This window comes from Petromyzon marinus, unplaced genomic scaffold, assembly GCF_048934315.1.
Source record: "Petromyzon marinus isolate PM22_M1 ecotype Great Lakes invasive population unplaced genomic scaffold, UKy_Petmar_22M1.pri1.0 PM_G_Scaffold_58, whole genome shotgun sequence".
Lineage (NCBI taxonomy): Eukaryota > Metazoa > Chordata > Hyperoartia > Petromyzontiformes > Petromyzontidae > Petromyzon > Petromyzon marinus.
Window position 1 is genome coordinate 1,205,339 of NW_027423011.1, and position 72,089 is coordinate 1,277,427.

The 72,089-nt window shown below is 45.4% G+C and overlaps 1 pseudogene; it reads left to right on the forward strand.

The window, feature by feature from the left end:
* The first annotated feature begins 16,232 nt into the window (after nt 1-16,232).
* LOC142918234 (putative RNA-binding protein 46 pseudogene) lies at nt 16,233-25,656 on the forward strand (annotated as a pseudogene).
* Nucleotides 25,657-72,089: the final 46,433 nt, after the last annotated feature.

Consider the following 72,089-nt stretch of genomic DNA (forward strand, 5'->3'; position numbering starts at 1 on the left):
GGGGAGTTCGACTCGGAGGAGGTCGGAACGCGGGGAGTTCGACCAGTGGGTCGGCTCAGGAGCAGTTCCAATCGGGAACGAGAGCAACAGGTCGCCAGCCGGCGAGCTGCAGAGCAGGGGGCGGCGAGCAGAAGCCAAAGTGGCCCCGTCGCTACCCACTGACGTTGGCAAGACTCGCAGGGTAGTGAGGCGTCACCTAGTGTGATTTCCAAGAGCTGAAAGACAGAGTATTGCTGATTCTACATTGAGTCCAGCTGCAGAGCGACCGACGCACCAAGCAAGAGCTTCTGCAAACCAGAGCAAGAGCACGTGCGACTTGAGTCATCCAGCAGTGGAGAAAAACCTGCTTTCAGCAAACCAGCAACGAGCACGTTCGAGTTCTCCACCCAGAGAGAGGGAGCGTGCCGATGCAGCTCATCCAACAGCGGAGAGAAACTGCTGTCAGCGAACCAGCACGAGCGTGATCGCGCAGCTCATCCAGCAGTGGAGAGAGGTGTCCACTGAGCAGCACTGAGAGCGATCAAGCAACTCTCCCCCGTGGACGGAGGCTGGCTGCTGCGTGGAGGAGGGCGGTGATTCGTATGACGCACTCCCACACACCTCACCGCTCTAAAGGGAGCGAGGCTACTTCTACAAGCGATGCCAACTTCAGCGTATGGCAACGCAAATAATTAATTCCAAACACTGACTATTCAAAACAATTCATATCACTCAAACATACACGGGTCCTTAACCAGAGGCGAACACTCAAGTCCGTGAACCATCTGGCTGTGGAAGCATCGATCGTGTGATAACAGTCTGACATTTATAAGTATATTCATAATTTTCCTCTTTAATATTTTGTTTTGGACTGTACTTCTAATCGCATAAGTTACCAACCGATCCATCAATACGAATTAACCCTTGGCACCTTCGCCACGGAGCTACGCTCCCGGGGTGGAATCGTGCTAAACTGATTTTCTGATCATACAATCTTATTCACGAATTAATTAATTAATCTCCCGTGAGATAACACGTTCCGCCGCATACCCTCACACTAAGCCATTTCGGTAATCTTATATTCTGTCCGGTGGATCTGTTGTTACATTTATGCCTTTGGAAATAATAACTGTTTGATTGTCTTTTTATATGAATACCGTTGGATGTTAATCAATCGCCTGTGATAATGTGCTGACCATTTCAAGCATAATGATCGTTCATATTATAACGTATAAGCTTTTGTGTAGCATAGCGTTGGCATGTGCTGACTCTCTCTCTCACTAACAGCAATCGCTTTATGCGGGGTCCATGTGTTATCAAAGTGAAATCGTACAGTCGTTGATGATACTGTCTTGATACCGTGTGGATACCGTGTTGAAGTTCCGAGATTGAGAGTCACATACATATTATAGTTAAGGTTTAATTAGAAAATAAATTGATTAATACAGAAGTGGTCGTGTGATTCTTTCCTGGAATTTTTGCATAAATCTGTATCCTGCGACGAGATATGAACTCGGGAACCTAAACTATAAACACACCAATCCACACTCATTAAACTTTAAAGCGAATGATATGAACTTGGGACCTAAAAAATGAACACTCGGGGAGTGTTAAAGCGAGAATCATTGTATTATGCTGATCAATAATACGTAGTTAGACAACGAGGCCGAATTGACACTAGCGTAACGGCACACGATTGATTGCGTTATCCTGATTGATAACCCCACCTCGTCAACGAGGCGGGGCCTGATTATCATAAAGGTTATCATTAACACAACCACACCCACTCGTATAAATTAATACGATTACCTCTCTAATTAGCATAGTTACACGCATAAGTACACAAATTAGCATAATTTCGGATTAATTATGCAAATTTCAAATTTCATTTAATTTTAATTATTTTTCATCAATTTTCACACACCCACATATACAACAAATTGGGGGCTCGTATCCGGGATCTCTCGCAGACAGTTTATGCTTAAATTAAGGAACGAATCACTGTTGTATTAATCAAGGTATTGTGAACTAACATTGCCCTGTGACTGTAAACGGTGTAAACAAACAAAAAAACGCACTCTGAAGGAAAATACCAGAGTAGCAGTGGATAACAAAGACAGTGGGGGTAAGATTATTTGCTCGAGTTGAACCAACACATCCTGTGATACGAATGTTTTTATATGTACTCTGAAGTGGAATTCCAGAGTAACTCACGCCACACATAAGAGACTAGAGTTAAGATACACTCTTAGGTCTATTAACTACACTACGTAATAGAGATGGCACATGACCCGCAACGTTCTGAGGGTGACATCCCAACGCATAACACTGATACAGAATGGACCTCCGAGGAGGAGATAGAATCTATGGAAAAACAATATCGTGAATTTGTGTTAAAACGTACTGGACGGACTGCTAGACAGCAGACAGAGCAGAGAGACGTATGGGAGGGGAGACATATAGAAGATGTTAAGGCACATAGGAGGAAACTACTTAAGGATGTGATGAAATGTAGCAAAGCCAAACGTGACGTAAAAATTGCAGAAATAGCAAGGTTAGACTCGTATCTCCTCACACAGATAGACAGAGAAAGATTATGGACTGGGGAAAAATTTGACAGGGAAAGGAAGGAGAAACTGTCCCTAATAGAGGAGGTAGAGCGTCTGCACGCCCTCGTGAGAGAAAAAGAGTCGGCGCTGAATGCACCAGCGAAACCCCCAGATGTTGATACACATAACACATACAGGAGTAACAGTTTACCACACTCCGAGCCACGCGGACGTAAACCAGAGACAGGTCACACAAGAGGTGTGGCTACCAATCAAAGTGGTTTTGACAGAGATTCCCCCTCACGACTCGAGAGAGGGGAGGGAGAGATACGGATGAAAACAGGAAAACATAGGACTGACAACTTCGAGGGTAGAGAGGAAAAAAATATTAACACTAAGTCAGCAGGATATTCTGTACTGATCGAGCAAAAAAGGGCGGAGCTGGGGCAAGACGAGCGACATGACAGAGACAGCTCATTTGGTAGACACATTCCGCGCAAGCACGACCGACGTGGAACCTATGGCAGAGATTATTTTCCAGAAAGACGCACATCACACAAGCATGAGCCATGGGATCAGCAGGAGTCACCGAGCAAAGTTGACTCACGTTACAGGTGCAAGAGGCACTACAAAAGTTATGTTAAGCAGCGCCACCGTGATGGTGACAGCTCGAGTGAGCACTCCTCAGGAACAGACGCCTCTGACGATGATCAACTGTCCGAATACTCATTCAGTAGTAAAACTCTGAAATTGATGGACAAGGCTCTCGTCAGAATTCCCTACTTTGATCCACACGATAGTAACAGAGACATACACGCTCACATCGCAACGGTAGAAGCAGAAGCAGTGATCAGGGGTTTGAGGAAAACGAATGAGAAAGCCAGTTTACTGAGACGAAGCTTGCACGAGCATTCTATACCATGGGTAAAGTTGCTTTCATACAAGGTTCGGAACGATTTCAAAAAGCTGAGCCTGGCAGTGAGCCGGAAGTTTGGAGAATATTTAACATGGTCTGAGGGATTTAATGCTGCAAAATCTATGACCCAGTGCGCAGACGAGGATCCGCGAGATTACCTCCTACGGTTTAAAAGTGCGTACTACGCGGGTGATGTGGATCAGTATCACGAAGGTGACAAAAGGTTCAAAGTTATGTTTTTCGGGTCTTTGAGTCCAGAGATTACAGAAATTGTGGGAATGGTTTTGAATCCAGAAACAGCCTCCTTACACCATATAGAGGATAAGGCGCACAGAGCTTGGCTGTACAGAGCTAAAGACAATAGTTCTACGACACCCAGGGAGAGGGATGATGTAACCAGCGTTTCAGAGGGAAATAAAAATCACGTGAGCAGAAACACAGCACGACCAGCGAGGCAATGGCCCGCAGGCTGGGAGCGATCGCAGCGTGCAGGGACGCATATTTGCGAGAATCGCGGTGTGTGTAGACCAAGAGCAGAATCATGCCGGGTCCCAATGCCACGACACACTAGGGATCAAACACAATCGGCCCACTTCCGATCGATTCCCCCACCAGTTTTACCAGGAGAGAGCAGAGGCATGAGGAATAGGGAGACAGGCGTGAGCTTGGCTGAGACACAAAAAATGACACGGGCACGTGATGAATCAATCACATTGGTTGAGAGGGAGCTTTCAGTGAGAGTGGTGTCCGTGGAGCTGCAGGGAAATCATGGACCCGTTAAAAAAATTAAGCAGGCTGCTGTTGACAAGGTAAACCAGGAGGGTCCCAATGATTGGGAAAAAATAACTGCGTCGGGCACCAGTTCTGATAATGTGGTGGAGAGCGCAAGTGTTGCTCCCGTAATTGACACGCCTATCGAGCAGGGAAACATAACTGCATTAAAGTGTGATCCGACAGGAGATGATAACCAACCGCAGGGAGGGGAAGGAAAACCTGATGGTCTGGTAAATATAAATGCCACCCCTTGTGTCGCGGAAGTGCGTGAGTGTACTGTGGAAGAGGCAGATGAATGCAGACATCAGCCTTTGGATGTTAAATTGTGCTCGGGCACACTAAGGAGGGATGGAGTTCAGAGTGTTGAAGTGGAGGAGAAGAATATCCGTGACGGATCGGGAATTGTGTTGAAACACAGCACACTCAAAAGCACAGAATCGAATCGTGACCCAGAATCGAATTCTGGCACGGAATCGAATCGTAGCGCAGAAGGGAATCGTGGCCCAGAGTCAAATCAACTCCCAGAGGCAGCAGATGTGCACAGGGCTGCGGAGAATGCAAATGACCCCAACAGTCGAGCACGGAAACTCGTGGTGTATGTTGATCCTGGTTACGCACAGCATAACTTCACGCCACACAATCTCACATGGAAAGGGAGTGATAAAATAAATTACCGATACGAACCAGTGAGCCATGTTCATTAGGCCAAAGCCATCACGACGATGAGCCGGGACGATGATATGATGATGTTGCATGGAAGGGTCATAGGTAACTCTAAGATACCTGGCCATGAGAGATATGATACACTCTTGACTAAAAGAGTCAGTCAGGTTATCAATGACTTGGTACAAAGGTGGCAGAGAGGTAACATGAGAAAGACAGAGAGACACCGTGGTTCTCGTTAACCTGCACTCCGCCATGGTTAACTTAACAATCCAAGAATTGGGTTTCGCAATCCGAGATCTGTACGAAGAAGAGAATACTCGACAGCCAATTCAATGGTTGATCCAAAGACTTGTTGCGTAGCACAAGCATCAGTGATCTTCTCCAAGGACACATTCCTTCATATCTGGTAACTCCAACACTAAAAAAAAAATGTGCTACCATCAGCATCCCTGGAAACAATCAGTACAACACAGGTACAAATTGCCTTAAAATGGGTACAGCCACACCCATACATGGGGACTCCCAGACCAGACAGCTGGCATTTTTGTTGAATTTCCCACTGGTCAAACCCGAAAATGTATTCTGATTGCGGACAGTATTGAACGTGGGTACATGGAATAACGACCTCTCCTATAACATGTAGCCAGTAAAACAATTTCCCCTTGTTTTACCTTCCTTTTAGTATTTATTTTCTTATTTCAAATGTAATCATAAGTTGTGACGTGCGCGCGTTGTAAGAAAAAAATACTTGAGTAATATTGATGATTCATGATGGAAAACCGCATATATTCTTAATTTTAAAAATGACCTGTGGCCAAATGACCCCCGATCATTTTTAAAAGAGCGGATGTTGTATATGCCCCCTTTCCATCTTAATATTAACAAGTAATTTTTCAATACATATAGATACATATTTCTATTGTTTCTTTTAATTTTAATAATGAATAAAAACACCAAACCAGGCCTCAGCATGGCATGTGGAGGTCATATTTACCTTGACCCACTAACACGATTTTGACATTCAGAGCCCTCCCAGGGTCAGAGGGAGCAGATAGAGAGCAGAGCACAGCGAATTGCCAGGGGCTGACGTAAACACACCAAGCCAGGGTCACTGGGAGTTTGCGTTAGCCTAGATATAGTTCAGTCAAAAAGCTGATTGGTTCTACATTACTATTAAAGTAACTTAAAATCGGAATTCAACGACAGGGTAGGCTAAAGTTATTGATCTTCACACCCACTTCAATTGAACCCTGCCACAAGCTACGTCAATGTAACCATCACCCGTCTATTAATTTAATATGAAATGTATTTCCATATTTTAATAATTTCTATACGACTTGACCCGAAGCCTATAACAATCAGGTTTTCCTAAGTCAACATAAATGCTCTAGCCTCCACCCATACGCAAATAATAAGCAGGGTTAAAGTAAGAGTAGAGAGGAAAAGAAATGCAAGAGCACAGCAAAACTGCAACGTAAGCAAAGGGCGATGTTAAACCCAGGGTCGGAGAGAAAGGGAGATCCCGGCCGTCTTTGTATCCCTGCAGCGCGGGGTAGGAGTGTGTATACGCTTGGGGAAAAACGAGTCAAACACCACAACGGGAAGCTGACCCAGACCTTGGATTAATACAGAATCATAACTGTGGAACTCTGATGAAATGAAATGTTAACTTAAAACTTTTTAACCATTTCTTTGTGTGTCGGTGAGAGTCGGAGGGAATATCGCCCCTCCCTCCAGGTTGTGCACCCAGACAGAGAGGCGCCTTCGAGACAATTTATAACATTTGATTGTTTTACTTGTGGGTTTTATGGTAGGAGTATGACAACGGAATATACCGTCGGTGATGCACAAGGACACACACTGACACACGTACGGACACACACACGGACGCAGATACATACGAACAAATCCTGACACAGCAAAAATCGAAAGAAACCCCGCCTTGTGGGCAGGATCCGAGTGAAGGGATTTTTGGGCATAAAAAGAGGATCCTGAGCATTGAAACCTCAGTTTGACAGGAGTGGGTCGGCTCACCGGAGTTCGACCGGGGGGGGGGGGTCGGCTCACCAGAGTTCGACCGGGGGGTCGACTCTCGGGAGACAGTTCGACTCGGAGGAGCAACTCGGAACAGTTCGACAGGAGTGGGTCGGCTCACCAGAGTTCGACCCGGGGGGGGTCGGCTCACCAGAGTTCGACCGGGGGGTCGACTCTCGGGAGACAGTTCGACTCGGAGGAGCAACTCGGAACAGTTCGACCAGGGGGGTCGGAACTCGGGGAGTTCGACTCGGAGGAGGTCGGAACGCGGGGAGTTCGACCAGTGGGTCGGCTCAGGAGCAGTTCCAATCGGGAACGAGAGCAACAGGTCGCCAGCCGGCGAGCTGCAGAGCAGGGGGCGGCGAGCAGAAGCCAAAGTGGCCCCGTCGCTACCCACTGACGTTGGCAAGACTCGCAGGGTAGTGAGGCGTCACCTAGTGTGATTTCCAAGAGCTGAAAGACAGAGTATTGCTGATTCTACATTGAGTCCAGCTGCAGAGCGACCGATGCACCAAGCAAGAGCTTCTGCAAACCAGAGCAAGAGCACGTGCGACTTGAGTCATCCAGCAGTGGAGAAAAACCTGCTTTCAGCAAACCAGCAACGAGCACGTTCGAGTTCTCCACCCAGAGAGAGGGAGCGTGCCGATGCAGCTCATCCAACAGCGGAGAGAAACTGCTGTCAGCGAACCAGCACGAGCGTGATCGCGCAGCTCATCCAGCAGTGGAGAGAGGTGTCCACTGAGCAGCACTGAGAGCGATCAAGCAACTCTCCCCCGTGGACGGAGGCTGGCTGCTGCGTGGAGGAGGGCGGTGATTCGTATGACGCACTCCCACACACCTCACCGCTCTAAAGGGAGCGAGGCTACTTCTACAAGCGATGCCAACTTCAGCGTATGGCAACGCAAATAATTAATTCCAAACACTGACTATTCAAAACAATTCATATCACTCAAACATACACGGGTCCTTAACCAGAGGCGAACACTCAAGTCCGTGAACCATCTGGCTGTGGAAGCATCGATCGTGTGATAACAGTCTGACATTTATAAGTATATTCATAATTTTCCTCTTTAATATTTTGTTTTGGACTGTACTTCTAATCGCATAAGTTACCAACCGATCCATTAATACGAATTAACCCTTGGCACCTTCGCCACGGAGCTACGCTCCCGGGGAGGAATCGTGCTAAACTGATTTTCTGATCATACAATCTTATTCACGAATTAATTAATTAATCTCCCGTGAGATAACATGTTCCGCCGCATACCCTCACACTAAGCCATTTCGGTAATCTTATATTCTGTCCGGTGGATCTGTTGTTACATTTATGCCTTTGGAAATAATAACTGTTTGATTGTCTTTTTATATGAATACCGTTGGATGTTAATCAATCACCTGTGATAATGTGCTGACCATTTCAAGCATAATGATCGTTCATATTATAATGTATAAGCTTTTGTGTAGCATAGCGTTGGCATGTGCTGACTCTCTCTCTCACTAACAGCAATCGCTTTATGCGGGGTCCATGTGTTATCAAAGTGAAATCGTACAGTCGTTGATGATACTGTCTTGATACCGTGTGGATACCGTGTTGAAGTTCCGAGATTGAGAGTCACATACATATTATAGTTAAGGTTTAATTAGAAAATAAATTGATTAATACAGAAGTGGTCGTGTGATTCTTTCCTGGAATTTTTGCATAAATCTGTATCCTGCGACGAGATATGAACTCGGGAACCTAAACTATAAACACACCAATCCACACTCATTAAACTTTAAAGCGAATGATATGAACTTGGGACCTAAAAAATGAACACTCGGGGAGTGTTAAAGCGAGAATCATTGTATTATGCTGATCAATAATACGTAGTTAGACAACGAGGCCGAATTGACACTAGCGTAACGGCACACGATTGATTGCGTTATCCTGATTGATAACCCCACCTCGTCAACGAGGCGGGGCCTGATTATCATAAAGGTTATCATTAACACAACCACACCCACTCGTATAAATTAATACGATTACCTCTCTAATTAGCATAGTTACACGCATAAGTACACAAATTAGCATAATTTCGGATTAATTATGCAAATTTCAAATTTCATTTAATTTTAATTATTTTTCATCAATTTTCACACACCCACATATACAACAACACTACAATATGCACTACTTTATACTACACTATACACTACACTATACACTACACTATTATACACTACACTATATATACTTATACACTACAATATTCACTGCTATACACTACAATATACACTATTATACACTACACTATACACTTATACACTACACTATACACTACTATACACTACACTACTATACAATACACTATTATACACTACACTATACACTACACTTATACACTACAATATACACTACTATACACTACACTATACACTACACACTACTATACACTACACTATACACTACACTACTATACACTACACTATACACTACACTGTACACTAAGCTATACACTACACCATACACTACTATACACTACACTATACACTACACTATACACTACTGTACATTACACTATACACTACACTACTATACACTACTATACACTACACTATACACTACTACACACTAGTGCTGCACTAGTCCCCAAACTGCAAAGAAACCCACGGACTCATCGACTCCCACTGGGCGTGCGCTGTTAGCGAGCACCGGTGAGGGTCGCAATGGAACAACACCAGGGGCTGGTGTGGACAGAACCACGGCTGGCCACTCGTCTCTCAAATTCTGATGTTAGCACCCCCACCCACCTCACCACCTCCTTAATTATGGCTGAGTCCACCTAAGTGACGCTCAGGACTGCTTCAGGTAAGGGGCCGACCTTAAATGACGTCACGTGATTTTAGAGGATTTTGACCCCCCCATCGTCACACGACGTCACACTAAAGGCAGACCCCTCCCCCTCAAATATGACGTCACAAAGCTCTGCCCCCCCCCCCCCCCCAAAAAAAAATATATAAAACATGCTTCAAATCGCTTTCAACTATTGTTGTAGTGCGTAGTTAATGTGGCGCTGCACTCTGATGTTGTAGGTAGAAAACTTATTACAAAGTATATTTAATTAACTAGAACGTGTTTATATTTAAAGTTGTGCAATTTGATGTGACGTCACATTTCTCAAACCCCCCCCCCCTCGTCACATCGTCACAAATGTCTGACCCCGCCCCCCCTAGGTGCGTGACGTCATTCACAGACGGCCCCTAATTGTCACTGGTATTGGCCGTGGGTGCACGAATAAGCCCGCTCACTCGCCGCTGGTGCAGGCAGGACGAATGATCTCGGGCGTACCTCCTGACGTGGAAGGCGAGGGAGGTCGGAGTGCGCGTGTGAAGAGAGACGGCAAGGGGCGGGAGGAGAGGGGGGCGATCGGACGGAGCGGAAGCAGGAGGACGAGGGCAGGAGAGACAGCGGAGCCGTGGAGGAGTCTGGGCGCGCTTGGTGGTGAAAGTTGACGTGGACGCACGCTGCAGAAGAGAAGAAAATCTTCACGCTCGGCGCCACACACAGCCAGACCTAGCTCACCTCATCCATCTTGCTGACGATGTGAAGGACGACTAAACTCTGATTGTCTTGTAGCTCTGTGGAAAGAAGGAGAGGTGTCTTGGGTCCAACAAGGCCCTCTGCCACCGGTGTGGGCGGGGGGGGGGGGGTACCCTAGTGGAGGGCTGAGCATGGGAGTGAGTCGAGGGGAGGGTGAGTGGTGGTTGACATGAATTTGAATTCTTATACATGCTATGTATTGTAACATTTATTGTCGTATGGGTTTACATATGGTAGAACATATAGGCTATTAGACGAGGACCAATTCAGTACTAACATCGTTAACACGGACCCACATCGTCATCAGGGACCCACATCGCCAACAGGGATGCTCGCCTCGTCAATAGAGACCCACATCAAAAGGGACGCTCACCTCTTTAATCTGGACCCATATCTTCAATCGGGACCCACATCGTCAACAGCGACCCACAACATGAATATGTACACTCACCTCATCAGTAGGGACCCACATCGTCAACAGTGACCCAAAACATGAATATGGACACTCACCTCGTCAGTAGGGACCCACATCATCAACAGTGACCCACAACATGAATATGTTCACGTTTTTGTTTGTTGCGGTTGCACCCGAGTCAAGGGCCGCACGGCTCACAGGGCTCTACACCTGACACGTGAAACTTAAATTAAACTGAAGACGACGTCTCGCCAGCATGCATCTATCCTCCACTCGTGGCCTCTGTCACGCTACTTCCACGATTTCGCCTGAGAGTCTCCCGCCGCGTGCCCCCATAAGTCTTCTCCATCGGTCGCTCGACTCGCGTAGACCATTCATCCGCGTGGTCCACGTGGTCAAAGAAGAAGTTGGTACCAGCCAAGGCAGCACAACGCCAGTAACACAGACTTATGTTAGTGGTCGATAAGAGTGAAGTACAGTACGTCATAACCCACTCATTTCAAATGCTTGCCACATAATTCGTTGTTATTGGTCACATAAAGAACTTGGAATTGCTAATGCTGTGCCACCTCAGGTTCTAAGGCAAAGGGAAATGTCTGCTCTGGGCTGGTCAAGGGCACCATTTCTGGGATGAAACTATCACATTCACGACACGTGATAAAGCATTTAAGCAGTATGCACTGCTGTAACCTTAGCAGGTACCCACCACAGTATGCACTGCTGTAGTGAAAGCAGGTACCACCACAGTATGCACTGCTGTAACCTTAGCAGGTCCCACCACAGTCAGTATGCACTGCTGTAGTGAAAGCAGGTACCACTAGTCAGTATGCACTGATGTAATTATAGCAGGTACCACTAGTCAGTATGCCTGCTGTTATCATAGCAGGTACCACTAGTCAGTATGCCTGCTGTAAACATAGCAGGTACCACCACAGCAGTATGCACTGCTGTAATTATAACAGGTACCACCACAGTATGTACTACTGTAATAGCAGGTACCACCACAGTCAGTATGCACTGCTGTTATAGCATAAAAAATATAACGATACTATCATAGAATGTTAACTAAATGAGCATAAATTTTTAACTAATTGAGGATAAACATAATAAACTTAATGAGTATGGATAAATAAACTACATTAGCATACAGATTCAAATTAATTAGCATACCAAAATTAGCATAGGACAACCATTGACCAATCGCTGCGCACCATCGCCGGAGACGCGCCCAGGTTTGCCTCTCGACCAATCGGATCGCTGGCTCTCCCCCCCTCCCCACTTTGGCACGCGGCGACCAATCAGATCGCGGGAGGACGCTACCATTTTTAATGCCCCACACGCTGAACGCCGCGTGCCCATGTGCGTGTGAGTGTTTAGTTGTGTTTTAATTATTTTAATCATTAAAGTTCGCGAGTGTCAAGGTAAGCTATGTTGACTTTATTTTTTAAAGCATTTTCTCAAGAGAACCGTTGTTGTTGCTGCTGTTGTGAAAGGCCCGGTACACCCTGAGGCCTTGCCTAGACTAGGACAGCCCTGATGTCACGTGGGTCCACACTCTTTGCGTCTTTCGGTAAAGTCACGGAGGTAGAAATGAAAATGTATTTATTATTTATTTTAATTACATTTCATTTTATACCTACCTTAAATTTAATTTGAAATTTTGATTAATTTAATTAAAATGTATTTTATACCTACGTAATTTTTTTATAAATGAATATTTTTTTATAATTTAAATTCATTTTATTTTATACCTACGTAAAATTTTATTTAAATGTGTAATAAATTTAATTTAATTTCATAAATACGTTAAATTAAATTGAAATTTTTTATAAATCAAATTGATTTTAATTTATTTTATACATACGTTTAATTTTTTTTTAATAAATTACATTTATTTAAATTTATTTTATTTTATACCTACATTAAATTAAATTTTTAATAAATTACATTTATTTTAATTAAATTCATTTTATATCTACGTTAAATTACATTTTTTAATAAATTACATTTATTTAAATTTATTTTATACCTACACATGTACAGTCATTTTAACTGCTCTGACTTCTACAAGCTAAGTGCAGCCTGGAATCGTGTTAAGTAATACATTTTACAATTACAATTCCTTATAGAGGAACCCCATACTAATGAACTGACTACGTATCTATATAATTAAAAGACCGCACGCAGATACCGCAAAAGCGGACCCCGTTGTCAATGATATAATTCGATGTACGTACAGCAGTTGCTGTACGTACATCATTAAAATTACACCGATTGTAATACGTCACCAAAGACGGCACAATTTTAATTTGACCACCGGGTCTGATCGCGTTAACTGTGCAGGTGGCGGGTCGAGAGGTGACTTGCACGTGTGTGCAGCTTGTTGAATATTGACGTGCGATGACTTGTGGAGAGGAAGAATAATGATGATGATGCAAGTCTTGAAGTCTGACGTTCTCCGAGTTGTGTAGCCTACCGCGTGCGACTTTGGGGATTGCGTAATGTAATTTTAGTTTCCTCTGAAATTTTTTATTTGGTTTATTCTAACGATGTAACTGACGTAGGGCGGGCTTGGGAGCGGCGTTGACGATGTGTTTTGGCGTTGCACCAACCCAGCACCTTTGCATTCAGAAGTTGGAGGTGCTTTGATTGTTACAGCGAGAGGTGGAATCATCACCGCCATCGTCATGGGTTTAAGTGGGCACGGAGCCCGTCAAGGGAATGGGTAGGTAGAGGAATGGGGTTGGAGAGTATACACAACTTGCATTTCTAGTAATTTCAACAATTTATGGGCATGCGCATCATTAACAGTATCCTGATTGATGAGCAAAACAAAATTGCAATTCAATCGTGAATCTCTTGTCATAAATGAGTCCGAAATATCAATAGTCATGCTCAAAACCGCATTCCTATTATAAAAATAATTGAACCCCCATTCATGATAATTCCAATATGGTCATTATGATGCTCAGAATTACACTTATATTCTCAGAATCATGAACATTTATTAAAACAGCAGTGTGCTCAAAATGCTCATTTAACAATTTCAACATGTACACAATCAATTCCAAGATTCTAATCAAAGTAAGTCCTATGTATCTTGGTGTTTTCATGCTTATCCATTGCGCGCCCCCCCAAAAAATATACAAAAGTGTATTTTTATGTTTGCATGGTGTACAGTCTGGAAATTACCCACATGGCAAATTTCAAGCTTGGTGCGTGTCGGGAAGTACGCTAAACATTTTGAACAGACACACATTCACAACTTTGCCTTTAATATATGTGGAGATTGGTAATAAATTGTTAATTTTACTACTTTCACGTTGACGGATTGGAAATAGGAATAGCACTGGCTCACCACGGGGCTTATCGCGTGGTATCTGGGCACTTTATTTGAAACGTAAACCCCACAGTGTGTGAGTACAATTCCTCGCAAGTTGCGTCCACAGAGACAGACAGACAATGACGTTTCTAGGTAAGAGTAAGAAATGAATCTACGTGTCGAGGAGAGATGAGAGAGCCAAGAGGTCACCTCGGGAGACGGGGCGGCGCGTCAACCTTAGTCACGTGACTGAAGGAGTGTGGGCGTGCCGTGCATACGTGTGTGTACTGTGTGTGTACTGTGTGTGTGTATTGTGTGTGTGTGTACTGTGCGTGTGTGTGTACTGTGCGTGTGTGTCGTGCGTGTGTGTGCACCGTGTGTGTACTGTGTGTGTGTGTACTGTGTGTGTGTGTACTGTGTGTGTGTGTACCGCGTGTGTGTACTGTGCGTGTGTGTGTGTGCTGTGCATGTGTGTGTACTGTGTGTGTGTACTGTGTGTGTGTGTACTGTGTGTGTACCGTGTGTTTGTGCGTGTGTGTGTACTGTGCGTGTGTGTACTGTGCGTGTGTGTGTACTGTGTGTGTGTGTGTGCGCCGTGTGTGTGTACCGTGTGTGTGTACCGTGTGTGTGTGTGCACCGTGTGTGTGTATACTGTGTGTGTGTAACGTGTTCGGCGGTAGTCCAGCGGTTAGTACGCTGCTCTACGAACATAACGACAGCCAACACCCAGTAACGATTATTTGAACCGGTTCTGGGCCTCCCCTAGGTCGACTCAGCCTCAAGTGAGTACCCGGTGTGGTGTGCAAACATCATTACTGGGGAGACAAAGGCGGTCGGGCACGGTGCTGGCCACCCACTCCCTTCGTGTACCATTCCGGCCTTCATAGGTGGTGCTGCTACTTGCTAACAGCACTTGCCCCAACAGTCTGTTAAGGCTACACGGGGGATCTTTGTCTTTGTATCACCACCCAGGAGTCACGAAGTTTTTGAGGCTCCGAGCCACGTGGGGATCCACAACAGCGTGAGGCGGTGCCACTCACAGGTGAGACTCGGGGATATGTGATTTCTAATCGATAGCCATCCGTCAGTTAACCCATCGCAACTGCTGAGTCTGTCACGCGACTTCCTCCTTCCAGTGAGCCTTTGACGCTTCACGTGGCCTCAAAGTGTACACAGTGTGTACGTATACACAATAATGTCCACGTTGTTGTTGCTGAGTTCACGCACTCAAGGGAGGGGGCAATGGAAAATGAATCTAAATCAACTTAAACTCCATCCCCATGACCTCATTGGCATGAAGTGCCAGCGGGAGGTGTACCTCGCTAGTGACGTCGTGTCACCAAGGTATTCACACTCCCCCAACCCCGTCCACCGCGCTACTTGATCGTGACGTCACCTCCGCTTGGGTCACTGCCGATATCGTTCCAGTGGCAATCCTTATTTGGGCAAAGCTACGCCCAGTGACTGGCGGTTCATTAACATAATGTGTTCGTTGAAGCCGTCGCGAGTTTATTGCGACGGGTTCAGCAGCCACGCCCTTTCCCTCGACATTGGGCCGGGCTCATTAACATAATTTATTCAGTTACAGAGCCGCTCATTGTGGGAGGGGCGTGTCTCTTACCCCGGAAGTGGCGTCATGTTACTTGCTTACCCGCGTGACGTCGCTAGGTAACAGGAGGCTGCCGATCCGCGCTTGCACTGAAATCCGAGGTGAGAAATTCTCATGGTGGTGGTGGTTGTGATTGTTGTTGTTTACCAAGGTAGAACCTCGCTCTCTCTCGTAGGGATGTCAGTTGAGTAGCAGCGAGCATGGGAATCGATGTCCAGGTTGGAACTTTACATCGCGGGGCCTAGCCACGCGGGGCCTTGCCTCCTGCCCTCGCCTGATTGCATTCACTTTAATTATCTCGCTTAAGTTTAATTTGTCTTCACCCGGCTGGTTACTTTGTAACTTTGTTTTATTGTAAATATTCACGCAGTTTTTATTTTCTTTTGTTAGCAGGCCAAGCCCGCTTGAGTTCCTATACCGCTCTTGTTATCAGAAGCGACCTGCCCACAACAACACAAGGTGAGGCTTTGTCAACGTGTGTGAATGTTTTGACTTAAAACTTTGGTGACTGCAGGAATTAATATTCTTGGTTCTTTCGGTAAAGTCACGTAGATAGAAAATAAAATAAAAATAACAGATAATAATTTTTCTTTTTTTTTAAATTAAGCAAAACACCCCACAACGTTTCTATGGCAACATTAATGTTGAAGATGCGAGGGCTTACAGGAATATTTATGACATTTGCCCTCTCATTGCGTGCCATGACAGTGTTGTTTGCACAGTCACACAGAGTCACTGTAAGATGTTTTTCTTGGTCGTGTTTTTGTTTTTTTGCTTGTTGTGGTTGCACCCGATTCAAGAGCCGAATGGCTCACGGGACTATAACCAAAATAAATAAAACTGAAAATCAAAAAACTGAAACCGTGTGATGAATTTTGGGAAAGTTTTTCACTGCATCTCCAAATATATATAAAAGACAAAGTTGTGATTGTATTAAGTCTATTGCATTGCAAAGTATTCTAAGTAAAAATATAAATGTTATTAAACCAATATTAGATCATAAATACATTTCTACCCGACAATATACAAATCTACATTGTGCTAATGTTTTAATTCTACTTTTATTAACTCACAAACTTTCAAATATACTGTCTAGGACACATTTTCAAAGAAATATTTTCATGTACCCAGACAATATTTGCACGTGCCCACATAAAAAAAAACTTGCAGACTGCATACGTAGCTACGACAATGCAAAGCAGCACACACAGCCATGCATTCAATAGCTTTTTACGTTTCGCGGGTTTCTCTCTAAGTTTATTCGGTTTCTATTTCAGCTTATTGGGGTTTTCTGTCTCCTAGTGAATGGGCAGTGATGAGTCTATGGGCAGTGCTGAGTCTACGGGCAGTGCTTATCAGTTCTACGGAATCTCAGCCTCGCTAAACACGTGATCGCCTATCCGCGCTACGTTTTCTGAAAGCGTCAAGATAAGGCCTCTGACGCGATCACAGGCACGCGCGCAAGTCACCCGTCCGTGGTAGTGACACGGAACGTCGGACATAAGCGACCTCCTCTTCCACCAGCGCACTAGGAAACAGTTTCGTGTGTAACCTCATCAAGACCCCTCCCCCAGACACCTACGGAGCTTTGCGCCGGTAAGTGCCGTAGTGAGGCCTGGTCCCCGGGAGTGTCGCCGGTCTCGGCTAGATTGCTCACCCGGCCCAGGGTGGCGATGTTGGCCGCCTGGGGCTCGCTGGGGAGACAAAGGCGGGCGCGCGCTCAGGCGCTTGGTCACCCCATCGTGCGCCACACGGCGGCAGCTGCTGCTGCTGGAGACTGAACAGCGGCTCGCCCCCCAAGGGTCTCGTTCCAGGGCTCGTACGGTGGGGGGGGGGCATCTCTATAGTTTGTCTTTGATGGTGGTGGTGGTGATGGTGGTGGTGTTGGTGGTGGTGATGTTGGTGGTGTTGGTGGTGATGTTGTTGGTGGTGGTGATGGTGGTGATGGTGGTGGTGGTGGTGGTGATGTTGGTGGTGGTGTTGTTGGTGGTGGTGGTGGTGATGGTGGTGATGGTGATGGTGGTGATGTTGGTGGTGGTGATGTTGGTGGTGGTGGTGATGTTGGTGGTGGTGTTGTTGGTGGTGGTGGTGATGGTGGTGATGGTGATGGTGGTGATGGTGGTGGTGATGTTGGTGGTGATGGTGGTGGTGGTGATGGTGGTGGTGATGGTGGTGATGTTGATGGTGGTGGTGGTGATGGTGGTGGTGATGGTGGTGGTGATTGTGATTTTGGTGGTGATGTTGGTGGTGGTGATGGTGGTGGTGATGTTGGTGGTGGTGGGGATGTTGGTGGTGATGTTGGTGGTGGTGATGGTGGTGGTGATGTTGGTGGTGGTGGTGTTGGTGGTGGTGATGTTGGTGGTGGTGGTGATGTTGGTGGTGATGTTGGTGGTGGTGATGTTGGTGGTGATGGTGGTGGTGGGGATGTTGGTGGTGATGTTGGTGGTGGTGATGGTGGTGGTGATGTTGGTGGTGGTGGTGATGTTGGTGGTGGTGATGGTGGTGGTGGTGATGGTGGTGGTGATGTTGGTGGTGGTGATGGTGGTGGTGATGTTGGTGGTGGTGATGGTGATGTTAGTGGTGGTGATGTTGGTGATGTTGGTGGTGGTGATGGTGGTGGTGGTGATGTTGGTGATGGTGGTGGTGTTGGTGGTGATGTTGGTGTTGGTGATGGTGGTGGTGATGGTGGTGGTGATGGTGGTGGTGATGTTGGTGGTGGTGATGGTGGTGGTGATGTTGGTGGTGGTGATGGTGGTGGTGGTGGTGATGTTGGTGGTGGTGATGGTGATGTTAGTGGTGGTGATGTTGGTGATGTTGGTGGTGGTGGTGGTGTTGATGGTGGTGGTGGTGATGTTGGTGGTGGTGGTGATGGTGGTGGTGTTGGTGGTGATGTTGGTGGTGGTGATGTTGGTGGTGGTGATGTTGGTGGTGATGATGTTGGTGGTGGTGATGGTGGTGGTGATGTTGGTGGTGATGGTGGTGGTGATGGTGGTGGTGGTGATGTTGGTGGTGGTCGTGATGTTGGTGGTGGTGGTGATGTTGGTGGTGATGGTGGTGATGTTGGTGGTCGTGGGGATGTTGGTGGTGGTGGTGATGATGGTGGTGGTGATGTTGGTGGTGGTGATGTTGGTGGTGATGTTGGTGGTGTTGGTGGTGTTGTTGGTGGTGGTGTTGTTGGTGGTGGTGATGTTGGTGGTGGTGATGTTGGTGGTGGTGGTGATGGTGGTGATGTTGGTGGTGGTGATGTTGGTGGTGGTGGTGATGTTGGTGGTGGTGGGGATGTTGGTGGTGATGTTGGTGGTGGTGGTGGTGTTGGTGGTGGTGATGTTGGTGGTGGTGGTGATGTTGGTGGTGGTGGTGGTGATGTTGGTGGTGGTGATGGTGGTGGTGGTGATGTTGGTGGTGATGTTAGTGGTGGTAATGTTGGTGGTGGTAATGTTGGTGGTGGTGATGTTGGTGGTGGTGGTGATGTTGGTGGTGGTGGTGGTGGTGATGGTGATGGTATTGGTGGTGGTGATGATGTTGGTGGTGATGTTGATGGTGGTGGTGATGTTGGTGGTGGTGATGTTGGTGGTGGTGGTGATGTTGGTGGTGGTGGTGATGTTGGTGGTGATGTTGGTGGTGATGTTGGTGGTGGTGGTGATGTTGGTGGTGATGTTGGTGGTGGTGATGTTGGTGGTGATGTTGGTGGTGGTGATGGTGATGTTGGTGGTGCTGGTGATGTTGGTGGTGGTGGTGATGTTGGTGGTGGTGATGTTGGTGGTGGTGATGTTGGTGGTGGTGATGTTGGTGCTGATGGTGATGTTGGTGGTGGTGGTGGTGATGGTGATGTTGGTGGTGATGGTGGTGGTGGTGATGTTGGTGGTGGTGATGGTGGTGGTGGTGATGGTGATGGTGGTGATGTTGGTGGTGGTGGTGATGTTGGTGGTGGTGGTGATGTTGGTGGTGGTGGTGATGTTGGTGGTGGCGATGGTGGTGGTGATGGTGGTGGTGGTGATGTTGGTGGTGATGATGTTGATGGTGGTGATGTTGGTGGTGGTGATGTTGGTGGTGGTGATGTTGGTGGTGGTGATGTTGGTGGTGGTGGTGATGTGGTGGTGGTGATGTTGGTGGTGGTGATGTTGGTGGTGGTGGTGATGGTGATGTTGGTGGTGATGTTGGTGGTGGTGATGTTGGTGGTGGTGATGTTGGCGGTGGTGGAGATGTTGGTGGTGGTGATGTTGGTGGTGATGTTGGTGGTGATGATGGCGGTGGTGGTGATGATGTTGGTGGTGGTGGTGATGTTGATGTTGGTGGTGGTGGTGGGGATGTCGGGTGGGACAGAACAGGGCAAGGTTCCTATGTAATTGGCCACTGATGTTATCCATTGTGGGAGTTAAACTCAGGTGGATGGGGTCATGGCTCAGTGTTCTAACCACTGCACCGCTGCTTCATCCACGTTACAGACTTGAGTCTCAGCAGCTGCTGAAGAGGCCCACTGAGCTTAGTGCAGCTCTGTTGCAAAGACGACCGCAGCCCAAGGCCGCCGCCAGTTGCAGGACATTGCAAGGTGTAGAGATGCGCCTACTGACAAGAGCAAAAACAACTTACTTCCACGAAATAGTTTAAACGTTACATTTTGATTTAAAGCTTTCGTGACTGCAGTAATTCATATTCTCAGCTCTTTCAGGTAAAGTCACATTGAAGAGAAACAATAAAATAATAACATATATATAAAACATATAGGAATAGGTTTTACCCTTTTAACTGACACAAAAACTGACACCTTTATTCAAGGCATCATGTTTGCAATAACCACAACACAAGCAGTCAAAATGCAAACAAAAAAGACAACTCTGATAATAATATGCACTGTCCTTGAATTTTGGCGTCTTCTGGTCCAACACCAGTGGAGACTGGGCTCTAAGAAAAGCCGTCTCGGGTGTGGACCAATCAAATTCAAGGACAGTGCCAATATTATTATCAGAGTTGTCTTTTTTGTTTGCATTTTGACTGCTTGTGTTGTGGTTATTGCAAACATGATGCCTTGAATAAAGGTGTCAGTTTTTGTGCCAGTTAAAAGGGTAAAACCTATTCCTATATCTTGTTACTGGCAAAGGAGGTCTCATAATATTTATAAAACAATATTATTTTATTGTTTCTCCTTTAACGTGACTTTAGCGAAAGAGCTAAGAATATAGTTTAAACGTTGTTCTCAAGGCTGTGTGATGCACCGAGTCGGAGTGTGACTCTTCCAGTCCGAGTGGCAGCCAGAGGAACGCAGAACGCGCCCGAGAGTCCAACCCAGGGTTGGGCAGATTTCTTGACTCACGGTGCCACCAATGGGTTCTAAAATTTGACAAGAGGGTGCCGGGCCAGGAACAGACGGACGGAGCGTTCATTTGCAAGGCAATTTTAACAAATTGCATGAACATGAACGACACAAAAACGTGTCGTAACGTGACTGATCAAACATCACGAAAACGTCTGAGGCCTGCGCCCAAAACAATTACCGCACTCCCGGTCAAAGTGCGCCGTCTAATCTGGGAAACGGGGGCATTACAGGAGAAAGGTAAAATTTAATTTAACAACAAAAACAATAATAATATTTGGACAAGTTCGGCAGGCCGGATTAAAAAGCCCAACGGGCCGTCCTTTGCCCACGTCTGGCCCAACCCGTGTAGAGACGGCGCTACGGGATCGCTTCGTGACGCAGGAGTGAAGTGTAACGTGGCCCTTGCAGTACCGAGAGCGACTGACAAGGGGGGTGCCCTTCACCCCGCAGCGGATAGACCACGGCTGAGACTGATGACGGACCGGTTGAGGGTCACGGCGTTCCTCTGAGGCCGAATGAATCAGCCTCGCCCCCCTCCGCTGCACTCCGGGCTCTCACGTGATGTATCCTGTACACAAATCGAACGTCTCTGAATATGGATTCAACTGTCGCCGGTTCCAACGTGCAAGCCTCATCTCCCCTCTTACACCAGGCACCGCCTCTGTGTGCTCTGCGCCGCAGGAGCCGAAGGTTTCTGATCGAAGCAGCGAGTTGACCTTCTCCTTGTGTAGAGGTCAACCCTCGGTTCGTCTTTTGCTTCGCCTTCTCCTCTTGCTGCCTCCAAGATCTGGAACTTACTTCCCTCAACCATCTGTCCACGTCCAAGCTAAATACATTTCCTCCTCTTCTCTGCCTATGGCCGTCTCTCTCTTAAAATACCGGACAAATATCACGCCTCGTTGTTACCGGTTAGGTGCACGCGTCTGTTGTGGTATAGCGTCGTGAGATTCGGTTGCATGTAGATGCTCTCTAAATTAAAAATCGTGTTAACTTATTCTGTACAAGCTACACCACTGTCGTCATGTATAATTATCACACACACACACCATTCACGCTATTCGCCACCGCAGAGTTAATCGTGTAGGCAATGTCACAACAGTAGTGCAGCTACCGACCTACTCACCTACAAAGAGTGCAATATAGCTAGGAGCTGATATGATTAGTCGATTATGTGAATTGACTTATAACTTTTGTGTGCATGTATGTTGTTGAACTTCTTTCACGCTGTACGGTAGTTAACCGTGCCAATCAGAGATGTGGGGGAAGGACGAAAGACTAAACACAAAGCAGTTACATTTTGATTTAAAGCTTTCGTGACTGCAGAAATTCATATTCTTAGCTCTTTCGGTAAAGTCACGTTGAAGGGAAACAATAAAGTAATAAAATATATATAAAACAATAAAAATCATGATGACCGTTTGTGTTATGGTCGAAACGTCGTGAGAATTTTTATTGTGTTTTATATATTTTATTATTTTATTGTTTCCCTTCAACATGACTTTACCGAAAGAGCTTAGAACACAAAAAGCAGTTCTAAAGAAATGAGTTTTAAATCTAGATGTGAATGTGCATAGCTCCAGTGGCTTCCTAATATAGTAATAAAAAGTATTCCAGGCGGCTGCAGAAACACACCTGACAGCGTGCGACACCGTGACCGTCTTTGTTCGGTGGCTGAGCCAAAAGGCACTGCGAGGATGACCGCAGTTTGCGTGAAGGTTCCTTAACCAGAGGAACGCGTGGTCAGTAACTCGGGTGGATTAAAAAACAGCGACCGTTTCAGCGTCACGCTTCCCGAAGGTAGGAAACCCCCTACAAGCCACGCCCAGCATGATACAACTGATTATGCCGCGCCCATAACCTCCCATCCAGTGGCACATATGCGGACACATTTTAAAAAAAAACTAATTATTTTCCAATTTGTCGAGTAATGAAACCGATATATTTGGTTGAGTGATTGACGACTTGAGAAATATGATGATATCCCAGCTCTAATTATAACTGCGGTTATTTAAGAGATGGTCAAATCAAAATTCATCACCATAATTCATGACACATTTATAAATTCATATATATAAAATATTTTACTTAATTAAAACCATGCGATATAATTTATTTCGTTATTGAGCTGCGTGAATTGTAAAACATGCACTCCATTGATTTAAAATATCCATTTAAAAATTGTATCCTTTTAGCAACTTGATCAAAACCTATTTGCGATTTGGCATCTTCATGAGATCAAAGATGAATCGGCCCACTCTGAAACACAAGCAAAATGAATATCTGAATATGAATGGCGTGACCAAATAAAACATATGCTGGATCGTTTTGGTGAACGCTACACTAACAACAATAATCATTTCTATACAACGTCTGGCTCGCGTGATTACTCTGTGTGGTTCATAAGGTGGGGGGCGTGTGCTGCTTTGATGATGGCAATTCAACCCCAGACCCACCACCCTCCCCAACAACTCGCTCCAACCATTCTGCGGTCATGATTTGGGACTGTGCTTCCATTTGCAAGTAAACTCACATTTCAACAATGAGGGTTTGAAAGCATTAAGCATTAGCTCTGTCTGCATGTCTGCTCTGTTGTAAAGATGATCCAATATGAACACAATTGTAGTACAACAGCTCTGTTGCTGTTAGGGACCTAACAATGTTGAAAACTGGCCAAAATTGATTAAACGGCCCACTCATGGTCCAGAGCAGAACTCGGTACCACCTAAGGTAGCAAAACTTAAGTCGTACCCATTTATTTGGATGGAAAATGAAAGTAAATTACTTGATAGTCTCACTTATTGCATTTGTTTATCACTGGCCACGTAGAGAAATTGAAACTGCTCAATTTAGGCCACCTCACGTGGTACCGACAAAGGAGACATCTCATGGGCTATGAAAAAATATGAATAGGTTGTATCCTTTCTGGCAATAAAACAGATCTTAAGATTCATTGAAGAAGGTTTCTGTTTGGTGTTTGAACATCTAAACACCCGGTTTATTGCCAAAAAAGGATCAAATCTATTCTTATTTTGTCATACTTTGATACCGGCAAAACGGTCTCATTTTGAAGCGTCTCATGGACTATTGGATGGGGAGAAAAAAAACGGCGCTAAAAGTCAGTGCCGACCTCTCCTGTCGTGCCCAGTGATGTCATCACGGGCGAAGTTCACCGCGCGAAGTCAAACGCCGCTCGAAACGCAAACTCATCGCTCGGTGAACATTTCCGAGGACAAACAAACGCATGCCGGGAACCGTGTGAGTTTGTGTTTCTTGTTTCCTCTGCGCAATGTGGGGGAGGGCTTCATCGAGCAGTGGATTGACAAAAGCGCTGTATGCATACTGCACAGGCTACGCTAACGACACATTTAGGCCCATGGACAGAACAAACGCGTCTCTCTTTCTCCATCCGTCTCCACTCTCTCTCTCTTCCTCTCTTCACTGCTGGCCTGTAGGTTTGGGCCGAGCGAGTTCCTGCCGGGGATTTGGCTTTTCAGGAGCTGATTCCCCCCGTGGCTTTGTCGGCACGAGGCGACCGCGCGGAGTGTCAAGGGCTCCACCGGGCCCCAAGGCGCTGCCCCAGCACCACCGTAGTAGCCAAACCATCGGTGCTCGGCATGGCCTGCATGAAGGTCCTGCTGGACCTCATGTTGCGCACGGGGTACAGCATCGTCCAGGAGAGCAGACAGAGGAAGTTCGGACCGCCGCCCGACTGGCAGGGGCCCCCTCCCGCCCATGGCTGCGAGGTGTTTCTGGGGGGGATCCCGCGCGACCTCTACGAGGATGAGCTGGTGCCCGTGCTGGAGATGGTGGGGAAGCTCTACCAGCTCCGCCTCATGATGGATTATAGCGGAGAGACCCGCGGCTATGCGTTCGCTACCTACGCGACGCTCGCCCAAGCCACGGATGCCGTCAAGAAACTCAACAAATTCGAGATCCGTCCCGGACGCCGCATTGGAGTCCACTTCAGCGTGGACAATCGCCACCTCTTCATTGGGGCGCTGCCAAAGGACAAGAAGCGAGCGGAGGTGATGATGGCGATGAGCGGTGCCACGGAGGGCGTGGTGGATGTCACGATGAGCGTCTGTTACCGGGACAAAACCCTCAACCGAGGCTACGCGTTCATCGAGTACCGGAGCCATCATGCGGCCGCCATGGCCCGGCGGAAGCTCCTTCGAATCAACTTGCAGCTATGGGGCCGGACCATCAAGGTGGACTGGGCGTGGCCAGAGGCGTGGCTAGGCCCCGCCTCCGGCCACGCCCTCTCGTGAAACCTTGGAGCAGGTTACACGAGAGGGCGTGGCCAGAGGCGTGGCTAGGCCCCGCCTCCGGCGACGCCCTCTCGTGGAACCTTTTGAGCAGGTTACCGGAGTAACTCGGCTAGCCCCACCTGTTGCCTTTGCCCCAAATGCGCCTCCTTCCCTGATTGGTTGTTACCTCTGTGGCTGTACCTGTTAAGCCCTTGCCAGGCCAGCAGGTGTCACCCTGTCATGTCAGCAGGTGTCACCCTGTCATGTCAGCAGGTGTCACCCTGTGATGTCAGCAGGTGTCACCCTGTGATGTCAGCAGGTGTCACCCTGTGATGTCAGCAGGTGTCACCCTGTGATGTCAGCAGGTGTCACCCTGTCATGCAAGCAGGTGTCACCCTGTGATGTCAGCAGGTGTCACCCTGTGATGTCAGCAGGTGTCACCCTGTGATGTCAGCAGGTGTCACCCTGTGATGTCAGCAGGTGTTACCCCTTGTCATGTCAGCAGGTGTCACCCTGTGATGTCAGCAGGTGTCACCCTGTCATGTCACCAGGTGTTACCCTGTGATGTCAGCAGGTGTCACCCTGTGATGTCAGCAGGTGTCACCCTGTGATGTCAGCAGGTGTCACCCTGTGATGTCAGCAGGTGTCACCCTGTGATGTCAGCAGGTGTTACCCCATGTCATGTCAGCAGGTGTCACCCTGTCATGTCAGCAGGTGTCACCCTGTCATGTCAGCAGGTGTCACCCTGTGATGTCAGCAGGTGTCACCCTGTGATGTCAGCAGGTGTTACCCCATGTCATGTCAGCAGGTGTTACCCTGTGATGTCAGCAGGTGTCACCCTGTCATGTCAGCAGGTGTCACCCTGTCATGTCAGCAGGTGTCACCCTGTGATGTCAGCAGGTGTCACCCTGTGATGTCAGCAGGTGTCACCCTGTCATGTCAGCAGGTGTCACCCTGTGATGTCAGCAGGTGTCACCCTGTGATGTCAGCAGGTGTTACCCTGTCATGTCAGCAGGTGTCACCCTGTGATGTCAGCAGGTGTCACCCTGTGATGTCAGCAGGTGTTACCCTGTCAGCAGGTGTCACCCTGTGATGTCAGCAGGTGTCACCCTGTGATGTCAGCAGGTGTTACCCTGTGATGTCAGCAGGTGTCACCCTGTCATGTCAGCAGGTGTCACCCTGTCATGTCAGCAGGTGTCACCCTGTGATGTCTGCAGGTGTCACCCTGTCATGTCAGCAGGTGTCACCCTGTCATGTCAGCAGGTGTCACCCTGTCATGTCATCAGGTGTCACCCTGTGATGTCAGCAGGTGTCACCCTGTGATGTCAGCAGGTGTCATCCTGTCATTGCACTTTAATGAAAACCGACAACAGAATCCTTGAAGAAAAAACGAATTCAGGTGTTTGACATGTCGACGCCATTTCGTTTTGAAAATGTAGGGGAGAAAAATATATATTGTTCACATCGCATTCTGTTTTGTCAATAATCTCTGTAACCTGCACCTGCTCTGCAAGCCATGCATTAACCCCTTTCTGTCTCAATTTAATTCCCAGCATGCAATTCTCCAAGCCTCAGATTTTATAAAATCTTTCGCGCAACTTTAATCCTAGTAAATATATTTTTTTCTTCTAAAACACAAGCATTATATTTAGTCTATTGCATGGCTAAAGTATTCTAAGTAAAAATATCAATTGTATTAAACCAATGTTAGATCATCGCTATGATAAATATATTTCTACCCTACAATATACAAATCTACATTGTGCTAATGTTTCAATTCTACTTTTATTAACTTACAAATATAGTGTCTAGGACACATTTTCAAAGAAATATTTTCATGTACCCAGACAATATTTGCATGTGGCCGCATAAAAAACTTGCAGACTGCATACGTAGCTACGACAACAGAATCCTTGAAGAAAAAACTAATTCAGGTGTTTGACATGTCGACGCCATTTCGTTTTGAAAATGTAGCGGAGAAAAATATATATTGTTCACATCGCATTCTGTTTTGTCAATGATCTCTGTAACGTGCGACTGCTCTGCAAGCCATGCATTAACGCCTTTCTGTCTCAATTTAATTCCCAGCATGCAATTCTCCAAGCCTCAGATTTTATAAAATCTTTCGCTCAACTTTAATCCTAGTAAATATATTTTTTTCTTTTAAAACACAAGCATTATATTTAGTCTATTGCATGGCTAAAGTATTCTAAGTAAAAATATAAATTGTATTAAACCAATGTTAGATCATCGCTATGATAAATATATTTCTACCCTACAATATACAAATCTACATTGTGCTAATGTTTCAATTCTACTTTTATTAACTTACAAATATAGTGTCTAGGACACATTTTCAAAGAAATATTTTCATGTACCCAGACAATATTTGCATGTGGCCGCATAAAAAACTTGCAGACTGCATACGTAGCTACGACAACAGAATCCTTGAAGAAAAAACTAATTCAGGTGTTTGACATGTCGACGCCATTTCGTTTTGAAAATGTAGCGGAGAAAAATATATATTGTTCACATCGCATTCTGTTTTGTCAATGATCTCTGTAACGTGCGACTGCTCTGCAAGCCATGCATTAACGCCTTTCTGTCTCAATTTAATTCCCAGCATGCAATTCTCCAAGCCTCAGATTTTATAAAATCTTTCGCTCAACTTTAATCCTAGTAAATATATTTTTTTCTTTTAAAACACAAGCATTATATTTAGTCTATTGCATGGCTAAAGTATTCTAAGTAAAAATATCAATTGTATTAAACCAATCTTAGATCATCGCTATGATAAATATATTTCTACCCTACAATATACAAATCTACATTGTGCTAATGTTTCAATTCTACTTCTATTAACTTACAAATATAGGACACATTTTCAAAGGAATATTTTCATGTACCCAGACAATATTTGCACGTGCCCACATAAAAAACTTGCAGACTGCATACGTAGCTACGACAACAGAATCCTTGAAAAAACGAATTCAGGTGTTTGACATGTCAACGCCATTTCGTTTTGAAAATGTAGGGGAGAAAAATATATATTGTTCACATCGCATTCTGATGTCAAAACATTTGATTCTTTATAAAATTGAAAAACCCTTGAACAACTTTGCTGCACATGGAGATGTCTGTGCACCGCCTCGTTTCCACAGCCTCTATCCCGGTGCCATTTGTATTTCATGCACATACCGCTGTTAAGAGTTTGATGTTTTATTGATTTTCAATTTTGGTGTTTTTTTGCTGTAATGTTTTTTTGTTACTTTTTTAGTGGAAATAAAGTCCTGAAAAGTCTATTCCTCTCTCTCTCTCTCTCCACTCTCTGGGCCGAGTCTCTGCCACTTTTGGTTCTGAGTGTCGCATGCTTGGGATCCTTCTCTCCCTCCTCTGTGGATTTAATTTGATTTGCTGATTTACACGTCAACATATTTCAGACTTTTTCCTAATCATTACCAACGTTTCCATGGCCATGCACTTTAGAGTAACTTATTACCTTTTACCACAGCATCATAATATAATTTTCCTGGATCATCGCCTTCATAGCTTTGATCAATCACCAATGGTTTACTGGTTCGTTTTTGTATTTACTTATGCCACCATCTTTCCCCGTGGGACCATGTGCGTGAAGTTGTGTCGCACATAAACAGAATCTGTTCACATCACGATTTTCCGTACTCGACTGTCAGTTGCCATCTCCGGGGCAATATGCACATTTGTCGACTCGGCGAATCGACTTGATTTCGGGCCCCGTTGGGTCGCCCCTTTTGTGCTTTTGCGTGAGCCGGATTTCAACGCAATTCCCGATCCGCTGTGGTGCCACGGTCTCGGAGCAACTCTGCCATCGCCTCGACTCCCCCGTGCCCCCCCACACCGAGCACGCACCTGCAGCGCGCGCACGTAGTGTCCTGGCGGGGGATTGCCCGGCACGACGGGTTTTCATCCGAAGGGTCTCTGGGATGAAAGTCCCGCGGTTTCCCGGCGCCAGGAGAATGGCCGACCCTCGCAGAGCGAGTCACATTGCGGCGCTCCTGAGTTGGCTTCAAATTGTTTGGGCGCGCGAAGTTTCGCCGGGTCGGCGGCGACGAGTCGCACGCGACGCTCCCCGCCTTCTCGAGCCGCTCGCGGCATCCGTGCGACACCGGCGAGCGCCGCTACGAGGCGGCGATAGGCAAAGTTCCCTTTCGTCTTCGTCCCTCCGACTCTCACGGCGTCCGCGCGACGCCGTGAGCACGGCCGCGAGGTACGTGATGGGGCGTGCGAGCATTTGCGGACTTGGGTAGCGGTAGGCCTAGGGTCGGCTCGTAGAATATTCCCTCCGGGCGGTGCGGGGTTTGCGCCACGAATAAAAGTTAGCAGAGAGCATCGGTGTGGTGCGCGTGTGATTCCCGTGCGGAGCGGCTCCGTGGGCGGATGCGCGGCGAGAGCGAGGGCGGAGCCGCGGCCGGAGCTCGCGCGTTGAGATCATCGCCCGTCGGCGTGGACGCGAGTGGGCCGCGGCGTGCTGCGTCAGCGTCAGCAGTAGTGGGGGCGCGGCGTGCACGGACGCGCATTGAGATAATCGCCCGCGGGTGCGAGACCGTTCGGGCCCCGTGTTAACGACGGCTGCTGTGCCCGCGGATGCTCGTGGAGGTTATCGCTCGCCGGTGCAGGCGCTAGCATGCCGCTGTCCGCTGCGTTAGCGATAGCCGCGGTGCGCGCGGGGGTGCGTGGGTTTACTCCGTGCGGCCGTGAGCCAGCAGCACGAGTCTGTCCCTCGGAGAGGGCGCTAGCGCGGGGGGCCCGATCGCTCGGTCGGCGGGGGCCCGGCGGGAGCCGACCGACGCGGTGGAGGGGGCGGCGGAAAGGGCGGACGTCGCGCTCCACCTGCCCAGCGAGGGCGGTGGGGTGGACGTCGGCCCCCACACCGCCATGGCCCTGTACACGTTAAAGTATTGAGCACAAACTCAAGGAGCAGGGAAAATGGTAATGTTGCTTGGATTTAATTTTAATATCATTGCAACTGTATAGTTTTGATATGTTTTATTGAAAAACATTCACGTGCATTGGCATGTCCCTCTGTCTCAAACATTAATAATGTATCATCTGCAAATGTCCTTTAGCAATGCAAATGTTTGTTCAACATTGGTATGCAGCTTGAAGAATGATGGAGTCTTATAACTGAAGACACTTTGGAATTTCAATCAAAATTTACAAATAATCCACTCTACCATAAACATGCTACATTCCAGCTAAAGTATAGTAGTATATTACTGTAAAGTAGTATGGTGTATAGCACAGATATTTTGTACAAACCCAGTGAGATGGGAGTGCTGCTTTGATGCATTACGCTTGGATCCGATCTCATGGGTTCAATTCAAGTTAACCCCTAAGGGTACAATTTTATTTTTACAGTTTCAATCGGACCAAGTACCTGGGGAGGTTTATTCCAAGTCAACATGGCTTAAAATCTGCCATGCTGAAATAAAATAGCTGGACGTTATTGCTTCTGACGTGAGTGCAGGACTCGCTATCCATGCCAAGGTGCGGAGGCTCATTTGGGCGACCAAAGGAATTCCGAATGCATGTTACAATAACGTTAATTTCAGATGACTGGATTCATTGGTAGAGTGCTCCAACTTGGGCAGAGATATCTGGCTGGAAAGTGATGTAGTTAAAACGTTTGTCTCGCAGTTTTAAAGGTTGCAATTTCAAGATACAGTTTGGGCATCAGAGCTCAATAAATTGAGTACTATTCTGTGTGAGGTTAACAGGAGTCATCCAATGGAGAGACTGGGCCATGCCATATAAATGTGGAATTTATATCAGTTGACAGGTCAAACGTACTCTTTGTCCTTTTTGGTCACTTTATTATTATAGGCTAGTGGTGTTTGTGTTTTAATCACAGAGATGGGGGGGGGGGCATTGCACCTCGCTACACCCATCCACTGCTGACGGTAGAGGTTGTGTCTGTGTGTGTACACACAGACACAGTGTAAACACACACAGTGTACACACACACATTGTACACACACACAGTGTAAACACACACAGTGTACACACACACAGATTGTACACACACAGAGTGTACACACACAGTGTACACACACACAGTGTACACACATACACACAGTGTACACACACACAGTGTACACACACAAAACAAAAAAAACAAAGATCCCCCATATAGCCTTAACAGACTGTAGGGGCAAGTGCTGTTAGCGAGCACCTATGAAGGCCGGAACGGTACACGAGGGGGTGGGTGGCCAGCACCACGCCCGACCGCCTTTGTCTCCCTAGTGGCAATTTTTACACACCGCACCAGGTACTCATTTGAGGCTGAGTTGACCTAGGGGAGGCCTGGGACCGGTTCAGATAATCGTCACTGGTGTTGGCCGTGAGCGGGAATCGAACCCGGGTCGCCAGGTGCATAGCGCAGCGTAGCGCTAACCGGTACACTACCGCTCCCTTACACACACACAGTGTAAACACACACAGTGTACACAGACACAGTGTACATACACACAGTGTACACAAACACACTGTACACACACACAGTGTACAGACACAGTGTACACACACACAGTGTACACACAGTGTAAACACACACAGAGTAAACACACACAGTGTACACACACAGAGTGTACACACACAGTGTACACACACACGCATTGTGTACACACACACACAGTGCACACACACATTGTGTACACACACATTATGTACACACATTGTGTACACACACAGTGTACACACACACAGTGTACACACTGTGCACACACAGTGTACACACACAGTGTACACACAGTGTACACACACACACACAGTGTACACACACTGTGTACACACACACAGTGTACACACACACAGTGCACACACACAGTGTACACACACAGTGTATACAAAATAATGTCCACGTTGTTGTTGTAGCTGAGCCCACGCACCCAAGGGAGGGAGCAATGAAAATGAATCTAAATCAACTTAAACTCCAATCCCGCTCTGTGACGTCACCTCTCAGCATTACCTCATCGGCGTGAAACGCCAGGGGGAGGTGTACCTCGCTAGTGACGTCATGTCACCAAGGTATTACACCGCGCTCTTGAGCGTGACGTCACCTCCGCTTGTGTCACTGCCGATTGCGTTCCAGTGCCAATCCTTATTTGGGCAAAGCTACGCCCAGTGATAGCAACTGATTAACATAATTTATTCGTTAAAGCCGACGAGTTCATTGCCCACGACACATGGGACGAGGCACATTAACATGATTTATTCTCTATTTAGTTACGGAGCTGCTCATTGTGGGAGGAGCGTGTATCGTTCCCCGGAATCGACGTCATGTCACCTGCTGCCGCGTGACGTCACGAGGTAACACTGCACTGAAATCCGAGGTGAGAACTTCTCATTGCGATTGTGGTTGTTGTGGTGGTGGTTGTGGTTGTTGTTTACCAAGGTAGAGCCTCGTTCTCTCCCTTGTAGGGATGTCAGTTGAGTAGCAGCGAGCATGGGAATCGATGTCCAGGTTGGAACTTTACAACGCGGGGCCTAGCCACGTGGGGCCTTGCCTCCTGCCCTCGCCTGATTGCATTCACTTTAATTATCTCGCTTAAGTTTAATTTGTCTTCACCCGGCTCGCCACTTTGTAACTTTTTTTATTGTAAATATTCACGCAGTTTTTATTTTTTTCACCAGGCCAAGCCCGCTTGAGCTGCTATACCGCTCTTGTTATCAGAAGCGACCTGCCCACAACAACAATAACAACAAGGTGGGACTTGATAATTGTTTTTTTACCCTTTTATTCGGCAACAAAACTGACACCTTTTTTACAAGGAGTCATGTTCACATTGACCACAATACCTGCGGTCGGAACGCAAACACAAAACAACAACTCTGATAATGTATGTGGCACTGTCCTTGAAATTGATTGGTCCACACCCGAGACAACTTTCTTTAGAGCCTCGTCTCACGTTGGTGTTGGACCAGAAGACGCCAAAAAGAAAGTTGTCTCGGGTGTGGACCAATCAATTTCAAGGACAGTGCCAATACATTATCAGAGTTGTTGTCTTTTGTTTGCGTTCTGACCGCAGGTATTGTGGTCAATGTAAACATGACTCCTTGTAAAAAAGGTATCAGTTTTGTTGCCAGATAAAAGGGTAAAACCAATGATCATATTTTGTCACCGGCAAATGAGGTTTCCAATGATGCAATGACCTGTGCGTTGTGAATGACACAACGTTATGTTTTACATCTGCCGTTTAGCAGACTGCGCATATTGTGAATGTTACTGGGGTAGCCAGATATGCCTGTCGGATTTTAACCTTTAACCTCTGCAACAAATAGAGAATGTGCTACCACATTCTTGGTTCTTTTGGTAAAGTCACGTAGATAGAAAACAAAAATAAAGAAAAAATGCGTTTATTTTTATTATTTAAATCGTCATTTTATTTTTTTCTTTAATGAAACATTTTAATTGACGTGACTCTTTAAATTTTGATTTAAAGCTTTCGTGACTGCAGTAATTCATATTCTTAGCTCTTTCGGTAAAAGTCACGTTGAAGGGAAACAATAAAATAATAATATATATAAAACAATACAAATTCTCACGACGTTTCGACCGTAACACAAACGGTCATCAGTTTGTGTTATGGTCGAAACGTCGTGAGAATTTTTATTGTTTTATATATATTTTATTGTTTCCCTTCAACGTGACTTGACGGAAAGAGCTAAGAATATGAATTTACGTGACTTGACGGAAAGAACCCAGAACATTAATTCCTGCAGTCGCGAACGTTTTGAGTCAAAATAGAATGCGCCACCACTCGGCTCGCCTCAATCTGCGTGGAGGCGTGGGGGTGGGGGTCAGCCTGAGAGAGTTTCTCACCGGCGCAGAACTTCCACGCAGAGGCTCCACGCAGCTTTGTGCGGAGCGACAGGCCAGGCAGCTCCCACACAGCGTGGTGCAGCTCGTTAACATTTATAGTCTTGCTTCTTTCGGTAAAGTCACGTAGATAGAAAATAACAAAAACAAGAAAATTGGAAAATAAATTGATGAAAAGATGCCCATTGGTCGACTGAGATGACTGTGCCCCCCACAGTGTACACACACACAGTGTACACACACACACACTGTACACACACACACAGTGCCCACACAGTGCACACACACAGTGTACACACACACACAGTGCACACACACAGTGTACACACACACACAGTGCACACACACACTGTACACACACAGTGTGTACGTGTACACACACAGTGTGCACACACAGTGTACACACACACACAGTGCACACACAGTGTACACACACAGTGCACACACACAGTGTACACACACACTGTACACACACACAGTATGTATGTGTACACACACAGTGTGCACACACAGTGTACACACACAGAGTGTACACAATAATTTCAGTTAATATATTTTGGTATACCCCTGTGAGCCATTCGGCTCTTGAATCAAGTGCAACCACAACAAACACAAACAAGAAACTCATCTTAAAGTGACTACTTTGTGTGACTCTGCAAACAGAAAATCCATGAAAAAAACAGCAAAATGTTCCTGAAAAAAGCACCGTACACCAACGCTGTGCTAAAAATCCCAGTGGGATGCAATGTCCACGTTGTTGTTGCTGAGTTCAAGGGAGGGAGCAATGGAAAATGAATCTAAATCAACTTCAACTCCAACCCCGCTCTGTGCAGTCACTACTCAGCATCACCTCATCGGCGTGAAACGCCAGGGGGAGGTGTCCCTCGCTAGTGACGTCATGTCACCAAGGTATTCACCCCACCGTCTACCGCGCCCTTGAGCGTGACGTCACCTCTGCCTGGGTCAACTTCCGTTATCTGTTCAAGTACAATCCTTATTTGGGTAAAGCTACGCCCGGTGACTGGCGGCTCATTAACATAATGTATTCGTGAAGGCCGTCGCGAGTTTATTGCGACGGGTTTCAGCACCCACGCCCCATCCCTCCACGTATGGGCCGGGCTCATTAACATAATTTATTTAAATTAAGATCCATAATAAAGGTTTTTGGGTTAGATCACGTTTATTTATAAATGTGTCGTAACCCTTCACTACCCGACACGGCCAATCAGCTAAAAAAAGTGTCAAGTTGACAAAAAGACAAATAGTTCACTACTTTAGACACCGGTGTGTTGAAGAGTGAATCCATATTTACAGTTTGAGTACGACGTTTCGCTGGTAAATACATCCAGCATCATCGGGCAATTCGCCAGAATGGTAAAGCCCTCGCTTGCTCCCGGTTTTATATAGAGCAGCAGGGTGACGTCATCACTTAACTCATATCAGGTGCAGTGAATAGAGGCGGAGGGGGGGTATTGTAATTATATAATCGATTAGTAATCAGTCATTGGTTATGATTATGGCCGATTTCTCCCACCCTGGACACTCTCTGTTTCAGCTACTCCCCTCCGGCAGAAGGCTTCGGTCCATCAGGACCAAAACCTCACGCCATAAAAACAGTTTCTTCCCATCTGCTGCTGGCCTGTTAAACAAGGCCAAGGGCTAACACTGTTTTTAACATTTGATCTACATAACGACACCTTGCCGATATTAACTATGTTACCCTATTTGTATTTTTTATTTTTAAATTATATCTTAAAGCTATTTTATATTCGATATGTATTTAATTTTATATACTTCAGCCCCTTGGTGTTAGACTTTTAACCCTTATTATAGTAAGACTTGTTTAAAACTTATTTAAGATTTTAGATTCCTATATGTTGAATGTATGCACCATCCTGCCAAAGTAAATTCCGTGTCGGTGTGAACTTACATGGCGAATAAAACCCTTTCTGATTCTGATCTGATTCTGATTAGTAATGAGTTGTAGATTAGTAATTCTTTAAATCAAAATGTAATGTGTATTATTTAATAATACGCTTCCAGGCCGGACTAAGCCTGTAGCTGTCAGAGTGATTAAAGTTATTCTTGTTCCTCTCAATTTCAATGGATTCTCTAATTAGTCTTTGCCAGTAATAATTGGTTTTACACACCACTGCAACATTGTCAAAATCAATTGAGTGTCCTTGTTGACAAGCATGTTCTGCCACTGCCGACAGTTGTGTTTGACATAATTTAATATTTCTCTGATGTTCTTTTAGTCTTATGCTGATGTTATGTCCCGTCTGTCCAATGTATCAGGTGCCACATAAACAATTAATCCGATATAAACGTTCTGTTGATAATTTAGGTAATGCGTCTTTAGTGCAAGATACTAGTTTTTGAATTTTGTGTACTGTACCAAATATTACTGTAATGTTTTGCTTTTGCAAAACACGGGCTAATTTGTCAGTTACTCCTGAGATATATGGAATTTTTATTGTTTTAACAATCTGGTCACTTTCAGCAGTATTGCTTTGCGATCGTGATTTGGCATTCAATGCTCTGTTAATTTGAGCATTATTGTAGCCATTCTGTCGTAGTGCGTCTTTAACGTGTTTAATCTTTCTCACTAGACTCTCACCATCTGACACTGTTTTAGCCCGATGTATGAGCGTCTTGATAAGAGAGGATTTCTGAGCTGGATGATGCGAATCTGCATTCAGATAGGCATCAGTGTGCGTTTGCTTTCTGTAAACGCTGTGTGTTATTTTACCGTTTAGGCCATGTCCAAGCAAAATATCTAGGAATGGGAGTGTATTATTCACCTCCATTTCCATGGTGAACTGGATGGCCGGGTTTTGTGCATTGAGATGATTTAGAAAATCATTAAGTGTATCTTTACCATGTGGCCAGACAACCAAAGTGTCATCCACATATCTAAACCAAAAGGATGGTTTTAATGTGCTCGAGGCAAGTGCTCTTATTTCAAAGTTTTCCATGTACAATTTTGCTATAGCAGGGGATAAAGGAGAACCGATTGCTGCTCCTTCCTTTTGTTTAAAAGAAATCCCCTCTCCATAAGAAATAAGTGTTATTTAAACAATGGCCAGCAAGTTTCGGAATATCTTTTGGTAAACCGGTATTCTTTACTAGTATATCCAGTAATTTAAGCGATTCGTACACTGGAACCTTAGTGAATTGAGAAATCACATCAAAACTTACCAGAATATCATCAGGAGTAAGTTTAATATCTCTAATCACATTCACAAGATGTTCTGAATTATAAATAAACGCGATCTAACCCAAAAACCTTTATTATGAATAATATTGGTCGCGAAAGCCTACGTGTTAAACTGACTAACCTCTATGGGGAGGATACTTTTCTTAAAACCAGAAAATTGGAGAAGCTCCGCATTAAGCGGATGAAATTGATATCTTCACTGGCGTTCCTCAAAAGGTGCAGAGATTCAAAGGTAATACCAAACGCAGTTAAAATAACACATCACATAAAGTCTTCTAAAGCTAACCAAATACTACACAAAGCTATCGAATTATTATTAATAGAGAGAATACAGCACAATAGGAGTGAATTATCTTACATTTCGGAATCGCTAAAGCAGTTACACTTAGATATAAGCAATAGTGTATCTATGCATTATTGGAATATAATCGATAACATAACACAACAATCGGCTGATAATGTGTTTAAACTAACAAAAACTAACCAAATTAATAAATTTTCTAGACTACATAATAAACAAATCCCTACTGAAAACCAAAAAAAACATTTAAAAACAAAACCGTACTGAACTTGACTAACACTATTAACCGGTGACATGGTCTCTATCCTTTCTAAAGGCCTTAACTTTGCCGTTACCCCACGCACAATTCCAGTGGATGAGATAATTGCTGAGGTAGAATCAGCAGTTCGACTCCTTCCACATAATGAGGCAGAGATGACTAGACATGAGGTTGCTAAAATAATTGAGAATCGCAAAGTTCCAAAAGTAAATATTAGCTCTAACGAGGCAAAAGCCTTAAGAGAGCTGCATGTAAACAAGGATATCCAAATCCTAGCAGCTGATAAAGGCCGCACTACTGTAGTGATGTCACGAGCCGATTATGATAATAAAATTAGAAATTTACGAGAGGAAAGTACCTACATTAAAATTAAACGAGATCCAACTAATAGTTTAGAACGTAAGACCACTGCAATAATTGCAAATTCATTAATCCCTTAAAATGAGCAATACCAAATTAAGCCAAAGGCCTCAAAACCACCTAGACTCTATGGGCTACCAAAGATTCATAAAATCGGCATCCCATTACGACCCATAGTCAGTACAATTGGCTCTGCCACATATCAATTAGCAAAATATATAACCAAACAAATACAGCCCTACATCGGTAGGACATCTTCATTCATAAAAAATTCAGAACATCTTGTGAATGTGATTAAAGATATTAAACTTACTCCTGATGATATTTTGGTAAGTTTTGATGTGATTTCTCTATTCACTAAGGTTCCAGTGGATGAATCGCTTAAATTACTTGATACACTAGTAAAGAATACCGGTTTACCAAAATATATTCTGAAACTTGCTGACCATTGTTTAAATAACACTTCTTATGTAGAGGGGATTTCTTTAAACAAAAGGAAGGAGCAGCAATGGGCTCTCCTTTATCCCCTGCTATAGCAAATTTGTACGTGGAAAACTTTGAAATAAGAGCACTTGCCTCGAGCACATTAAAACCATCTTTTTGGTTTAGATATGTGGATGACACTTTGGTTGTCTGGCCACATGGTAAAGATACACTTAATGATTTTATAAATCATCTCAGTGCACAAAACCCGGCCATCCAGTTCACCATGGAAATAGAGGTGAATAACACACTCCCGTTCCTAGATATTTTGCTTGGACATGGCCTAAACGGTAAAATAACACAGCGTTTACAGAAAGCAAACGCACACTGATGCCTATCTGAATGCAGATTCGCATCATCCAGCTCAGAAATCCTCTCTTATCAAGACGCTCATACATCGGGCTAAAACAGTGTCAGATGGTGAAAGTCTAGTGAGAGAGATCAAACACGTTAAAGACGCACTACGACAGAATGGCTACAATAATGCTCAAATTAACAATGCACTGAATGCCAAATCACGATCGCAAAGCAATACTGCTGAAAGCGATCAGATTGTAAAAACAATAAAAATTCCATATATCTCAGGAGTAACTGACAAATTAGCCCGTGTTTTGCAAAAGCAAAACATTACAGTAAGATTTGGTACAGTACACAAAATAAAGAAACTAGTATCTTGCACTAAAGACGCATTACCTAAATTATCAACAGAAGGTGTATATCGGATTAATTGTTTATGTGGCAGATGCTGTATTAGACAGACGGGACGTAACATCAGCATAAGACTAAAAGAACATCAAAGAAATATTAAATTATCTCAAACACAACTGTTGGCAGTGGCAGAACATGCTTGTCAACAAGGACACTCAATTGATTTTGATAACGTTGAAGTGTTGTGTAAAACTAATTATTACTGGCAAAGACTAATTAGAAAATCCATTGAAATTGAGAGGAATAGAAATAACTTTAATCGCTCTGACAGCTACAGGCTTAGTGCGGCTTGGAAGCGTATTATTAAATAATACATATTACAATTCCTTATTGGGAAAACACGTACTAATTAACGGATTACTAACGTAGCATATAATCACAATAACACACATTACAACTAATTACTAATCTACAACTCATTACTAATCATAACCATTGACTGATTACCAATCGATTATATAATTACAATACCCCCTCTCTGCCTCAAATCACTGCACTTGAAATGAGTTAAATGATGACGTCAGCCTGCTGCTCCTCTATTTAAGACCGGGAGCAAGCGAGGGCTTTACCATTCTGGCGAATTTCCCGATGATGCTGGATGTAATTACCAGCGAAACGTCGTACTCAAACTCTAAATGTTGTGGATTCACTCTTCAACACACCGGTGGGCTAAAGTAGTGAACTATTTGTCTTTTGTCAACGTGACACTTTTTTGCTGATTGGCCGTGTCGGGTGGTGGAGGGTTACGACACATTTATAAATAACGCGATCTAACCCAAAAACCTTTTATGATGAATATACATTGTATTAAACCTATATTAGATCATAGTTTAAACAATATCCCAAGCAACCCCGACCACCTTTATCTCTCTCGCAGTGCGGAGAAGCAAGAATTACACCTTATCACAAGGGGCCATCTGGAAAAGCCAGCCGGGTTTGATGAGGAGACACACCCCACCCCACACACGGCAACCAGGCAAACAAAGTTTTAAAGAAATTGCAATATAACATTAATAATAACGTGCTAACCTTAAACGATATTCCATTATAGAACTTTACAGAACCAAGGGATATGGATTCCAACAATCAAGAAACAAACCTCTTAAACTGAAAATTATTTTTCTTTTTAATAATTCCATCATAACAATGCGAACCTCGGTAACCCGAGAGGGGTGTCGGGAGGACGTAGTTACAAACACGAGTCTTGGCGAACATGGGACGAAATGGTATTTGAGAAGTATAAAGTCGAAAGTATAAATAGATAGGTGCTCCTGACCACCTTTGTCTCTCCTGCAGAGCGCGAGAGAGGAATTTCACGCCAGGGCACACAGATCGTTATCGCAGGAGCCATCTGTACACACACGAACTCACACACAAACAGACCACGCCCCCCCCCCCCACCTTTTCCACAGCGCGGAGAGAATTGTCTTTGAATATAACGGTCAGCCGCATTTTCAAAAGTCAGTCAACAGTCAAGAGTCAAGACAGATCAGCGAGTCAAGACGTCCACAGGACGAGCAGTCGCATGGAGCGGCTGGCTCCGAGCCTTGCTGAGTAGCGAGGATCGCATGAGTCGCCATGTATCAACGAAATTGAGTCATACAGCAGTGGAGAGAAACTGCTATCAGCGAATCAGCGCTGAAAGCGCTCGAGCATCTCCACAGGGAAAGAGCGTGCAACGTGGCTCAACCAGCAGCGGAAAAGCTTGGACAGCCGCCAACAACTTCAGCAAACCAGCGACCAACTGCGTGCGACTTGAGTCATACAGCAGTGGAGGAAACCTGCTGTCAGAGAGCCGCCAACACCCTCAACAAAGAGAGCACGTGCGACTCGGCTCACTCAGCAGAAGAAAACTTGACCTGTCGCCCGCGAGCGCAGCGTCAGATACTACAGCAGCGGAAAGAGCGCGCACCGGCGCAGCTCATCCAGCAGTGGAGGAAACTGCTGTCAGCGAATCAGCACGGGCGCGTTCGCGCATCTTCAAGGAGAAAGAGCGCGGCCAGCAACGCCAAGCAAGAGCGTGCAGCAGCTCATCCAGCAGTGGAGAGAAACTGCTATCAGCGAACCAGCACGGGCGCGTTCGCGCATCTTCAAGGAGAGGGAGCGCGCGCCACCAGCGTGCCATCAGCACCAGCATCAGCACCAGTGCGCGAACAGCGTGCCACCAGCGTGCCACAGCGCGCAACTTCGCGTCACCAGCGCTGAGAGGGCAGCGGCCCCGCACTCAACACCCATCGGCGCGACGACGGCGAGCGTCGTGCTGACTCATCCAGCCAGCGGTGGACAGAAACTAGCAGTCGTTCGTATGCCCCCCACACTCTCCCCCCTCCTCACTCCCCCACCGCTACACAACAAACAAACATTTTTTTGACGAGGAAATCAACCTAGGCGTTTGCTCAACGCAAGAAATCAACAACGCTCCAATTAAGCATACAAGACTCATGATAACTGCGTCAACTATTAGCTGATAACGAAAAACATCGCTACCCATTGAGTTACGTTGATGAGGCAATCAGAATTATTTCAGTCGAACGCTTTAATTGCATAATCATTGATGAATCAATGAACGAACATCGCCGTGGTACTGTGCTGACGATTTCAAGCATAATAATTTCGCATATCAGAATGTGTTAAGGATTGGATACGAATCAAAGACCGAGTGCCGTCTTGTGTAATAATTCAAGTATACGAATTCGCATATAATAGAGTTAAGGTTTGATAGAATAGTTATGCATGTTTAATCTCTCTCTCTCTCAACAACCGATTGATTGCGTTACGCGTCGGGAATTAACCACAGGTGCCGCTATCGAGGTGAAACAACGCAATCGTGATGGTATCATGTTAACGCTGTGTTGAAATTCCAAAATCCCGAGATTGAGTTTTCATATTATCCAAAACTAAAGTTAGCTAGAAAATAAAATTGATTAAAGCAGAAGGTTTGTGTGTGATTCTTCCTGAAATTCTGCATATTGTTCTGCGTATGAGATCTGAATCCTGGGGACCTATCATAAGCACACTATCACCACACATAATCCATAACACACATAATTCATAATGTTCAATCGAGAGTAATCGTATCCTTATACGGAATTAAAGAGCAGAGTCGAATCGACTCTCTCTCATTCGTGCTCACAACACCTACAGAACTGCATACGATTAATCGCGTTGTTCAAATTCATAACACAATCCTCGTCACCGAGGCTCGACCTAATTATCATGACCTGCATTATCATAACCACGCCCACTCGCATAAATTAATAAGACCATCTCTCGAATCAGCATAATTTATGCGCATAATTACACAAATTAACATAATTTCGGATAAATTGTGCAAATTTCAAATTTCATTTAATTTTCATTATTTTCATCAATTTTCATAACACCTATATATACAACAGTTCCAACCTGGACATCGATTCCCATGCTCACTGCTACTCAACTGACATCCCTACGAGAGAGAGGCTCAACCTTGGTAAACAACAACCACCACTACCACCAGCATGAGAATTTCTCACCTCGGATTTCAGTGCAAGCCCGGATCGGCAGCCTCCTGTTACTCGCGACGTCACGCGGAAGCAGGTTGGGGGAGTGTGAATACCTTGGTGACATGACGTCACTAGCGAGGCACACCTCCCGCTGGCACTTCATGCCGATGAGGTCATGCTGAGTGGTGACGTCACAGAGCGGGGATGGAGTTTAAGTTGATTTAGCTTCATTTTTCATTGCCCCCTCCCTTGGGTGCGTGAACTCAGCAACAACGTGGACATTATTCTGTGTACAGTGTGTGTACGTACACACACTGTGTGTGTAGTGGGGGGCAAAGGCGGTGCATTGGCCAGTCATCTGAGTCAGTCGACCCATGGCATCTTATCATCAACTTATTTTTTAAAATTTATTTTTATTTGTTATTTGTATTAATTTTTTTTAATTTTTTAAATCTTTTATTTTGTTTTCTATCTACGTGACTTTACCGAAAGAACCAGGAATATGGTAGCGTCTTCTCTATTTGTTGCAGAGGTTCAAAGTTCAAATCCGACAGGCACACATGGCTACCCCAGTAACATTCACCACAATATGTGCTGTTCTGCTTCACGGCGGATGTCAAACAGAGTATTGTGTCACTCACAACGCACATTGCATGTTGGTGTCACGGTCAAAATTGTGGTTAATTCCAGACATTATCCGGAAACTCCACAATGTAGATGACGCATCAATGATCGCCCTCTACCGACAGACTCATGCTACGTGCAGGCCGGTGGAGGGCCACCTTGTGCCACACAGGGGCAGCTGCCACTAGGGGGCGGCCTTCGATTGTTTGAGATGAGATTCGATACGAAACACCGAGGTGCTGAGGCAATTAGGCAAGCGACTTATGAGTGAAAATATGTTGTTTATAACGTAGTGAATGCTTGGGAGCTTAATTATCTCTCGCTCCTGCTCACAGATTTACCCAGCCCACAGATCTTACATATGAAAAGCTAACGGTCAGTGAGGTCAGCAGCACTGTAGGTTCTGGTGTCAAGGACATGGGCCTGCATTCGCTGGTCCACTGCTATATAGTCCAGCGGATGTTCTTGCTTGGACCCGGCGTGAATCCATGATGTTGTCTGGATGCACAGATGCCAGAACAGCGTGTTGGCAATGACAAGCTCACAGGCTGCACAGAAGTCTAACAGCCTCCTACCGTTGTTATTGAGTTGATCTGGCCCATGCCTTCCAATCGCTCCAGACCAGGTGCCAGCATCATCACCAACTCGGGCATTGAAGTCACCCAACATGATGACTCTATCCCAAGGGGCCACTTTTAGCTAACACCTGTGACAGGTTATAGAAGGAATCTGAATCCACGGGCTTGCCTGCATCCCTCCACTGATGTTCGTCTTCGGTGGGGGCGTAAGCAGCCACCACCACCACCATTCTCTGCCTCCTGTTGATGGGGAGGCGAGCCCAAAGTAGCCTGGGGCTTACAGCTTCCCACACCTCGCCGCCACCTTCCCACGCCGCCTTCATTCTTTTTTTCAGAATAAGAGCCACTCCTTGTTGTTTGGCAGTCTCCTGCCCCGAGTGGAGGACTCTGCACCCCTCATGATGATTGGAGTCAGAGCCGGTCCACTGGATCTCCTGAATGCCACAGAGATCCAGGCGGTACCGGTCCAGCTCTGTACAGAGTAGCAGCCTCTCCTCCACGTGGCCACTCTCAGTGACTTTTTGCCATTTCTAGAGGAACCCCAAGGGTAAGGTTTCAGGCATTGCTCCTCACAATGTTATCGTCTGGCATCACAACCACCAACAACACACCTGTATTTGAATTGCAAGTAACTTTAATGAACACAACGCAACCCAAACAACTGTTCGTTTGAAGAACATATCCTAAAGAATCGTCACTGGGTGTTGGCTGTGAGCGGGAATCAAACTCGGGTCGTCATGTTTGTAGAGCAGCGCACTAACCGCTAGACTACCGCCACACACGTTACACACACACACGGTACACACACACACACAGTGTACACACACACGGTACACACACACACAATACACACACACGCACAGTACACACACACAGTACACACGCACGCACAGTACACACACACAGTACACACACACACGCACGGTACACACACGCACGGTACACACACACGGTACACACACACGCACAGTACACACGCACAGTACACACACACGGTACACACACAGACACACGCACAGTACACACACATGCACAGTATACACACACACGCACAGTACACACACACTCACGGTACACACACACAGTACACACACGTACGCACGGCACGCCCCCACTCCTTCAGTCACGTGACCAAGGTTGACGCGCCGCCCCGTCTCCCGAGGTGACCTCTTGGCTCTCGTCTCTCCTGGACACGTAGATTCATTTCTTACTCTTACCTAGAAACCTCATTGTCTGTCTCTGTGGACGCAACTTGCGAGGAATTGTACTCACAAACTGTGGGGTTTACGTTTCAAATAAAGTGCCCAGATACCATGCGATAAGCCCCGTGGTGAGCCAGTGCTATTCCTATTTCCAATCCGTCAACGTGAAAGTAGTTAAATTAACAATTTATTACCAATCTCCACATACATCAAAGGCAAAGTTGTGAATGTGTGTCTTTTCAAAATGTTTAGCGTACTTCCCGACACACACCAAGCTTGAAATTTGCCATGTGGGTAATTTCCAGACTGTACACCGTGCAAACATTATACAAATACACTTTTGTATATTTTTTTTGGGGGGCGCGCAATAATGGATAAGCATGAAAACACCACGATACATAGGACTTACTTTGATAAGACTCTTGGAATTGATTGTGTACATGTTGCAATTGGTAAATTTGCATTTTGAGCACACTGCTGTTTAAATAAATGTTCATGATTCTGAGAATATAAGTGTAATTCTGAGCATCATAATGACCATATTGGAATTGTCATCATGAATGGGGGTACAATTATTTTTAGTAACAATAGGAATGCGGTTTTGAGCATGACTATTCATATTTCGGCCTCATTTATGACAATAGATTCACGATTAAATTGCGATTTTGTTTTGCTCATCAGGACACTGTTAATGATGCGCATGCCCATAAATTGTTGAAATGACTAGAAATGCAAGTTGTGTATACTCTCCAACCCCATTCCTCTACCTACCCATTCCCTTGACGGGCTCCGTGCCCACTTAAACCCATGACGATGGCGGTGACGATTCCACCTCTCGCTGTAACAATCAAAGCACCTCCAACTTCTGAATGCAAAGGTGCTGGTTGGTGTAACGCCAAAACACATCGTCAACGCCGCTCCCAAGCCCGCCCTACGTTAGTTACAGCGTTAGGATCAACAAAATAAAAAGTTCCACAGAGGAAACTAAAATGACATTACGCAATCCCCAAAGTGGCACGCGGTAGGCTACACGACTCGGAGAACAACGTCAGACTTCAAGACTTGCATCGCCATCATTATCATCATTCTTCTTCTCCACAAGTCATCGCACGTCAATATTCAACAAGCTGCACACACGTGCAAGTAACCTCTCGATCCCCGCCACCTGCACAATTAACGCGATCAGACCCGGGGGTCAAATTAAAATTGTGTCGTCTTTGGTGACGTATTACAATCGGTGTAATTTTAATGATGTACATACAGCAACTGCTGTACGTACATCGAATTATATCATTGACAACGGGGTCCGCTTTTGCGATATCTGCGTGCGGTCTTTTAATTATATAGATACGTAGTCAGTTCATTAGTATGGGGTTCCTCTATAAGGAATTGTAATTGTAAAATGTATTACTTAATAATACGCTTCCAGGCCGCACTTAGCTTGTAGCAGTCAGAGCAGTTAAAATGACTGCACATGTGTAGGTATGAAATAAAATAAATTTAATTAAAATAAATTTTATTTATTAAAACATTTCATTTCATTTAACTTAGGTATAAAATAAATTCAAATTAAATAAAATAAATTTAAATTATTACAAAAAATGTAAATAAAATAAATTTCATTTATTAAAATTTTTATTTAACGTAGGTATAAAATAAAATTAATTTAAATAAAGTAATGTAATATATTTTAAAAATTAAATTAAACGTAGGTATTAAATAAAATAAATTTAATTTAAATAAAATATATTTAATTTATTAAAAATTAGAATTTAATTTTACGTAGGTATGAAATAAAATAAATTTAAATAAAATTTTATTTATTACAAAATTAAATTAAATTTAACGTAGGTATAACATAAAATTAATTTAATTTAGATTATAAAAAATATTCATTTATAAAAAAAATACGTAGGTATAAAATAAGTTTCAATTAACTTAATTAAAATTTAAAATTAAATTTAACGTAGGTATAAAATAAAATGTATTTAAATTATAAAAAAATATTCATTTATAAAAAAAATACGTAGGTATAAAATACATTTTAATTGAATTAAAATTTTAAAATAAAATGTAATTAAATTAAATAATAAATATTATTTTATTTTCTACCTCCGTGACTTTACCGAAAGACGCAAAGAGTGTGGACCCACGTGACATCAAGGCTGTCCTAGTCTAGGCAAGGCCTCAGGGTGTACCGGGCCTTTCACAACAACAGCCGCAGCAGCAACAACGGTTGTCTTGAGAAAACGCTTTAAAAAAAAGTCAACGTAGCTTACCTTGACACTCGCGAACTTTAATTATTAAAATAATTAAAACTAAACTAAACACTCACACGCACATGGGCGCGCGGTGGTCAGCGTGTAGGGCATTAAAAATGGTTGCGTCCTCCCGCGATCTGATTGGTCGCCGCGTGCCAAAGTGGGGAGGGGGGGGAGGGCCAGCAATCCGATTGGTCGAGAGGAAAACCTGGACGCGTCTCCAGCGATGGTGCGCAGCGATTGGTCAACGGTTGTCCTATGCTAATTTTGGTATGCTAATTAATTTTAATATGAATGCTAATGCAGAATATTTATCCATACTCATTAAGTTTAATGTTTATCCTAAATTATTAAAAAATGTATGCTCGTTTAGTTAACATTCTATGATAGTATCGTTATATTTTTTTATGCTATGATAACAGCAGTGCATACTGACTGTGGTGGTACCTGCTATGATTACAGCAGGCATACTGACTGTGGTGGTACCTGATATGATTACAGCAGTACATACTGTGGTGATACCTGCTTTCACTACAGCAGTACATACTGAACGTAATGGTACCTGCTATGAATACAGCAGGTATACTGACTGTGGTGGTACTGCTATGATAACAGCAGGCATACTGACTAGTGGTACCTGCTATAATTACATCAGTGCATACTGTGGTGGTACCTGCTATGATTACAGCAGGCATACTGACTGTGGTGGTACCTGCTATGATAACAGCAGGCATACTGACTAGTGGTACCTGCTATAATTACAGCAGGTATACTGACTAGTGGTACCTGCTATGATTACAGCAGGTATACTGACTAGTGGTACCTGCTATAATTACAGCAGGTATACTAACTAGTGGTACCTGCTATAATTACATCAGGGCATACTGTGGTGGTACCTGCTTTCACTACAACAGTGCATACTGACTGTGGTGGGTACCTGCTAAGGTTACAGCAGTGCATATTGCTTAAATGCTTCATCACGTGTCGTGAATGTGATCGTTTCATCCCAGAAATGGTGTCCTTGACCGGCCCAGAGCAGACATTTCACTTTGCCTTAGAACCTGAGGTGACACAGCATTAGCAATTCCAAGTTCTTTATGTGACCAATAGCGACGAATTATGTGGCAAGCATTTGAAAAGAGTGGGTTATGACGTACTGTACTTCACTCTTATCGACCATTAACATAAGTCTGTGTTACTGGCGTTGTGCTGCCTCGGCTGGTACCAACTTCTTCTTTGACCACGTGGACCACGCGGATGAATGGTCCACGCGAGTTGAGCGACCGATGGAGAAGACCTATGGGGGCACGCGGCGGGAGACTCTCAGGTGAAATCGTGGAAGTCGCGTGACAGAAACCACGCGTGGAGGATAGATGCATGCTGGCGAGACGTCGTCTTCAGTTTAATTTAAGTTTCATGTGTAGAGCCCTGTGAGCCGTGCGGCTCTTGACTCGGGTGCAACCGCAACAAAACAAAAACGTGAACAAGAAACATCTTAAAGTGACTACGCGCAAACAGAAAAATCCAGGAAAAAACCAGCAGAGTCTTCCAGAAAAAAACAACCGTATTTCAACGCTGCGTGCATAAATCCCAGTGGGATGCAAGTCAAACAATAACCATAAGACAATTTAGATTAAAGTTATCAGGCTAACTCTGTACTACAACAAACGTTTTCAAAATCACCAAAACAAAGCTACAAAAAACAATGTAACAGTGATCGACATAGGCGAGGCCATTACCGATTCAGACAATCGTCACCGGTCTTTGCCGTGAGCGGGAAATCCAACTGGTTGGCCGACTTCGTGGCGAAGTGTGTTCATCACGACACTACCGCTTCCCACATTTACACACTCACGCAAAGACAAATATCCCGCAGCACCTGCCCCGAGCACCTTAACAGACTGTTGGGGTAGGTGCTGTTAGCGAGCACCTGCCCCCGACAACCTTAACAGACTGTTGGGGCAGGTGCTGTTAGCGAGCACCTGCCCCGAGCACCTTAACAGACTGTTGGGGCAGGTGCTGTTAGCGAGCACCTGCCCCGAGTACCTTAACAGACTGTTGGGGCAGGTGCTGTTAGCGAGCACCTGTGCAGGCCAGCACGGCTTGGTGAATGAGTTATTGTGTGTGTGAGAACTTGAGAGGGTGGGTAGGTGGTTTTGTGAGCGATTGATTGGTATAAATAAATATTCTGATGAATTTGCAACTTGGTATCTGAATTCAATATTTGGACGGCAGAACGTGTATTTACATTCGTATTCATGCGTGTCATGTATGAAGTGTATTTGTTGGGGTGTGTGTGCGCACCTTCTACCAACAGTCTGTTCAGAAGGGTGCGCGAGGCGCGTGCTAGTGGTTCGTGTGCTGGGCTCCTCTCTGATTCGTGCGCCACGGAGCATGTGACGTGCCGTGCCGTCAGCCAAATAGCCGCGTTCTTGCGACGCTCAAGATTCCTGAAGAATGACCTCATACGAGAAGATTGCACAGAAAGACATAGACATGGCGAGTGGAGCGAGTGTCGCTGTGTGTGTGTAGATTCCCGTGTGGGGAGTAGGCAGGGCTGTTGCGTCGCTAGAGGAATAGCGCGAATTTATATTCCAGTTGTTGAGTTCTTTTTTTAAAAGGTCATGGGCCTCCTCTACATCCACTCAGACTCAAAACGATTGTAGCATCTGATTCAACGTGTTAAAACATTACCAATGTGGAGACCTCCCCTTGAAGGCATCAGCGTAGGGGAGACAAAGGTGGCCAGGCGCGGTGTGCCATGCTGGTCTTCAGCACAGCTCTGGCCCAAGGCTACCAGGGGGGGGATCTTCGTCTCTGCAGCTGTACGTGAGGAGCGTGCTTAGCGGCACGCTTCACAATTTTTTTCCTCCTCCCCCGGTTCCCTCCCTTTTGACTCCGGATTCTGAGAAGCCTGCGAGGTCCTCATCCACAGCCGCTTGGGCCGAAGCGGTCGCGGTCTACGAGGCGAACCAAGGGTACTGAACATCTGTGAGAACGAGCTTTATAGTTCATCGTATTCCTCCAGTGTGAATATTGATTGAGATTCTGATTCTGACCAAAGGCAAGGACAGAAACCCCCCCCGTGTAGCCATAACAGACTTGGGGCAGGTGCTCATCGCGAGTAACCAATCAACACCCACCACTCACTTGCTTCAGTGGGAAACAACTTGGACGTGCCCGCCGTTGCTCGACACTAAACAATGATTTAATAGCGACGACGAGTACATTCATACGTAGAGTGACGCACCTTGAATGACGACATTCAAGGTGCGTCACTCTTCGGCCTGTGGCCGTATCTCCCAGCAATTTGCCTCTTTGGTTTCTCCTCTTAAACACCTGGCGAGTTGCTATCTCTTAAACAAGTAATTTGGCAAGGATAGTCTCGGTAACAATAAGTAAATCAATGGTAAACGAGCGCTAATTTAACAAGTGTAGAGGATTCTCACGACGTTTCGACTGCAACACAAGCAGTCATCATCAGGTGTGAAAATCAATGGCAAGAAACATTTGAGAGAAGTGGCGGTTTGTATTTATTTATTTTCTTGAAATGAAAGATGTCGAGCATCCTGAGCTAGCTAACACTGAGTGGCTCCTGAAGTTGTACTATCTTGTGGACATGACTGGACATCTGAACCAGCTCAATGTGAAAATGCAAGGCATTGGAAATACAGTCTTATCCCTTCAACAAGCAGTGTTTGCATTTGAAAACAAGCTGGAACTCTTCATCGTGGATATTGAAAAAGGTCGTTTACTGCACTATGAAAAACTGAGAGAATTTAAAGATGCGTGCACAGCAAGTGACCCCGTTTAACATTTTGATCTCCAGCAGCTAGCTGGCTTCACATCTGATCTCCAGCAGTCATTCAAAGCACGCTTTGGAGAATTTCCTGAGCACACTCGTCTTTTCAAGTTCATCACTCATCCACACGAGTGTTCAGTGGACAAAGCCGACCTGAGTTACATCCCTGGTGTCTCCATCAGAGATTTTGAGCTGGAAGTTGCTGACCTGAAGGCTTCAGACATGTGGGTGAATAAGTTCAAGTCACTGAATGAAGCTTTGGAAAGACTTGAACAACAGCAAGCAGAGCTGGCGAGCAAACACAAGTGGACAGAAATGAAAAAACTTCAACCTGCAGACCAGCTGATTGTCAAAACATGGAACGCGCTTCCTGTCACATACCACACACTGCAGCGTGTGAGTATTGCTTTATTGACCATGTTTGGTTCTACGTATTCATGTGAGCAGTCGTTCTCACATCTAAAAAACATCAAGACCAACCTACGATCCCGTTTAACGGATGAAAGCCTCAACGCCTGCATGAAGCTTAACCTCACCACGTAACAACCAGACTACAAAGCCATCAGCAAAACAATGCAGCACCAGAAGTCGCATGAATGGTAAGAAGTATTTTATTTATTATTAGTTGTTGGTATAACGTTATTAAAAAGGATACATTCAGAGACTTATTATATTATAAAATTGGTGGTCTTAGTTAAAAATACACGCATTTAGTTGTATTCAGTGTTAAAAAAGTATATGGCTCTCACGGAATTTTATTTAAAAATGTGGCTTTCATGGCTCTCTCAGCCAAAAAGGTTCCCGACCCCTGGTGTAGTGTATAATAGTGTAGTGTATAATAGTGTATTGTATAGTAGTGTATATTGTAGTGTATAAGTGTATAGTGTAGTGTATAATAGTGTATTGTATAGTAGTGTATAGTGTAGTGTATATTGTAGTGTATATTGTAGTGTATAAGTGTATAGTGTAGTGTATAATAGCGTAGTGTATAATAGTGTATTGTATAGTAGTGTATAGTTGTGTATATTGTAGTGTATAAGTGTATAGTGTAGTGTATAGTAGTGTATTGTATAGTGTATAATAGTGTTTAGTGTAGTGTTTAGTGTAGTGTATAGTGTAGTGTATAGTGTAGTGTATAGTAGCGTAGTGTATAGTGTAGTGTATAGTAGTGTAGTGTATAGTGTAATGTATAGTAGTGTAGTCTATAGTGTAGTGTATAGTTTAGTATAGTGTTGTGTATAGTGTAGTGTATAGTAGTGTAGTACGCACACTGTTGCACATGGTTCGCTCATGTGGGTGTGTAGTGGAACGCACTGCTCATGAAAACGTTGCCTCGTTACGCGGTAAATGCTGCGGCACAACAGGAGGGAACTGCAGGGATGAGGCTCTCCGCTCTTTGTGCTGTGAATTAAAACAGCGCCAGGGTGGAGCGTCCCGTCCCTACAGCTCATAGCTGTGACGGAGCGAGAGTGATCAGCGGACAGCCACCATGGTTGCCAGGTAAGGGGAGACTTCACCCGGAACTCTCCTCCACAAGTGTTCCCTATGAACATTGTCGCAATAAACGTACGATCAGGAATCTTTAAAATATCAGACCTTTGTTGTTCCGCAAGAATATTAACGCTCAAACTCGTATCGAACTCTTCATTAATTCACTTGGTCAAACAGTTCAGGTACTCGGCAAAGCATTTCACCACCCGGTATGCAACAGTTAAACAATCTACTCCAAATGAACACCGAAATGTCAAATCATCATCCACCATTGACTTCCACATCGATGGAAGCCGTTTGCCACAACGTCCAAGCCATTAAACACCGGAACAATGAACGTGCCATTCAAGTACATCTTGAACCCCATTATCTGAAGTAGTTGGTATTAAACAACAATAACTAAATAATAGAAACACGTTTACAATATTGAGCGAAGTTATAGTCACGGACTCTTTCCAACTTGATCTCAACAGGACCACAAAAGCTCAGATATGTGTTGCATAATAATGAATCAATCTGATTGAAATCATCAAACACTTTCCGATTTCAACATCACCTTATAAAATAACATTTTAAATATAAGCGCACAACTTTATCTATCTGTGATGAGCGCTGCACTTTCCGTTGTTTTCATGCAGGGGGCGCTGCAAACCTACGCGCCCCCTGCATGGACGACGGAGGCGCAGGGACAGACGTTCGATTACGTTGGAATCGATCTGCAGACGGCGGTCTTCTCGCACGGCCAGCTCCGTGTCGCCTTATCTCGATCCCGCAATCCCAACCAGGTAAAGGGCCGCATCGAACCGAACCCCCGGCAAGACCGTCTACTTAACGACGAGAGAAAATTCACACGAAATGTCCTTTTCAATGAAATCTTCCAGATGTAAATTGAGACAAGCTTTTAATGAAGAAATACAATTATCTAATTCAAAACACAACACAATTCAAAGATGTTTCATTTTAAAACTTCAAAACGGAGCATGGGGTACTTGCGTGAATGCGTCCTTCGTGTGCCGTAAATGTTGTGACTTTCCTGGCCTGAAGGCCGTCAACGTGTTGGACCATTATTGGTGCACAGCGTTTCAACAACAGCAGTGGGGTTTGCTTCAAACGATAGGTACGAACATCCAGACGTGAATCAGCAAGGTGCATTTCTAGTCCTAGTTAGACAAAATCTACATCAACACGTAAGACAAAACTACAATTCGTGTTGTAGAGAATGTACCTCCTATACGTGTAACTTTTAAGTGGTATGCCTTGTAACTGATGAATGATCCGAGCGTGCTACCTATTTCAAAGACAATGAGTTGCTCCAGATGCTTCGTGGAACACAAAAGTACCCTTTGACCTGTATCACAAGAACAACGGGTCTCACCTGAGTAAACTGTACAGGTTACTTTCAAACACACACACACACACTTTGTCATAACATCACTTAATCAATGTTTGACCCTTATAGATCAAATGTTACAAGTATGCACAAAACCAGACAAGTATACATTCTAAATTATTGACAGGCATATTAACAAAATTGGATTACTGCAGTGAAATATACTGCATCACGTTACATCATATTAACAAGAAGCTTTTTAAAAAAGTTGCACAGTCTGCTTCACCGTGTATGTAAAACATACTATTGTGTCATTCAAAACGAGTAGGCCATTGCATGCTGGCGGCTGAGTGAAAATGTAGCAAATTCTAAACATTACCTACAAACCACACAACTGAGATGACACATCAATCATCGCCCCCTACTGACAGGCTCTTGTCCACATGCAGGCCGGTGCAGGGCCACCACCTTGTGCCACACAGGGGCAGCTGCTACTTGAGGATGCTCTTTGAGTGTTTCAGGCGAGGTACGACACAAAACTCCGAGTTGCTGAGGCGATTAAGCAAGCACCGTGTAAAAGCAATTATTATAACATAGTGAATGCTTGGGAGCTTATTGGCTCTTGCTCCTGGTTAGAGATCTAGCCAACCCACGGGCCCACAAAGTGTTCAACTTCACATTGTCATTAAAGGCTTGTGACAAAGGTGCATCTATTGTAGCGACATCGTCTCTGGCTTACACATCTACCGGGTCTCCACTTGACTTTGTATTGTCTCGGAGGAAGTCCACCTACACCTCCACTTCCACAAACTGCTGGGAGTTGCCTCGCTCTGCCTCACAGTCAGAATTCTCCTTCTGCTTTACGTTGCCTCCATCGATGTGAAGGTCCCATTTTGGAGTTGAATCTTCATCTTCACATTTCACCTTCACTTCTTCCCTCTTCACCATCACTTCTTCCCTCTTCACCATCACCTCTTCATATTTCACCTCGATACCTTTAAAAGTGTCCAAGCTGCGATTTTCGTCCGGTTCTTGTTTCGTGAGGGATGGGCTTATTGTGGCACTTTGACTTTCACAAGCTGATTTCAGATTCCACTCCTTGCAGATCTTCTGATGCTTCCGTGTTTTCTGGTGTACTTGAAGATTTTATAATGTGCAAACGCCTTCCCGCAGAGTGCACCTGAAGGGTTTCTCTCCCGTGTGTGTTCTCTGGTGTACTTTAAGATGTGATGACTGTGCAAACATCCCACACAGAGTGTACCTCAAGGGTTTCTCTCCTGTCTGTGTTCTCTGGTGTACTAGAAGATTTGATGAATGTGCAAATGCCTTTGCGCACACACTGCACTTGAAGGGTTTCTCTCCCGTGTGTACTCTGGTGTTTTTTAAGATTTGATGACTGTGAAAATGCCTTCCCACACACACTGCACTTGAAGGGTTTCTCTCCCATGTGTGTTCTCTGGTGTGATTTAAGACCAGATGACTGTGAAAATGCCTTCCCACACACAGTGCACTTGAAGGGTTTCTCTCCCGTGTGTGTTTTCTGGTGTGTTTTAAGAGAAGATGACTGTGAAAATGCCTTCACACACACAGTGCACTTGAAGGGTTTCTCTCCCGTGTGTGTTCTCTGGTGTTTTTTAAGAGCAGATGACCGTGAAAATGTCTTCCCACAAACACTGCACTTGAAGGGTTTCTCTCCCGTGTGTGTTCTCTGGTGTGTTTTAAGAGCAGATGACCGTGAAAATGCCTTCCCACACACAGTGCACTTGAAGGGTTTCTCTCCCGTGTGTGTTTTCTGGTGTGATTTAAGACCAGATGACTGTGAAAATGCCTTCCCACACACACTGCACTTGAAGGGTTTCTCTCCCGTGTGTGTTTTCTGGTGTGTTTTAAGAGCAGATGACCGTGAAAATGTCTTCCCACAAACACTGCACTTGAAGGGTTTCTCTCCCGTGTGTGTTCTCTGGTGTGTTTTAAGAGCAGATGACCGTGAAAATGCCTTCACACACACACTGCACTTGAAGGGTTTCTCTCCCGTGTGTGTTTTCTGGTGTTTTTTAAGAGCAGATGACCGTGAAAATGTCTTCCCACAAACACTGCACTTGAAGGGTTTCTCTCCCGTGTGTGTTCTCTGGTGTGTTTTAAGAGCAGATGATCGTGAAAATGCCTTCACACACACACTGCACTTGAAGGGTTTCTCTCCCGTGTGTGTTCTCTGGTGTGTTATAAGAGTAGATGAATCTGAAAACGTCTTCCCACACACACTGCATTTGAAGGGTTTCTCTCCCGTGTGTGTTCTCTGGTGTGTTTTAAGAGCAAATGAACCTGAAAATGTCTTCCGACACACACTGCACCTGAAGGGTTTCTCTCCCGTGTGTGTTCTCTGGTGTTTTTTAAGAGTAGATGAATGTGAAAATGTCCTCCCACACACACTGCACTTGAAGGGTTTCTCTCCCGTGTGTGTTCTCTGGTGTGTTTTAAGAGTAGATGAATCTGAAAAAGTCTTCCCACACACATTGCACTTGAAGGGTTTCTCTCCCGTGTGTGTTCTCTGGTGTCTTTGAAGATGAGATGAATCTGAAAATGCCTTCCCACACACACTGCACTTGAGGGGTTTCTCTCCCGTGTGTGTTCTCTGGTGTGTTTTAAGAGCAAATGAATCTGAAAATGCCTTCCCCCACACACTGTACTCGAAGGGTTTCTCTCCCGTGTGTGTTCTCTGGTGTATTACAAGATTACATGACTGTGTAAACGCCATCCTGCACATCGTGCACCTGAAGGGTTTCTCTCCTGTGTGTGTTCTCTGGTGTTTTTTAAGAGCAGATGACGATGAAAATGCCTTCCCACACACAGTACATTTGAAGGGTTTCTCTCCTGTGTGACTTCTCTGGTGCCGTGTCAGATTTCCAGTCCGGTCCGTGCTGTATGCACGCTGGTCGCATTGTTGACTTGTCGTACCGAGCTGCGCTGAGTGCCTTTGCTCCATCAGACCAATTCTGCAGAGGAAGCGTCAGCTGCAGACAGAAAAAAAGAATATCCACACCATCTACACGTCAGGCACAGAGGAATGCACACGTGACTTACACGTCAATACTTATTAATATATTCATGATGTAATGAAAAGTTTCTCAAATTCATCAGATTTCATGAACGTGCAAATGCCTTCCCACACAGAGTGCACCTGAAGGGTTTCTCTCCACGGGCTGTTATGGCACACAATGAGAGGGAAAATGTCATTAATATGCCTGGAAGCCTTCATATCTTCAAGATGAATGTTAACTCAAAACTCTAAGCACACAATTTCGGCTGTCTGACTACAAAAGGAATATTTATTAAAGCTAAATTCAGCTGACATAGCAAAGGGTGTTGAAAACAATACTATTTGTGTTATGCAGAAATGCATAAATTAATGTTCAATCGCAACTTAGAGGTGTGAATCCAGGCTCAGATGCCCTTGAATGCTGGGATGAACAGATCCGACTTCAGCTGCATGTGTGTGCTGTGTTCACCTCCTGTTTCCATTCGTATGAAGATTTCCAGAGGAAAACAAAAATAACCTATTGTTTTGATATAACCTCCGTGTGCAATAGAGTTAATAGATTTTACTGCAAACACAAACTTGACACTGTCACACACTGCCATGAGTAAACAGGTGGTGGTGTGACCAGAACCATGCCTGGCCACCTTCATCTGCTCAGCATTAATTCTTCCTCACTCCACCAAGTAATGAATCGAGGATCAATCAACATAGCCGAGGCTATCCGTGTCTCTGTCTCTCTCTCCCCGTGGTGAAGGTGTTCCCCTCCACACATTCAGAGTCAACAGCGGCACGCGCTTAGCGTCTTTGACCGATAGACATTGATGCACGTATTGTTGGTTCTTTCAGTAAAGTCACGTAGATAGAAAATACAAATAACAGATTAAATTCAATAAGATAAAGACCACTTGTGTTGCGATCGAAATGTCGTGGGTTTTTTGCTTTATTTAAATTTTTTTATTTAAATTATAATTTGTTATTTTTATTAAATTTTCTATCTACGTGACTTTACCGAAAGAACCAAGAATATTAATTCCTGCAGTCACCAAAGTTTTAAGTCAAAACATTCACACACGTTGACAAAGCCTCACCTTGTGTTGTTGTGGGCAGGTCGCTTCTGATAACAAGAGCGGTATAGCAGCTCAAGCGGGCTTGGCCTGCTAACAAAAGAAAATAAAAACTGCGTGAATATTGACAATAAAACAAAGTTACAAAGTGGCGAGCCGGGTGAAGACAAATTAAAGTTAAGCGAGATAATTAAAGTAAACGCAATCAGGCGAGGGCAGGAGGCAAGGCCCCGCATGGCTAGGCCCCGCGTTGTAAAGTTCCAACCTGGACATCGATTCCCATGCTCGCTGCTACTCAACTGACATCCCTACGAGAGAGAGCGAGAGGCTCTACCTTGGTAAACAACAACAACAACCACCACCACGACCACCACCACAACGATGAGAATTTCTCACCTCGGCTTTCAGTGCAAGCGCGCACACGGCAGCTTCCTGTTGCCTCGCGACAGCAGGAAGTAGTATGACGTCACTTCCCTCCCACGAGCGGCTCTGTAACTGAATAAATTATATTTTGATTTAAAGCTTTCGTGACATTGGAGAAACCAAACGCCATGTCTCGGACCGCATTCGTGAACACAAAGCAGACCTTAAACACGGTAGGACCAACACCTCGGCCGTGGCAGATCATTGTTCTAATTCAGTAGGCTCACATGCCATTGACTTTTCCAAGACAGAGGTTATTTGTAAGCCATCTGGCTACCATGAGAGATTCGTTCATGAGGCTATCCACATATACAAGCACAGAGACAATTTCAACCGAGAAGATGGATTCTATCTTAGCAATCATTGGAAAGATTTGATAAACCATTTCAGGTCTTAATTGATTGTTCACGCTTACAGTGGCTTTCAGACAGCATACATTATAAAAAATTTCGTCTTCCCCCTCCTCTTTTCAGAATATAGATGGACTAGTCCTAAATAAACTGCCAAATCGTTGCGCGTGGCGCTAACGTTTTTTATAAATAAATAAATGCGCCGTTTAAAAATAAATTTATGCAAACCAACACACCTGAAGACGACCGTTTGAGTTATGGTCGAAACGTCGTGAGAATTTTTTATTGTTTTATATATATTTTATTATTTTGTTGTTTCCCTTCAACGTGACTTTACCGAAAAAAATAAGAATATGAATAAATTATGTTAATGAGGCCGGCCTATATGTCGAGCGATGGGGGCGTGGGCACTGAACCCGTCGCAATAAACTCGCGATGGCTTTAACGGACACATTATGTTAATGAGCCACCAGTCACTGGGCGTAGCTTTGCCCAAATAAGGATTGCTACTGGAACGATATCGGCAGTGACCCAAGCGGAGGTGACGTCACGCTCAAGAGCGCAGTGGACGGGGGAGGGGTGAATACCTTGGTGACATGATGTCACTAGCGAGGTACACCTCCCCCTGGCGTTTCACGCCGATGAGGTACTGCAGAGTGGTGACGTCACAGAGTTGCAGTTTAAGTTAATTTAGATTAATTTTCCATTGCTCCCTCCCTTTGGTGTGTGAGCTCAGCAACAACGTGGACATTATTGTGTATACACCGTGTGTGTGTGTACACTGTGTGTACACTGTGTGTGTGTACACTATGTGTATACACTGTGTGTGTCACTGTGTGTCGCTGTGTCACTGAGTACCTGGTGCGGTGTGTAAATATCGCCACTAGGGAGACAAAGACGGTCGGGCGTGGTGCTGGCCACCCACCCCCTCGTGTACCGTTCCGGCCTTCATAGGTGCTCGCTAACAGCACTTGCCCCTACAGTCTGTTAAGGCTACACGGGGGATCTTTGTCTGTCACTGTGCCTGGCACAAGCGTCGTGGTGACGTCACCGCCACTTAGTGGCGAATGGCGGTTGTTGTTGTGTCACTGTGTCACTGTGTGTATATACACTGTGTGTGTACCCTGTGTGTGTACACTATGTGTATACACTGTGTGTGTGTACACTGTGTGTGTGTACACTGTGTGCACACTGTGTACAGTGTGTGTGTGTACACTGTGTGTGTACATTGTGTGTGTACACTGTGTCCGAACCCCCAGCAAGGCCATCTACTTAATGACGAGATAAAATTCACACGAAATGTCCTTTTCAATGAAGTCTTCCAGATGTAAATTGATACAAGCTTTTAATGAGGAAATAAAATCATCTAATTCAAAACACAACACAATTCAAAGATGTTTCATTTTAAAACTTCAAAACGGAGCATGGGGTACTTGCGTGAATGCGTCCTTCGTGTGCAAATGTTGTGACTTTCCTGGCCTGAAGGCCGTCAATGTGTTGGACCATTATTGGTGCACAATGTCTCAACAACAGCAGTGGGGTTTGCTTCAACCGATAGGTACGAACATCCAGACGTGAATCAGCAAGGTGCATTTCTAGTCCCAGTTAGACAAAATCTACGTCAACACGTAAGACAAAACTACAATTCGTGTTGTAGAGAATGTACCTCCTCCTATACGTGTAACTTTCAAGTGGTATGCGCTGTAACTGATGAATGATCCGAGCGTGCTCCCTATTTCAAAGACAATGAGTAGCTCCAGATGCTTCGTGGAACACAAAAGTACCCTTTGACCTGTATCACAAGAACAACGGGTCTCACCTGAGTTCTCTGTACAGGTTACTTCCAAACACACACGCACACTTTGTCCTAACATCACGTATTCAATGTTTGACCATTATCGATCAAATGTTACAAGTATGCACAAAACCAGACAAGTATTCATTCTAAATTATTGACAGGCATATTAACAAAATTGGATTACTGCAGTGAAATATACTGCATCACATTACATCGTATTAACAAGCTTTTAAAAAAAAGTTGCAGTCTGCTTCAGAATGTATGTAAAACATACTATTGTGTCATTCAAAACGAGTAGGCCATTGCATGCTGGCATCTGAGTGAAAATGTAGCAAATTCTAAACATTACCTACAAACTACACAACTGAGATGACGCATCAATCATCGCCCCGGTGCAGGGCCACCACCTTGTGCCACACAGGGGCAGCTGCTACTTGGGGATGCTCTTCGAGCGTTTGTGATGAGACACAAAACTCCGAGTTGCTGAGGCGATTAAGCAAGCACCACATGTAAAATAAATTATTATGATAACATAGTGAATGCTTGGGAGCTTATTGGCTCTTGCTCCTGGTTAGAGATCTACCCAACCCACGGGCCCACAAAGTGTTCAACTTCACATTCTTGTCATTAAAGGCCTGTGACAAAGGTGTATCTATTGTAGCGACATTGTCTCTGGCTTACACATCTACCAGGTCTCCACTTGACTTTGTATTGTCTAGGAGCAAGTCCACCCACACCTCCACTTCCACAAACTGCTGGGAGTTGCCTCACTCTGCCTCACAGTCAGAATTCTCCTCCTGCTTCACGATGTGAAGGTCCCATTTTGGAGTTGGATCTTCATCTTCACATTTTACCTTCACTTCTTCACTCATCACCTCTTCATATTTCACCTCGATACCTTTAAAAGTGTCCAAGCTGGGATTTTCATCCGGTTCTTGTTTCATGAGGGATGGGCTCATTGCGGCACTTTGACTTTCACAAGCTGATTTCAGACTCCGACTCCGCTCCTTGTGGATCTTCCGATGCTTTTGTGTTCTCTGGTGTTTTCGAAGATTTGATGAATCTGCAAACGGCTTCCTGCACAGAGTACACCTGAAGGGTTTCTCTCCCGTGTGTGTTCTCTGGTGTTTTACAAGAGCAGATGACTGTGCAAACGCCTTCACGCACACACTGCACTTGAAGGGTTTCTCTCTCGTGTGTGTTCTCTGGTGTACTTCAAGATTTGATGAACGTGCAAACGCCTTCCCGCACAGAGTGCACCTGAAAGGTTTCTCTTCCGTGTGTGTTCTCTGGTGTTTTTTAAGAGCAGATGACCGTGAAAATGCCTTTCCACAAACACTGCACTTGAAGGGTTTCTCTCCCGTTAGTGTTCTCTGGTGTTTTTTAAGAGCAGATGACTGTGAAAATGCCTTCCCACAAACACTGCACTTGAAGGGTTTCTCTCCCGTGTGTGTTCTCTGGTGTAATACGAGATCAGATGACCGTGAAAATGCCTTCACGCACACACTGCACTTGAAGGGTTTCTCTCCCGTGTGTGTTCTCTGGTGTGTTACAAGATTACATGACTGTGTAAACGCCATCCTGCACATCGTGCACCTGAAGGGTTTCTCTCCCGTGTGTGTTCTCTGGTGTTTTACAAGATCAGATGACTGTGCAAATGCCTTCACGCACACACTGCACTTGAAGGGTTTCTCTCCCGTGTGTGTTCTCTGGTGTTTTTTAAGAGTAGATAAATCTGAAAATGCCTTCCCACCCACACTGCACTTGAAGGGTTTCTCTCCCGTGTGTGTTCTCTGGTGTTTTACAAGATTACATGACTGTGTAAACGCCATCCCGCACATCGTGCACCTGAAGGGTTTCTCTCCCGTGTGTGTTCTCTGGTGGTTCTGAAAAAACGATGGCCATGCAAATGCCTTGTTACACACAGTACATTTGAAGGGTTTATCTCCTGTGTGACTTCTCTCGTGCCGTGTCAGATTTCCAGTCCGGTCTGTGCTGTATGCACGCTGGTCGCATTGTTGAATTGTCGTACCGAGCTGTGCTGACTGCCTTTGCTCCATCAGACCAGCGTCAGCTGCAGACAGAAAATAAGAATATCCACACCATCTACACGTCAGTATCGAGCCATGGAGGAATGAATATATACAGTCACACGTGACTTACACGTCTATATTCATTCATGTATTCACGACTAGCTGTACTACCCGGCTTCGCCCGGGACCTGGATCCACCACGTCTGGCTGCCTTTGTCTCCCCAGTGGCGATGTTCACACACCACAACAGTTACTCGTTTGAGGCTGAGTCTACCTAGGGGAGGCCCAGAAGCGGTTCAAATAATCGTCACCGGTGGTGGCCGTGAGCGGGAATCGAACTCGGGTCGCCGGGTTCGTAGCGCGGCGTAGCGCTAACCACTACAATGTGTTACGCTTCCACACACACACACACAGATACACACACACAGACACACAGATACACACACACAGACATACACAGACACACAGACACACACAGATACACACACACAGACACACACACAGACAACGCCAACCGTTACACTGCAATGAGTTACGCTTCCACACACACACACACAGACACACAAACAGGCACACACACACAGGCACACACATACAGACACACACACAGACAACGCTAACCGCTACACTACAATGAGTTACGCTTCCACACACACAAAGACACACATAGACACACACAGACACACACAGACACACACACAGACACACACACAGACACACACACACAGACACACACAGACAACGCTAACTGCTACACTACAATGCGTGAGGCTTCCACATGCGAGGGTCACGTGACAGATTTGACGTCACAGCTCACTTGCCGTGGAAAAAATCTATACATTATTGAGCTCCCCCCCCCTAGAAACAAAAGTGTATTTGTATAATGTTTGCACGGTGTACAGTCTGGAAAGTACCCACATGGCAAATTTCCAGTTTGTTGCATGTCGGGAAGTACGCTAAACATTTTGAACAGACAACACACACAATCACAACTTTGCCTTTTATATATATTTGGAGATGCAGTGAAAAACTTTCCCAAAATTCATCACGCGGTTTCAGTTTTTTGATTTTCAGTTTGATTTATTTTGGTTATAGTCCCTTGAGCCATTCGGCTCTTGAATCGGGTGCAACCACAACAAGCAAAAAAACAATAACATGACCAAGAGAAACATCTTACAGTGACTATGTGTGACTGTGCAAACAGCACTGTCATGGCACGCAATGAGAGGGCAAATGTCATAAATATTCCTGTAAGCCCTCGCATCTTCAACATTAATGTTGCCATAGAAACGTCGTGGGGTGTTTTGCTTCATTGTAAAAAAGAAAAAAATATTAACTGTTATTTTAATTTTATGTTCTATCTACGTGACTTTACCGAAAGAACCAAGAATATTAATTCCTGCAGTAACCAAAGTTTTAAGTCAAAACATTCACACACGTTGACAAAGCCTCACCTTGTGTTGTTGTGGGCAGGTCGCTTCTAATAACAACAGCGGTATAGCAGCTCAAGCGGGCTTGGCCTGCTAACAAAAGAAAATAAAAACTGCGTGAATATTTACAATAAAACAAAGTTACAAAGTGGCGAGCCGGGTGAAGACAAATTAAACTTAAGCCAGATAATTAAAGTGAATGCAATCAGGCGATGGCAGGAGGCAAGGCCCTGCGTGGCTAGGCCCCGCGTTGTAAAGTTCCAACCTGGACATCGATTCCCATGCTCGCTGCTACTCAACTGACATCCCTACGAGAGAGCGAGGCTCTACCTTGGTAAACAACAACAACCACCACAACAACCACCACCACAACAACCACAATCGCAATGAGAATTTCTCACCTCGGATTTCAGTGCCGGAAGCGATAGCTTCCTGTTTAGCTCGTGACGTCACACAGCAGCATGTAACGTGACGTCACATCCGGGGTACGAGACACGCTCCTCCCACAATGAGCGGCTCCGTAACTAAATTATTGAATGAATAAATTATGTTAATGTTGCGCCCATATGTCGTGAGTGCTGAACCCGTCGCAATAAACTCGCGACGGCTTTAACGGATACATTATGTTAATGAGCCGCCGGTCACTGGGCGTAGCTTTGCCCAAATAAGGATTGGCACTGGAACGATATCGGCAGTGACCCAAGCGGAGGTGACGTCATGGTCACCAGCGCGGGGGAGGGGTGAATACCTTGGTGACATGACGTCACTAGCGAGGTACACCTCCCCCTGGCGTTTCACGCCGATGAAGTAATGCTGAGAGGTGACGTCACAGAGCGGAATTGGAGTTTAAGTTGATTTAGATTCATTTTCCATTGCTCCCTCCCTTGGGTGTGTGGGCTCAGCTACAACAACAAAGTGGACATTATTGTGTATACACTGTGTGTGTGTGTACACTGTGTGTTTACACTGTGTGTGTGTACACTGTGTGTGTGTGTACACTGTGTGTGTGTACACTGTGTGTGTGTGTACACTGTGTGTGTGTACAGTGTCCACTGTGTGTGTACACTGTGTGTACACTGTGTGTATACACTGTGTGTATACACTGTGTGTGTGTACACTGTGTATGTGTACACTGTGTGTGTGTACACTGTGTATACAGTGTGCGTGTGTACACTGTGTGTGTACTCTGTGTGTGTACACTGTGTTTACAGTGTGTGTGTGTACACTGTATGCACTGTGTGTGTGTACACTGTGTGTGTACACTGTGTGTTTACACTGTGTGTGTGTACACTGTGTTTGTGTACACTGTGTGTATACTGTGTGTGTACACTGTGTGTATGCACTGTGTTTACACTGTGTGTTCATCTTTTTTAGTTCTTTCGGTAAAGTCACGTAGAATGAGAAAATTAAATAACCCAATAAAATTTTCACGACGTGTGTTTACACTCTGTATGTGTACACTCTCTATGTGTACACACTCTGTGTGTGTACACTGTGTGTGTACACTGTGTGTGTGTACACTGTGTGTTTACACTCTGTATGTGTACACTCTCTGTGTGTACACACGCAGACACAGGCCACCACTTGGCAGACCCGGGGAGTCCTCCACCACCCCCCACCACCCCCGCACCACCCTTCACCACCACCCCCCATCACCCTGGTGGTGGTGGTTGTTGTTGTTGATGTTCTGACACCAGTCAGATCAACACCTTCACAGCCACTGCTGCTGCTGCTGTTTGTTTATAGGCAGAAGGTGTTCACGCCACGTCCTTTTCTCTGTGTGTGTGTACACTGAGTGTGTGTGTACACTGAGTGTGTGTAGGTGTTCACGCCACGTCCCTTTCTCTGTCACCATTTTAATTCTGGGCCAAAGAGGTCCCGCAAACGTAAACATTTTCTGTTTAAAATGTAACACGAACATAATAAACAATGAATTATATTCTTGGTTCTTTCGGTAAAGTCACGTTGAAGGGAAACAATAAAATAAAATAAATATATAAAACAATAAAATTCTCACGATGTTTCCACTGTAACACAAGCAGTCATCATCAGGTGTGAAAACCAACGGCAAGAAACATTTGAAAGAAGTGGCGGTTCGCATTTATTTATTTATTAGCGTTAGCTCCACGGAGAGTGATTTGGCAGTTTATTTAGAAGGACGAGTCCATCTATGTTTTGAAAAGAGGGGGGGGACTAAAATTAATGTATGCTGTCTGAAAGCCACCGTAAGCGTGAACAATCAATTAAGACCCGAAATGGTTTATCAAATCCTTCCAATGATTGCTAAGCCAGAATTCCTTCCTCTCGGTTGAAATTGTCTCTGTGCTTGTATATGTGGATAGCCTCATGAACGAATCTCTCATGGTAGCCAGATGGTTTGCAAAGAACCTCCGTCTTGGAGAAGTCAATGTCATGTGAGCCTACTGAATTATAACAGTGATCTGCCACGGCCGAGGTGTTGGTCCTACCGTGTTTTAGGTCTGCTACGTGTTCACGAATGCGGTCCGAGACATGTCGTTTGGTTTCTCCAATGTAACTACTACCACAAAGGCAACTTAGTTTATAGACGCCAGGGTACTGTATGTCCGGAATCACATCTTTTACAGACGGAACTAGATCACGGATTTTATGTAATGTGTTGAAACGGACCTGGATCTTGTGTATATTCAAGATTTTGGAGATATTTTTTGTGATCCCCGCAATGTAGGGTAAAGTGATGGTTTTGAAAGGCTCCTCAAGAGGGTCCTTCTTCATGGTTGGAGTGATAGCTTTGCGGATTGTGTAGTCGGAGTAACCATTAGCCTTAAGAGCTTGGTGTACATGCTTGAGTTCACTGGGTATGTGTTCCTGGTCGGATATGCATTGGGCTCTATGGTGCAGAGTCTTGATGAGGAAAAGGCTCATATAAAACAGGTTCACATGAAATTGATTTCTCGAAGACGATGGTACTTTGCAAGCCGACTGGCTATCCACAAAGATTCGTTCACGAAGCCATCCATATATACAGACACAAATTCAACCGAGACGACGGTTTTAAAATCAGCAATCACTTTTGGTCATGACTGGATCAGCAGTGGATGAGTGTAGCGAGGTGCAATGCCCCCCCCCCCCCCCCCATCTCTGTGATTAAAACACACAAACACCACTAGCCTATAATAATAAAGTGACCAAAAAAGACAAAGAGTACGTTTGACCTGTCAACTGATATAAATTCCACATTTATATGGCGTAGCCCAGTCTCTCCATTGGATGACTGTTAACCTCACACAGAGTAGTACTCAATGTATTGAGCTCTGATGCGCAAACTGTATTTTGAAATTGCAACCTTTAAAACTGCGAGACAAACGTTTTAACAACATCACTTTCCAGCCAGAAATCTCTGCCCAAGTTGGAGCACTCTACCAATGAATCCAGTCATCGGAAATTAACGTGATTGTAACATGCATTCGGAATTCCTTTGGTCGCCCAAATGAGCCTCTGCACCTTGGCATGGATAGCGAGTCCTGCACTCACGTCAGAAGCAATAACGTCCAGCTATTTTATTTCAGCATGGCAGATTTTAAGCCATGTTGACTTGGAATAAACCTCCCCAGGTACTTGGTCCGATTGAAACTGTAAAAATAAAATTGTACCCTTAGGGGTTAGCCTGAATTAAACCCATGAGATCCGATCCAAGCGTAATGCATCAAAGCAGCACTCCCATCTCACTGGATTTGTACAAAATATCTGTGCTATACACCATACTACTTTACAGTAATATACTACTATACTTTAGCTGGAATGTAGCATGTTTATGGTAGAGTGGATTATTTGTAAATTTTGATTGAAAATCCGAAGTGTCTTCAGTTATAAGACTCCGTCATTCTTCAAGCTGCATACCAATGTTGAACAAACATTTACATTGCTAAAGGACATTTGCAGATGATACATTATTAATGTTTGAGACAGAGGGACATGCCAATGCACGTGAATGTTTTTCAATAAAACATATCAAAACTATACAGTTGCAATAATATTAAAATTAAATTCAAGCAACATTACCATTTTCCCTGCTCCTTGAGTTGTGTACAGGGCCATGGCGGTGTGGGGGCCGACGTCCACCCCACCGCCCTCGCTGGGCAGGTGGGGTGCGACGTCCGCCCCTTCCGCCGCCTCCTCCACCGCGTCGGTCGGCTCCCGCCGGGCCCCCGCCGACCGAGCGATCGGGCCCCCCGCGCTAGCGCCCTCTCCGAGGGACAGACTCGTGCTGCTGGCTCACGGCCGCACGGAGTAAACCCACGCACCCCCGCGCGCACCGCGGCTATCGCTAACGCAGCGGACAGCGGCACGCTAGCGCCTACACCGGCGAGCGATTACCTCCACGAGCATCCGCGCGCACCGCAGCCATCGTTAACACGGGGCCCGAACGGTCTCGCACCTGCGGGCGATTATCTCAACGCGCGTCCGTGCACGCTGCGCGCCCACTACGGCTGACGCTGGCGCAGCACGCGGCGGCCCACTCGCGTCCACGCCGACGGGCGATGATCTCAACGCGTGAGCTCAGGCCGTGGCTCCGCCCTCGCTCTCGCCGCGCATCCACCCACGGAGCCGCTCCGCACAGGAATCACACACGCACCACACCGATGCTCTCTGCTAACTTTTATTCGTGGCGCAAACCCCGCACCGCCCGGAGGGAATATTCTACGAGCAGAGCCTAGGCCTACCGCTACCCAAGTCCGCAAGTGCTCGCACTCCCCGTCACGTACCTCGCGGCCGTGCTCACGGCGTCGCGTGGACGCCGTGAGAGTCGGAGGGACGAAGACAAAAGGGAACTTTGCCTATCGCCGCATCGTAGCGGCGCTCGCCGGCATCGCACGGATGCCGCGAGCGGCTCGAGAAGGCGGGGAGCGTCGCGCGCGACTCGTCGCCGCCGACCCGGCGAACCTTCGCGCCCAAACAATTTTAAGCCAACTCAGGGGCGCCGCAATGTGACTCGCTCTGCGAGGGTCGGCCATTCTCCTGGCACCGGGAAACTGCGGGACTTTCATCCCAGAGACCCTTCGGATGAAAACCCGTCGTGACGGGCAAACCCCCGCCAGGACGCTACGTGTGCGCGCTGCAGGTGCGTGCTCGGTGTGGGGGGCCACGGGAGAGTCGAGGCGCTGGCGGAGTTGCTCCGAGACCGTGGCACCACAACGGATCGGGAATTGTGTTGAAATCCGGCTCACGCAAAAGCACAAAGGGGCTCCCGTACTCGATGAACGCGTAGCCTCGGTAGAGAGTTTTGTTCCAGCGACAGACGCTCATCTTGACGTCCACCACGCCCTCCGTGGCACCGCTCACCCCCAATGAAGAGGCGGCGATTGTCCACGCTAAAGTGGACTCCAATGCGGTGTCCGGGACGGATCTCTAATTTGTTGAGTTTCTTGACGGCATCCGTGGCTTCGGCGAGCGTCGCGTAGGTAGCGAACGCATAGCCGCGGTTCTCTCCGCTAATCTCCATCATGAGGCGGAGCTGGTAGAGCTTCTCCACCGTCTCCAGCACGGGCACCAGCTCATCCTCGTAGAGGTCGCGCGGGATCCTCCCCAGAAACACCTCGTAGCCACGGGCGGGAGGGGGCCCCTGCCAGTTGGGCGGTGGTCCGATCTTCCTCTGTCCGTTCTCCTGGACGATGTTGTACCCCGTGCGCAACATGCGGTCCAGCAGGACCTTCATACAGGCCATGCCGAGCGCCGATGGTTTGGCTACTACGGTGGTGCCGGGGCGGCGCCTTGGGGCCCGGTGGAGCCCTTGACACTCCTCGCAGTCGCCTCGTGCCGACAAAGCCACGGGGGGAATCAGCTCCTGAAGAGCCAAATCCCCGGCAGGAACTCGCTCGGCCCAAACCTACAGGCCAGCAGTGGAGAGAGGAAGAGAGAGAGAGTGGAGACGGATGGAGAAAGAGAGCCGCGTTTGTTCGGTCCATGGGCCTAAATGTGACGTTAGCGTAGCCTGTGCAGTATGCATACAGCGCTTTTGTTAATCCACTGCTGGATGAAGCCCTCCCCCACATTGCGCAGAGGAAACAAGAAACACAAACTCACACGGTTCCCGGCATACGCTTGTTTGTCCTCGGAAATGTTCACCGAGCGATGATTTTGCGTTTCGAGCGGCGCCCACGAGGCGGCGTTTGACTTCGCGCGGTGAACTTCGCCCGTGATGACGTCACTGGGCACGACAGGAGAGGTCGGCGCTGACTTTTAGCGCCGGTTTTTTTCTCCCCATCCAATAGTCCATGAGACGCTTCACAATGAGACCGTTTTGACGGTATCAAAGTATGACAAAATAAGAATAGATTTGATCCTTTTTTGGCAATAAAACGGGTGTTTAGATGTTCAAACACCAAACAGAAACCTTCTTCAATGAATCTTAAGATCTGTTTTATTGCCAGAAAGGATACAACCTATTCTTATTTTTTCATAGCCCATGAGATGTCTCCTTTGTCGGTACCACGTGAGGTGGCCTACATTGAGCAGTTTCAATTTCTCTATGTGGCCAGTGATAAACAAATGCAATGAGTGAGACTATCAAGTAATTTACTTTCATTTTCCATCCAAATAAATGGGTACGACTGAAGTTTTGCTACCTTAGGTGGTACTGAGTTCTGCTCTGGACCATGAGTGGGCCGTTTAATCAATTTTGGCCAGTTTTCAACATTGTTAGGTCCCTAATAGCAACGTGAGCTGTTGTACTACAATTGTGTTCATATTGGATCATCTTTACAACAGAGCAGACATGCAGACAGAGCTAATGCTTAATGCTTTCAAACCCTCATTGTTGAAATGTGAGTTTACTTGCAAATGGAATCACAGTCCCAAATCATGACCGCAGAATGGTTGGAGCGAGTTGTTGGGGAGGGTGGTGGGTCGGGGGTTGAATTGCCATCATCAAAGCAGCACACGCCCCACCTTATGAACCACACAGAGTAATCACGTGAGGCAGACGTTGTATAGAAATGAGTATTGTTGTTGTAGCGTTCACCAAAACGATCCAGGATATCTTCTTTGGTTCTTTCGGTAAAGTCACGTAGAATGAGAATAAAATAATAAATTGATAAAATAAAATAACACAAAAAATCCTCACGACGTTTCGGCCACAACACAAGCGGCCTTCATCAGGTGAAGGGACGAGACTGTCTGGAGGACAGCGCTGGAGCGAACAAAGCCAAGCTCAGATCGCGACCTTTAAGCTGTGTGAGAAGAAACAAAGCGCCTTGACAAAGGAATTAGCTTGGAATTTAGCATTGAAACGGCTGAGTGATTAGCTTGTGACTGGTCACAGAAATGGCTATGTTAAAGTCAGCATACACATTCACAGAGGCACCTATTACAAATCAAACAGGAGAATTTAGCATTGAAATAACTAGGAGAATTTAGCATTGAAATAGCTGAGTGATTAGCTTGTGACTGGTCACAGAAATGGCTATCTTGAAGTCAAAGCCTACACATCTGAGCTATTCACAGTAACTGGGTATACACTACACTATATAATGAATACTATATAGTGAACCAATAAAAACTAAAATATAAATTACCTCAATGTTATCAATAAACTCTATATATTCTCCAA